Source organism: Oryctolagus cuniculus, chromosome 8 (assembly GCF_964237555.1).
Source record: "Oryctolagus cuniculus chromosome 8, mOryCun1.1, whole genome shotgun sequence".
Lineage (NCBI taxonomy): Eukaryota > Metazoa > Chordata > Mammalia > Lagomorpha > Leporidae > Oryctolagus > Oryctolagus cuniculus.
Genome location: NC_091439.1, coordinates 41,132,147 through 41,203,876, shown reverse-complemented (window position 1 = coordinate 41,203,876; position 71,730 = coordinate 41,132,147). Strand labels below are relative to the sequence as shown.

Here is a 71,730-nt window from a genome sequence, read left to right as displayed (position 1 = left end):
AATCAGTAGATGGAAGACAACTCTCTCCTTCTCTCTTTCTCTCTCTCTCTTTCTCTGTCCCCTCCATCTGCAACTCTGCATTTCAAATAAATAAATAAAATCTTTAAAAATAAGCCAACTCCACTTCTAGTACAAAATGCACTTCAGCATGACCTGCTACCTTTCATTGCTTTGGTGAATGGCATCATCCATCCATGAAGGGATGGCATTTTGTTTGTGGAGAGTAGAACTGGAAGTAGAGTTCTGTGTGCCTGTCACTGTGGTAGGTGCTCGGGGTGCAAGGTCAGTAAGACGTGCAGCTCTTCGTGAGACACTCTGGCGGGGGAGGCTTGGGGGTGGGAAGGAGAGGGAGCCAGGGGGAGGGCCTGTGGCCCTGGAATGGCCAGGGTGAGGAGGCTTGCTGTGGTGCTCAGGGCTGGAGAAAGGATAACGTGTGACTGTCAAAGCCAACTTTGTCCATTTGAGTATTTTCCTCTGAACAAGCTTCCTGTCCAAAAAATCAAGGGGGAGGAGAAAAAAAATCTTTCCTTTTTAAAAATCTGTGTGTTTTTTTTTTTTCTTGATCCCTGAAGCTTTATTTCTAAGAATTAAGAATTCATGCTAGGAGTCTCAGTGTGCTTGGATAGCTGACCTGTGGATTAAATAGGGACTTGGGAGCCAACCCCCAAATCTAAAAATTAGCAAAGGGGCTGCTATGTTTGTGTGAGTTCCCCATGGAAAGTGAAAAGCTGGCTTGGAGGCCATTCACCATGGTAGAAGCAAGCATGGGCAGCACACCACCCAGAGGCAGGAGCACAAGGACTGACTTAGCCGACCAGGCTGAGATGGACCATGCTTTCAGAGTGCTGGCTGCTATGCCAGTGGGTGGCCAGTGGGCTCGTGGATGCTGTTGGGAGGGTCGGTGGGAATTTGTTCAGACCCAAATCCAATGGCCTTAGTGCCTTTTCTAAAGTGTGTGGAGCAGCCCTAATGTTTTGTTCTAGAATTGCCTAAGTTTGGTCCTGTGTTTAATATAGTCTCTTCTTGACTTCCACTCACTGTTAGTCATCTGCTCAGGTACCCACTGGAGGGTTGGAGGAAGTTGGGCTAATTTTTATCATGATATAACTTTCCCACATGGGATACATTTTTGTGGTTCAGTAGTTTTTAAACTACTCCTTTCAAAGATAGGAACATGACAAAGAATAATTTCTGAATTGTATGTGGTTTACTTCCCCAAAGGATTTCGGATTGAAAACCTGTCATGTGGGATGGATGTCAGTGAACTTGGCAGGAAGATTGACATGAGCCAGAAGCAGTTCCCCTAAGCCCCACTAACCCTACGTCAGATGGTTTCCATAGGTGGGGTGTGCCACCAAGCCACCTGTGCATGAGGATGCCAGTGTCTGTTGTACTGAATGTAATAGATGTAGTAAGCTCAGCACAGTACCACATACAAAAGCAGCTTTTGTGATTCATGTATTGCACATCTGATAAAGCTATCTTGGTAGCTTGTAAACAAAATGAGAGAAGTAAGAGGCATCTTCAGGAAGTCCATGGAAAGTGCGCATTCTGAAAAAACTATGCCTGGATTTCAAACATTTTGACAACCATACAAACTGACCTTTGAATTCCGCTTTTCCACCAACTTTGGGAACTGTACGCGTAGCTACTGATGCTAGCTTAAAGTCCAGACAAAAGGTGTGCAGCGGCACAGCCATGCTGCTATTTTGCTGACTGTTGGTCTGACCATAATCCTCATGGGCTCAGTCTTTTTTTTTTTTTAAAGATTTATTTGAAAGAGTTACAGAAGTAGAGGTGGAGACAGAGAGAGGTCTTCCACCTGCTGGTTCACTCCCCAGATGACTGAGACAGCCGGAGCTGCGCCAATCTGAAGCCAGGAGCTTGGAGCTTCTTCCAGGTCTCCCATGCAGGTGCAGGGGCCCAAGTGGGCTCAGTCTTACTTGTGGGTCTTCCCAAGTGTGCGTAAGTAGATGGGTTTCTCTCCCTTCTCCTCCTTCCCTTTCAGCACCAGTGTTGTGTGGCACCGTGGAGCAGCAGGCGTACTTGATGTTAGCTCCTGTTGTGTGTATAGAGTTTCCCATACGCATGTTGGTACGTGAACTTGCTCTTTGCATCCTGTGAGTCCAGTGCAATGTGCTGACTCTGAAAAAGTAGGATGAACCATAAAATGTGCCTCCACAGAGTGTATTTCTCTGTGCGCTGTCCAATTTTCTGGAAGACCCTCTCATGAATGTCTGACGATGCTTATTCCTTGAATTGCAGAAGTGTGACATTGCAGTTTTCTCAATGGAAGGAATACAAACTCATTCTGTAGAGGACCAGATAATGGACGCTTTGGGCTTCTCGGGTAGCATATAGTATGTGTCACATATTCATGTTTCCTGCTTTGTTCACTCCTTTGAAAAGGCGAAACTCATTCACTGTGGTGGGGCTGGAAGCGGGGCAAGGGGCTCGTGTCTAAAATTACTCCGAGGGCTTGAGCCCTAGCTCGGTAATTTGCCTAACCCTGCAGGACGTCATAGTGGAAGCTACTGGAAAACAAGGCACGCAGGATCCTCTTATCGAGTCTTCGGAGAATCGTTATGACTGACTTCCTGTTCCTGAGTCATTCGTTGGGTAATGGCGAGTTGAAGAGGCCAAGACACAAACAACCTTCCTTTGTAGCCGTGTGGTTATGGAATAAACTTGAGCTGACTGTAAATTTCCCTTCTGGACTGAGCAGTAAGTACTTCATTAGTGAGTGTCATGAGTCCTGTGGTAACAATTTGTAAAGTCCTTTGAGGTGAAAGGCAAAATCATAAATATTAATTATAGCCATTGTTCTGATGAAAGCAGGATCGCTGGAGGCACAGAAGCCTCTAAATCTACCTATTAAACCCTAGGCCGGCTCTTAACTTCTTGAATGAAGGGGTTAAATTATATTAGAAAAAAGTCCACGGGATTCTTCTGTGGTCTGAAGCCTAATAAAAGGCTCACTTTTCATACGACATTATTTTAGAAATGCCTTCCAAGGCTTTCAGAGTCATTTTCCTGAGGAAAAAAAAACTTCAATAAAGAAACTTGAAGCTCTGAGTGCATTTCATCAGCAATGCAGTAAGAAAGTCAGTTATTGGTGCAAAGCCCCAGACTCGAGTGTTAAAAGGAACTCCATCTACAGGGTGCCATTTTTTTCAAGGAGGTCTAAAACACACACTCAAGGCTCTTTGAAATAGTTAAAAAAGAGCAGAAAAATTAAATAAACATAGATTTGATATGTTTCTGTGGAGAAACATACTGGGTGACTTCATTTAGATTGAAATGTTTCTTGTGTGGATCAGGACACTTACCCAATGCCACAAACTGAAGGTGGTACGATTTACTCTCCTGACAAATGTTATCTTTCAAAGTCTTAATGCTCAAAAAAGGAAAGAAATGGCGTGGCACCATGTTAAAGGAAACGTGCGTGGTAAAATTCAAAGTGAACAAGTGGGTAATTATGTGTTAATTTGTACATAGACCTATCAAAAGATTGGACGAAAAGTTTGTTTTTTTTTTTTAGATTATTTTTCTTATCATAGACACAAATGATAAAATACAGAACATAATTTTACATAATCATGTGTCATTTCAATACCCAGGAAAAGCCACCGTTGACATTCTAGTACCCTTTTTTTTTTTTACAGGCAGAGTGGACAGTGAGAGAGAGAGAGAGAGACAGAGAGAAAGGTCTTCCTTTTGCTGTTGGTTCACCCTCCAATGTCCGCCACGGCTGGCGCACTGCAGCAGGCGCACCGCGCTGATCCCATGGCAGGAGCCAGGTGCTTTTCCTGGTCTCCCATGGGTGCAGGGCCCAAGCACTTGGGCCATCCTCCACTGCACTCCCTTGCCACAGCAGAGAGCTGGCCTGGAAGAGGGCAACTGGGACAGAATCCGGCGCCCCAATCAGGACTAGAACCCGGTGTGCCAGATTAGCCTATTGAGCCGTGGCGCCGGCAACATTCTATTATCTTTAATGATTCATGAGTTTTAAACAAAATTGGTTGCCACAGTGAATGTTGTTTTCAAGGAAGCTTTTGCTCACGTGATGTGTCAGATCATCTTGGCATGTCATCCATTTAGCTTGTATTAAAAGCTGTTCTCTGATCTTTTTCAAGGCCCACACAGTTTTCACCTATGAATATACTCCCGCATGTTTAACCCAGGCTGTGGGACATACACAGGCATTGGTCAGACAGCATTGAGGTACAGTAACAGAAAGTGGTCTCAAACCCACTTATCTACAAAGGGAAATTTGGGGGTTCTTGTAGCAGCAAAGGAAGAGAGATAAAGGCCCTTTAACCCAAGGCTGGAAGTATTAGGACTGACTTTCCATTTCTCTGCCCTATGTCTTGTTTCTCTTGTTGTCACTCTCTCTGTCACTGCAGATGGCTTATTGAATGGAGAGTTACAGGGCAATCCCTAGAGGAAAGGCTGGGCAGTGCTGAGAGAAAGGGAGCTCTTTGTTTCAACTTCACTTTGAAATCTCTGTCAAAGAAAAGTTCAGAAAGGCTCACCTTTGGGCAGGTGCTTATCCCTGGACCAATTGACAGAACCAGCAGGGGTTATCCAATTCCCAGGCACTTGGACTCGGGCCTCCCTGTGGCCAGAGGGTAGGATGTAGACAGAGGGGGTGGAATATATAGACCCATCCAAATAGAAGGTGGTCTAGTTTTTTATTTTAGGGAGTGGGGAAAGACTGGTCCCAGAAAATTGGAAAACAGGTGTAGTGCAGATAAATGGAAGCCTTGTCCATTGCATAGGCTTCTGTTACCAATCTATACAACTAAATAGTCATACTAAAATTCCAGAAAAAGTAAAAATAGATATCTGGAGGAGGATTCTGTGGCTCAGTGGTTTAGGTCCACCCTTGGAATGCTGGTATCCCATATTAGAGTGCCTGGGATCAAGGCTCATCTCTGCTTTCCATCCAGCTTCTTGCTAACATGCACCCTGGGAGGTACAGATGGTGCCTAAAGTGGTTGGGTCTCTGCCACCCACATGGGAGAACTGGGTTGAGTTCTGGGCTCCTGGCTTCAGCCTTGGCTGAGCTCTGGCTATTGCAGGCATTTGGGGAGTGAACCAGTGGATTGAAGAAACTCTCTTGGTCTCTTCTCTCTCCCTCTGTTGTTCTGCCTTTCAAATAAAAAGCATAAATAACTAAACTTTGAAAATGAATAAAAATAGAAATCAAATCTATCTCATTTTTCCTAACCAACTCTTGGGGTAGGTGTTTGGCTCAGTGGTTATGGATCCTACTTGGGATGTCCATATCCCATATCAGAGTGCCTAGGTCTGAGTGAGTCACGGCTCTGCTCCTGATTCCAGCTTCCTGCTAATGTACACTCCGGGAGGCAGCAGGTGATGGTCAAGTGGCTTGATTTCTGCTACCCATGTAGCAGACTGAACCGAGTTCCTGGCTCCTGGCTTTGGCCTTGGCTCAGCCCCGGCTGTTTTGGACATTTGAGGAACAAACCATTGGATGAGAGATTTGTCTCTTTTTCTACCTCTCATATATAAAAATAATTTAAAAAATTTTAAATAAGACCCTCAGAAGATTAAAGCAAAGTATTAGAGCACAAGAGGGTCTTCAAAAAGCTCATAGAAAAAGTATATTATGAAAAAACTATGTATGGACTTCAAAAATCTTTTGCATCAAAATGGAGTTATCCTTTAATTCCATTTTCTATGAACTTTAAAAAATCTTGTCTAATGGCATAAAAACTAAATAATTGTAGTACCCTAGGTATTCTATTCCAAAGCTGCTGCTTTTTTTTTTTTTTTTTTTTTTTTTTTTGGACAGGCAGAGTTAGACAGAGAGAGAGAAAGAGAGAGAGAAAGACCTTCCTTTTCTGTTGATTCACCCCTCAAATGGCCACTACGGCAGCGCACCAATCCGAAGCCAGGAGCCAGGTGCCTCCTCCTGGTCTCCCATGCAGGTGCAGGGCCGAGTTACAGATGCCAGAGTGACATGAGGAAAGCTTTATTTTGTATGCACATTAGGGGTGTGTGTGGTGGGGAGCTCATAGAAAATAAATGAAAATCACTTTGGTGATTTGGGAAAGCAGGATGTCAGCTCTGCTTCAAAATCATTAGGAAATGGAGAATTAGTTACCCTGTCCTCACCCAGTACTGCAATGTGATTGGTTTTAGAAATATTTACGTTAATATTAGTACTTGGGAGCAACACGGGATTTAAAAGAAGTGATTCTCAAAAGTCAGAAAAAAGTAAGATTAAAACTAGATACGAATTTTAAAGAGAGATTGTAGTGGGTGGGTAGCTGGAAAGCAGAGCTGCCAGGGCGCTTGGAGTTTGACAGATAGCGATGGGCTAAGAAACAGAGCGAAGAAGTTATGGAACAGGGACAGCTCATGGCGACAGACGTGGGCTCTGTGTCCAGAGAAATGGCAAAGCAGGTGGAATCCAGGAAAGCCACAAAGCCTGGATTTGGGTGGCCGGAAGGAACCTGTTTCCCATCAGAGGCAAGGGGTGGAGCCGGCATTCAGGCCCAGGCTGCTTCCCCGTCTCTCCTAGCCCTAGGGCCACGAGACTGGAAAGGACCAGCAGTCCTCGGGAAGCAGATTTTATGGTGAACTAGAAACCTAGACCACTCAGGCTCCTTAACATCTTGATCTGCGTTCATCTAGGTGAAGCCCTGTGAGCCCAGATGCATGCAGATTACCCAGCACCGACTGTGTGTGCTGTGTTTCAGAAGACACAAGAGGGGCCGTGGCTCACTGGGTTAATCCTCTGCTGCGGCGCCGGCATCCCATATGGGCGCTGGGTTCTAGTCCTGGTTGCTTCTCTTCCAGTCTAGCTCTCTGCTGTGGCCTGGGAAGGCAGTGGAGGATGGCCCAAAGGCTTGGGCCCCTGAACCCATGTGGGAGACCAGGAGGAAGCACCTGCTCCTGGCTTCAGATCAACGCAGCCGGCCACAGAGGCCATTCTGGGGGTGAACCAACGGAAGGAAGACCTTTCTCTCTGTCTCTCTCTCTCTCACTGTCTGTAACTCTACCTGTCAAATAAAATAAAATCTAAAAAAAACAAAAAACCAAAAAACCAAAAAACCAGAAGACACAAGAATATTATTTCAGGAACAAGGTCTCCAGAGGAGAAGCCAAATTCTTTAGGTGATAAGGGCATAAAGTTACCTAAAGGCAGACACTTTGAACATCAGGGCTTCTTCCTCACCGAGACTTTAAGGACTGTAAATACTATCAGTTCCCTTGTTTGACAAATCTGGGGGAAAAAGCTGGCTTTGTCTTGTTGAGCACCGGAGATAAGATATGGGAATCCAGTCTTCTTGAAGATTGCTTGAACAGAACTTAGACACATTTCTGAGCGAGTACAGAGAGTTTCAACGTGCTCAGACAGAAAGAGAAAAGTTTTTATTATCTCTTGTAGAAGCTAAGAAAAATGATGATCGGCTCTTGGGCCAAAGCTAAGTTGCTTTAACTTGCTTGGCTTAAAGTTGTTTCACTTTGGATTTGTAATCCCTGATAGGATTTCAAACAACTAGGTCTCAGGGTCCATGATTTTGAAGAATAAACCTTCTGGGGGCTGGTGCTGTGGCATAATAAGCTAAGCCTCCACCTGCCTTGCTGGGCGCCAGTTTGTGTCCTGGCTGCTCCTCTTCCTATCTGGCCCTCTGCTGGTGGCCCGGGAAGGCAGTGGAAGATAGACCAAGTGCTTGGGCTCCTGTACCTGTGTGGAAGACTCAGAAGAAGCTCCTAGCCCCAGCCACTGTGGCCATTTGGGGAGTGAACCAGCGGGTGGAAGACTTTTCTCTCTGTCTCTCCCTCTAACTGTGATTCTACCTCTCAAATAAATAAATGAAATCTTTTTTAAAAAAAGTCTCCTCTTATTATTCTTTGCTCTGACTTTTGTGATTGTCCCTGCTTGAGTCTCAAATCCACCAGAGCTTCTAACTTGGACAACTATCACCAGCTGTTAACAATTCATGTCACAGTATCAGTGACTACATGCCATCACTAAACATTGTGTCTTTTCAAAAGGAAAGAAAGCAGAAGAGAAGATAATGGTTAGTAGAGAAAGCAACCCCTGGCAAAATTCTTTGATTGACCGAATCCTGCTAAGTTAGTTTGGTCAGAATCCCCCCCCCCCCCTTCCCATCTTATCACTTTGATATCTAATTGGCTATCTCATCCTTTGCCATCCCCCAGGTATTGTCTGATCGTCCTGGCCTGTCTTCTAGCAAAATCCTGTTAGGTCAGTTAAGTCAGAATCCCCCCTAGCTCATGAGGTTTCCTCTAGTAATTTTTGCATCTACCAATGTCCAGTCTGCTCTCTGACTACAAATGGCCACTTGTTCATGTTGTATTTGCAATTGAGCCCAGTTCTACACTGAGGTCTCTTTTCCTCTATTACAATCGTCCTGAATAAAATCTGTTTTTACCAAGTTAACTACTTTGCAGTTCTGGGTTTCCTTGACAATCTCTAGGTATTCGTTTGTCATTGGGGTCTAATCCTTTACTGTCCTTGGTATGAGCTCAACCCCGAAGAGTGAGGTTGAACAAAATCCTTGGCTGGCCCTCAGTGAGTTTATATTTCAATACAGTTGACAGATATGTTAGTGCTATCACAATTCTTTATGTGAAGGTGTCCCTGTAGAGGGAGCTGCTGGGGGCGGCCAGGAGTTTCTCTTGCCTAGTCAGTCACATTTTCTAAGGTTCACATTCAAGCCGTGAGATGTGAGGGTCAAACAGCTCTCGTGGTTTTCAGCAGTGTTGGGCAACCTCCGTGTGGATGGGTTGGGTGGATGAATCAGGATTTCCATGTGATCTGTAAGGTACTCTGCATCTGTGTGGTAGAACTGGGCATGAGAAGCGTTGTTGTAAATGTCAAGGGAGTTATTAGCAGCAGAGTGGAGGTTTCATGAAGTTCTTGCTAGTTCCAGAGCATGGACACGGGGTAGAGTAGTAACGTCTTTCTACAGAACCTTCCCATAAAGTAGGCCTTAGGGTTATGATAAACCTGCTTTTCACTTCTAAAGAACTGTGTTGATGACTGGTATGTAATTTGCGGGTAGCATAAATGGCTTTTGTCATTGTTATTTCTGACCCCCATTTCTTGAGGCTCTGGGGATCCACATGTTCTGATAGTGTTTATTCTGAATGATTTTGATTTTTCTTAATACAAAGATTTACTTAGAGATATATAGAGAGAAAGGGGTAAGGAGGAGAGAGAGATTTTCCATTCACTGGTTCACTTCCCAAATGGCAGGGACCCAAGCACTTGGGCCATCCTCCGCTGCTTTCCCAGGTGCATCAGCAGGGAGTTGGATTGGAGGTGGAGTAGCTGGGACTTGAACCAGCACCCCTATGGGATGCCAGCAGGGTTACAGGCAGTGGCTTTACCTGCTGTGCTACAACATCAAACCCTAGGGTAAGCCTTTTAAGGCTCCTAAACGAAGATGATTTTATTTGACTACTTAGGAAGATGCTAAAGTTACAATAAATAGCCTCCAATTAAATGATATAGACAGAAAGTCAATTGTTTTGGTATTACATCCAATTTTAAAAGTTTTTTAATACTAAAAAATGAACATGAGCTAATAATGCATTTGAAATAAGTATATTTAGTTTTCTTTTTAAAAATATTTATTTATTTATTTGAGAAGCAGAGGGATGAGGAGAGAGAGAGACAGGCAGCAGAGCGAGTAAGCCCCTAACCAATGGTTCACTCTCCACATGTCCACTGGCTGGGCTGGGCCAGGCTGAAGCCAGAGCAGAGGGTGGGGCACACACTCCAGGTGCTCCATATGCCTTGCTGGAGCCCAGTCATTGAGCCATCACCACTGTTTCCCAAGGTCTGCAGCAGCAGAGGTCGGAGTCAGGAGCCAGCGCTGGGGATTGAAACCAGGTTCTTTGATGTGAATGGAACATGGACATCTTAATGGGAGAGGCTACACACTCGTCTCTCATTTTCTTTTTTTGAAATGTATAAGTCAACTTCTTGAAGAAAAGCAAAAAGCATGCACATTAAATTTCAAGTGCAAAAAGTTACTGACTTTTATCTTTGGTGAACTAAACAAACAACTGCTAACATCACTCAGAGCAGCGTTCCCATGCAGGGCTGCTGATCAGAACCCCACAGAGAATTTAAAGTATAGATTCCCAGGCACATGCCCTTGATTTACCTTAGCAATGTCCAAGTGTGGGGCCTCAGGACTTTGGGACTCTTCATTAAAGAAAAAACAAAACAAAAACAAAAACAAAAACAAAAACCAAAAGGCTGTTGAGGTGATATGGTCTGGCAGGTTTGAGAACCAGTGTCATAAAGCAAACGGAGATTTAAAACTCACAACCTTATGCTAGTCTCTCCCTGAATATGCTCCTGTAATGGTTTAAGGTCATAATGACTTTGTTGTAGGCTATTTCCTGTTGATTAATGACCAGCTGGAAGAAGTTGTCTAGAGGATCTTTCAATTCCGACTGCCAATAACCACTCAACTAAATACATGCCTGCAGTTCAAATGTGAAAAGTTTTCCTCTACAGGGGAACCTTGCACTCTTCGGGCTGTCTTAATTGCATTCCTTTTCTAATTCATTGCTCAAATGTCACAGTTGCTGCAAAACAGAAAAAACAAACAGGAAGATCAAAGTGTCTGTCTCTGCTGGAACAAACAGGAGAGAAGATCCAGCTCTTAGGTGGCTTTTGCTGAAATGTTCTATTTGTCTAGCAGTGATTTGTACCAGCTCACGTGAACTAGGCTGCCCTTGGTCTCTGTGCAGATTACACGCCATTTCCTCTCCCGGGCTGCTAAGTAATTCTTCGCGGATTACTCCCCCGCCGCCCCCCAACTTCTGCCGGCTCCCCCAAGGATCGGCCACATCTGCTTCCACTTTAGGTGCTGCGGGTCGGCCACTGGCCCGCGTGTCAAGCTCTTCCGGCTGCAGCTGCGATCTTCGCCAGCAGGTGAAGAAGACGTTCATACCTTGGGTTTTGTTACCAAGCAACAGCGTTCCATTTGCCAATTGCCACCATTTCCTTCTCGCAGTATTACAGGCCTTATTATTAACATTTAGTTCAGAGCAATTGCTGTCATTATGTGAAGTAACTTCCTTTAGAGGTTATTCATTAACCTTAGGTATTTTACTGTGTAATTATAATTGCCAAGTGCCGCAGGCTTGGAAAACCTTTGAACTCCTCAAGGTATTAAGGGATGGCAGAAAGGATATTATCTGATTTTTCTTCCTCTTCCAGTTAAGGTTTAATCTGGACGGTGCCCCATTTCCCCTGCAGAGGTGTCTGCCTTCCTGCAGGCTGAGCTCAGCTGTCCCCTTCTTCCTGATTACTGAGTGCAACCCGAGGAGAAACCAGGGTCGTGGGGCTCTGATCTCCCCAAACGCCTGGAGACCAGAGTGAAACTGTGCCCCCTCCGCTTGAAGGACGGATCACGAGGACAAGGGAAGCCCCACGTGGCCGGTAATGGTTGGCATGCATACTCGTGCATCCGAGGGGCTCTGTGCACAATGCCTGGGATTGTATATTGTGTGCAGCCTTGTTTTGACACAGCGGAAGACCGTCATCCACTTGCTCACTCGATGGCTCTATAAAAGCACATTTTTCACTCCCAGGCTTTCAGGAGCCAGGTGTGCCTCCCATAATGCGCCTATTATACCGCTATGCTCAGTGGCCAGTGCTCAGACAATGACCCTTGTGATTTGCCCCACTGCGATGCGGTTGCCAGGGACTTGGGGGGTCTCAGTGCAACTTCAAGTTATGCATTTCACATATATTTGTAGGCAAAAAGAAAAAAAAGAAAGCAGCATTCTCCTGTCTTTGTTTCAGACGCACAAAAGTAGCTGGCAGTTCACCCTCTCCACGCCCGCCCCCAACTACCTGCGCCTGCAGCAGGACGCCCTAAAAAAGGAAACCTGTTTTCCTCCTCCCGGGTTTCTGGCTTCTCCACCCAGTTTCCCCGCGCCCCTCCACGGCCCGCACCTCCACCCAGGCTCTGCAGCGGCGTGGCATTCCGGGTAACCCGATCCCCTAGTCGGGATAGGCGGCGGCTGCAGCCGCAGCCAAGGGGAGGCGCGGCCACGTGACCCTGCCTGCCCGCTGCGGGGAAACGCATACCTACCTAGCTAGGAAAACTAGGGGACGGGTGAGCCCGGAGCGCGCTCGCGAGGCTTGCACCCTGCAAACAAGTATTTACGAAAAGGGCGCTTGCTGGCTGCCTCAGCCAGCTATCACTTTGATCATCCTAAATGACAAGGCACGGTTGGCCGTGGGGTTTTATGGCGTGAGCCGAGCTGCAAGACAAAGGCAGCGCCATCCCGGGGAGGAATAGGCGGAGCGGGTTTTATGGGAGCAGCGGCACAAGTCTGGACGCGGAGTCTCGGCGCGGGGAGGGCAGGGCCGTGCTGCCAGGAGCCCGAGCTGCCAGCTGCAGGCCTCGCCTGGGCCGCCCAGCCCTCTGCCCCGTTTCCCTGGCTCTCTCGGGGGGCCCCCTTTCTCTCTTGACAGCTTTCTTCTTTGATCTGGGAGCTGGGGGGCGGGTGGGGGCGCGTTGGGGGACACTTTGATATCCTTTAAAAGACACGAGGATTTGCTGCTTTCTCGCCAAATGAAGGGCTCGGAGGGCGTTTCTTTGAGAACTGGAAGGAACATGCTGTCACATGTAATCTAATGAGCTAGCCTTCGTTTCCAGTGCCCATTAACCAATCAGCCAACACTTCCACAGCATCCAGTGTGAGTGCTGGGTGCTGCAGGGAAGTCAGGCTATGGACAGGTTCAGCTGGCACGCGGGATATGTGAGTTTAAGCCGTGATGGTAGCCAACATTTACAGCCTTCTTCCCACGTGCCAGACTCTGGTGGCCCCTTCCTGCCTATAGCCCCCCAGCCAGCAGACACCGTATTACCTAGTTTTACAGACCCTTAAGAGCGGTCAGTTGCCCCAGGGCACAGAGTGTGCAGGACCGGCCCCTCCAGGGGAGCCAGCTGTGCTTGCCAGGGTGGCCCTGTTAGCACCCACGGAAGGTGAGTGGCGGCTTGCATTCCCCCCAGCTCTCCTGGCTGTGCCCTCCCCTGGGAACTCCAGGACACTGCCAGAGGTCACCCAGGAGTGCCTTCTCTACCACCCCGTCCCTACACCAGCTCTGCTCTCAGCATTCACACCCAGGCTCGTTTCTTTTTTCTTTTTTTTTTTTTTTTTTTGACAGGCAGAGTGGACAGTGAGAGAGAGAGACAGAGAGAAAGGTCTTCCTTTGCCGTTGGTTCACCCTCCAATGGCCGCCGCTGCAGCCGGCGCACCGCGCTGATCCGATGGCAGGAGCCAGGATCCAGGTGCTTTTCCTGGTCTCCCATGGGGTGCAGGGCCCAAGCACCTGGGCCATCCTCCATTGCACTCCCTGGCCATAGCAGAGAGCTGGCCTGGAAGAGGGGCAACCGGGACAGAATCCGGCGCCCCAACCGGGACTAGAACCCGGTGTGCCGGCGCCGCAAGGTGGAGGATTAGCCTATTGAGCCACGGCGCCGGCCCCAGGCTCGTTTCTAACATGGGTCTTGTGCCTGCACTTTGCCCTGGCTTCTGTGGTGTTATCCAAGTAGACAGGAGAGACCTCATGGAAAACAGTTACCTCCGTAAAGCAGACTTCACCTTGGCGGAGTGGGGCTCGGTAGCCGCTCCATCCCGCCCTCTAACGTTCCCCAAGCGCCAGCAGGTAGCCCCGGTACCCCCAGGGCAGTCTGACAGGATGGGCGTCTTCCACTCAGCTTGCCACATATGATCGTTGAACTCCCTCATGATGACTAAAGACCAAACAGAGTGTGGTTTTCCCAGGTAAGCCAACATTTTGATATTTTTTAATAGTGTGCAAGACCAGCCAATAGGATTTTATGAGTATCATGGGGAGACACATCCTTTGACCTGGTGTATAATCTCACTTCTCTGGACGCTGGGCTAATTACCGCAGCTCCCTTGGGCATGGGTCTGAATGGAAAATGGTCTGGTGTTAGGAAAATTCCGGGTTGGAAGGAATTAACTCCAGGATGCTGTTCTTTGTGTGGAGTCCCTAGTCAGCCTGGTTGGCGGGGATTGGGAGGCCTGGAAATCCTTGTTTAGTGTAAACCCTTCTGGTAACTCCAAATCTGGGTACCTGAAGACTTGTTACTTGGCTTTGTTTCTATCAAGCACCTCTGTTTGCGTCCCTTCTTGCGTAAAAACAATGGAAAGGACAGACTGGGCACTGGGAACCCTGGATTATGGTTCTGGGCCTGCTACTAATAAGTCACACCAATCCCCCAACCCCCTTGTGAGCGTTCGTTTTCTCATCTGAACGTAAACTGAGCACTAGGACTAGGCTGGTAGTCTTCTAATCAGGACAGCTCAGCCTTTTATGTCTGACTTAGTGGAGTGTTGTGTAAGGCATTTAGGTAAAAACAGAAAGGGGAATTCAGTGGAAAAACCCCCTGTGACCCCTGCTCCAGAGGCTGGCTGAGCTCCCCTTCCTCTTTAGTTCCAACCATCATCCATGGTTCTTGTACACATGTTAGTGATGGCCAGGCAGCTTGGGACTCACAGCTGTCTACTTTGGGTTATGAAGTGTGTGAGGGAAGGCAGTAGAAGACAAGACTGGAAATAAGGTTTAAGTCCAGATTCCAGATCGCCGTGGGTGCTAGGCCAAGAAGTCAGGACATTGTTTCACTGGAATTCCCAAGCCATCAATGATTTTTGAAGGAAAAATGTGGTCACTTATGATTTGCTTGCAGCTGTGAAAAACAGAGACTAGTGGCTGAAGTACCAAGAGTTATTTCCTCCTGTAAGAGGCTCTGGGGATGACAGTTCCGAGCAGGTGTGCGAGCTCCATGCGGTCATCAGGGATGCAGCTTTCTCCTATTTTCTTCTTTTCTGTTCTAATGAAACAGGCCTTCCTCTTCACGGTCACCTCCTGGTCTGGAATGGTGGCTGGATGCCACCCACCACACTTGCTTTGCAGGCTAGGGGACAGAGTGGGAAGAGGGGCAGGCATCCCAGGCGACGCAGGCCCACAGCTCACTTCTTTTGCATCTTACTGACCAGAGCTATGGCATATGGAGACTTTATTCTGGGCAGTGATGTGACCAGCTAAAATTGAGATTTCTCTTCTAGGAAAAAGAAGGGAAATGGCGAGGCAGCTATGTGAAAGGAATGGACCTCTGCCCTGGCTTCATTTGTCCAGGGCAGCCGTTGGGAAACTGGGCTAGCAGGAAGGTTGAGGGCCTGAATTGGAGTGCCCCAGGCAAGATGAGGAGGGCACCAAAGGGAGACTTACTGCAGAGGGAGGCCAGAAGCCCTCTCCAGGCTGGATGGCATTTGGGCACCTGGGAGAGGCAGTGTGCAGAGATCAGACCTCATCTGGGAACCACATGGAAGGGATCCTGGTGATGCTATTGACTAAAATAAGGAGAAGAAGTGTCGGGAAAGGACATGAATTAGGTTTTGGCCATGTTGAGTTTATTCAGTAGACTAGGGCTTCGGGAATTTTGCACAAGGGCACTTCAAAAAAAAAAAAAGTCTGCTGAAAAATGGAATTAAAAGTTTATTTTGATGCAAAAAAATTGAAATCCATGCATAGTTTTTTCATAATATGTATTCTGCACGAACTTTTTGAAGACCCCTTGTATCGAACTTTTCCAAGTGAATATTAAGTTCACCTGTTTCTTTTTTATCTTAAAGTCTAGGGTGTCCTCATATCTCAGACGCTTTTGGAGCTTTGTGAGTCATTTTGTAGGGGCCTCTGTTAAGTTAGGATGGAGGCAACACGGTATCTTCTTCTCTTCTCTGCTATACTCCACCTACATAGTGTCTCCCTCCCCCTAACCCCGCTGGGCTTAAGGATCCTGACAGTTATGACCAAGACATGCTCCAGGAAAACGCACATTTCTTAAAGGGACTTTTGCCCCGAATCTCTAGCTGGGATTCTACCTTAGTGTGCACACTGGACAATGCACAACACTCTCGGATTCTGCCCGGTTCAGGGCATTTCTTGGAAGCACAGTTCCTTATTTCCCTTTTGCTGTGAGCCTCAATGTGGCCTGGCTTGATCTCTCCTGCTTTGGACTCATTGGCAGAGTGGAATGGACAAAGTGGGGGCTGCCCCTACATCCAGCAAGGGTGTAAGTAAAGAATCATCAGCAGAATCTTTGGGTCTGAGAGCAAAGCTTACAGTGAAAATATGAAGTGAGTGCCCAAACTGAATGGAAGTGGACACAGACAGCGAGGTTAAAGTGAAGGTAATCAAGACATGAAGAAGCAAGGCAAGGGGTGATGAGCCTAGATGGCAGAATTAATTAATTATACAAATCTTTATTTAGTTTATTTGAAAGACAGAGATACAGAAAGAGAAATCTCCCATCCACTGATTCACTCCCCAAATACCAAAACAGCCAGGGCTGGGCCAGGCCAAAGTTGGAAATTGAGAATTCACACCTGGGATTCCCACGTGAGTGGCAGGGACCCAAGTACTTGAGCATTACCTGCTGTCTCCCAGCGTGCACATGAGCAGGAAGCTGGACTCGAGAGTGGAGGTGGGACTTGAACCCACTTTGATATGGGATGCAGCGTCCCAAGCGGTGACTTAACCCCCGTGCCTAAGCCCAGCCCTGGTAGTAGGATGTAAATCCTTGAGCTCAGGGCATTATGGAGATTGTTTCCAGTGCTTCTTGCCTTAAAAGAGACAACCTGGGTCATATAATTGTGAACAAAGGACTCAAAAAAGACATGTGCAGTGAGAGAAGAGAGAGTGACCTCCCTCCAGCCTGTGCAGAATGCCGGATGCTAGTTACTGGTGGGCCTCACGGTCAGAACCAGGCTGGATGGCGTTCCCTGTTCCCTTCAGAATCATGAAGGCATTGTTCTGTTGGCCTGCGGCAGCAAGAGCTGATGCTGGGAAGGATAGCGATCCTGACTGCTATTCCTTTGCCTTTCTTTTTTTAAAAGCCATTTATTTGAAAGGAGAGCAACAGAGAGAGGGAGAGACAGAGAGACAAAGGTCTTCCAGCGGCTGGTTCACTCTCCAATCAGCTGCAACAGCCAGGGCTGAGTCAGGCCAAGGCCAGGAGCCAGGAACTCCATCTGGGTCTCCCACGTGGGTGGCAGGAGCCCAAGCACCTGACCATCTTTTGCTGCCTTCTCAGGCACATTAGCATGGAGCTGGATTGGAAGAAGAGTAGCCGGGACTCAAACCAGCACTCTGATATGGGGTGCCGGCATGATCTCAAGCGCTTTAACCCGCTGTGCCACGAGTTCCTTATTTATGGCCTTTTTTGTTTTTCTAAAAGTTTTGGGAGTCTCCCTAGTCTGGTGTGGAATGCTTTTTGGCAGACGCCTTGTGTCATTCAGTGTGCTGCTCCCTTAATGGGCCCTCACCCATGCCCTTCAGGAGTGGGGAATCTCTCACGTCATTTCATTGACCATTTCCGCCTTGTGACAGGCTCTGTTCTCTCTGGAAACCCTATTAGTCACATGCTGGATTTTTTGGATATCTTTTTTTCTCCAAATTCTCATCCCCTTTACTGTTAAAGTTGGGATTGTAATATAGCTTTCTTTATAAGACAATTAAATTTTTTTTAAAAAAATTGTCTTACGTTTCATATTTGTCCCCTCCTGTCATCAAGAAGGTGGTCAAGTCTAATGAGTGGAGACGAGATCGGGAAGGCATTTTGGCATTGAGACTCAGCTCTGTTGAGAAAGCCTGTGTTTACCCGCACTTGCAGTTGGTAATCACCCACATGGCCCTGGTCATCTGTGTGATCTGACATGGCTGAAGTTCAATGGCTCCTTGGATTCAGAATGGGAGTGGTGGCCCAGGGTGCACATTAGCAAGAAGCCAGATCTGAAGCAGAGCCAGGACTCCAGCCAGGCACTTGGGGCAGGTGTCTTTTTTTTATTTTTTAAGATTGATTAATTAATTGAAAGTCAGAGTTACACAGAGAGAGGACGAGACGGGGGGGGGGGGAGGTCTTCCATCTGCTGGTTCACTCTCCAATTAGCCTCAATGGCCCAGAGCAGTGCAAATCCAAAGCCAGGAGCCAGGAGCTTCTTCCAGGTCTCCCACGTGGGTGCAGGGGTGCAAGGACTTGGGCCATTTTCTACTGCTTTCCCAGGCCATAGCAGTGAGCTGGATCGGAAGAGGAGCAGCCAGGTCTCGAACCAGCGCCCATATGGGATGCCGGCGCTTCAGGACAGGGTGTTAACCCCCTGCACCACAGCGCCGGCCCATGGGCTGCAGGTGTCTTAACTGCTGTACCGAATGCTCACCCCAAGTTTGGAGTTTAGTCAGTGATGTAAATGGAAGCAGCAGGTGATGACAAATGAGTGACTTGTTTCCAGTGGACAAAGGGTGATTTTAGTTGTGCATAGATCCTGATGATTTCAGTTGTCTGTCTCCAGGCAGCCAACTACTTGTATCTCTTGAGTGAAGCTATGTTGCACAATGACAGGTGCATTCAGCTGAGTTTTAGAATACTTCTGCTAGAATATCAAATCAGCAAAATAACAACTTAAGAATGCTGACTTGTGTACTGTATTTTTCATAGAAATTGAGAATTCAACAGTATAAACTCAAATCTTGTGAGTGATCCTCCCTCTATTGAACCTGTCTTTGCTATGTAGAGTCAAGGCCTGGTCAGAGTTCTCCTGGCTTTGCCCTCCCTGTGGCTTTGGCTTTGGCCTCTACCTACTCCCAACTCCTTAGCAAACAAACTCCCCCTGTAATTCGGGACAACTACTGCACTCGTAGGTCTTCTGTGTCTGAGGTCACCGCCTGCTGCCTTTCTTGCCTCTCTGCTTCACCCTTCCTGATTGCTGTTCTCCCTCTTACTCTCTAACCTTCGGCAAAATTTGTGGATACCTAGCATCAGAATCACCTGGGACCTGATGAGGCTACTGCATCAGAGCATCTAGATGGGCCGGTGCCGTGACGCAGAGGTAAAACCCCGGTCTGCAGCACTGGCATCCCAAATGGGCGCCGGTTCTAGTCCCGGCTGCTCCACTTCGATCCAGCTCTCTGCTATGGGAAAGCAGTGGAGGATGGCCCAAGTCCTTGGGCCCCTGCACCGGCATTGGGAGACCCGGAAGAAGCTCCTGGCTCCTGGCTTTGGATTGGTGCAGCTTCGGCCATTGTGGCCATCTGCAGAGTGAACCAGAGGATGGAAGACTCTCTCTCTCTCTCTCTCTGCCTCTGTAACTCTGCCTTTCAAATAAATAAGTCAATCTTAAAAAAATAAAGAACATCTAGAGTGAGTAGGGGCAGTGGAGGTTCTGCCTGTTGTTCAGGTGCTCCTGGGCACCCCATGCTCACCAGCATTTAAGACATACCGTTCTGTTTCCAGAGGACCATCAGGCTCGCTTCTGGTTTCCACATGGCACCATCCTTCAGCCTTTCCTTGGAGAGATTATGCCTGGCAGGCGTCATTCTCCTTCCACCTGGAGAGTCCCCTCCTGCTCTCCCCTCTTCTCTAGCATCTGCTCTCGTCTCTAGAGTGAATCTCCTGTGTGCTGGGTGTGACCACTCACATTTGCCTTCTATTTGAATGACATCCTGGTGTTTTTCTACCAGGTTTTTTTTTTGTGATCCAGGAGAGAGTCTATGGTGGATGTGTGTGATGGGACTTACTTTGTTGGGATAATTGTGATAGAGGCATACTAAATGTCCATGGGTGAGAGAATGACTCCCTTGGACATGCTATCTTTGTAGACTTCCCGTGAATCCTGGGTTTGCTCTTTCTCTCCCATTGCTTCTCCTAGAATCACTGGGAGGTAGGAGAGGGGGACACAAATGGTAAATTCTGCCTGAGAGTCCTGCATTAACAATAAAAGGAGAAAACAGGTGGGAACCATGTTACAATGTTACAATGTGACAGGGCTGACCAGGAGTGCTGGAAAATGAGACTTTAGCAGATAGCAGCTTTTTTTTTGAATTGAGTGGTGTTCATTGACTGCTGATAATTGCAGAACTGGGTCAGTCGGAGGTCAGCGAGGCAGGCAGTGGGGGAAGCTGTGGGCTGAGGGAGGGAACAAGCAGCTCCACCAATATGTGGGGCTTTAAAAACAGGCTTGGGAAATGTTATGAAATGATCAGAAGAGTAAGGAGATCACTGCTGTGTTGACACTTTGCATATGAAACCATGCAAAGCTTGTAGGAAACAAACCCGTGAGGAGCAAGCAGTTAAAATAATTGCACATTAAGAGAGTTAGGTCACTGCCCACAGATCTGGCTCCCGAAGCGCCCAGCCCTTCCTCCTACCGGCCGGCTGGCCCCTCCCCTTCACAGGTTCATGACAGATCCCTGAGGGATGTGTGGCTTCCTCCTAGGAGCTCCCACTGCAGCTGCGAGAGAGACTTGTTTCTCCAGCTGTCTAACCTTTAGTTTTATCTGCCTCTCGTTGACCTCTTCCTAGTTTTATAATGAGTCTGTTTATTTGCTTGTGCAAATGGAGTTTTCTTAGAGAGACACAGACCAGAGCTAGAAAGACGCCAGTGTTTTGATTGTTTCCTCCTCCCCGGAAGAAACCCATAGCGAGCCGTGCACTGTGGGGTTGTCCATTGTGTGACTGTGCCTGTGGTTGGTTTATTTTAAGATTGTGCAGGGCAGCCTGGTGGGCAGAGAGAGAGCCTCTCCCTTGTCGGTGGTGGAAGTATCTGCGGGGGTTTACAAGCTAATTACTTGTCAATTCCTGGGTGTTCTAAGTGTTTGCTTAGCAACTGGCCTGACCAGTCCCTCCTCAACCGTGCCCCCAACACTACTACACTTACTGGTGGGCTTGATGGAGCCCTTTAGGAACTAAACAAGGATTAAGCATTTTCTGCAAGTGGTGCCAGTCTTTTCCTCGATGGGACCTGAGCCTGCAATGCAGGCCAACAGAACGAGGGAGAACAAGCCAAAGAAAACCTTTTTAAGAAACAACACAGGCAGTAGGAAATCATACTGGTCAGGGCTTGTTTTCCTGGCTCGACGCCTCATTCCAACCTGTTGCAATCAGCTTTGGAGCGTCTATAGGGACACCCTGGTGCAGGGGCCCTGCGGAGGAAAGGAACTTTTACATTTCTGTTTGACTGGGCTCCTTGCCAAGGGCCAAGTTCAAAGTGCAGTTTCCAGTAATTTGCTGGGGCTTCTCTGTGGGTTTGATAGGCCAGGACAGAAGCCTGCAAGCCAAAGTAATATTTCCTGATTTTTGTCATTTCTTAAGAAGGGAAGAAAGATTGCTCAGGGCCTGGGGGGTGGGAGAACTTCGGCTGGCCCCAGGGAGCAGATTGGGCTTTTGTGCCTCCCGTGGTGTGCAGCCCTTTCTCCTCCATCCCACCCAGGGCCATCGGCCGCCCGGCACGGGGATGGACTCACAGGGGCTGCCTCCCAGAGCGAGCGGGAGGCACCCCTATGACACAGCCCGCGAAAGTCTCCACTGATTTACTGCGTGTTAAGCATTATTTGGAGCAATAAAGTTGTCGAGTAATGGCAATATGTTCTTGTTTTCTCATATCTGTAGGATGAAAGTGAACATTTTTATAATCCTTCGCTCCTCACCACATTTAGTTTCCCGGTGTCCCACATGTGGGCTTGATTAAATAGGAGCAAGAGCTACAGGAAGAAGTTAGATTGGACATTCCTCTCACTCGTCCGCATGCCCTGCGCAGGACACTGACACGGGCCGTCCTCCCCCGCCCCGTCCTGTGTGGCGCGTTAGACTCCGCACGCAATGTTTCAGACCGCATGTTGACTGGAGGTGGGATTCCCGATCACGCGGATGTGGGACGCAGCGGTGTTGTCTCCGTGTCGGGTCGGAAAGCTGCCGTCTTGATGCGATTCCTCTCACTGCCTACCACAAGCAGTTGTGTCCTAAAACACGTTTGCTTCGCTCCCGGGGTGGGTCACTTTTCACACGGGGAGCACCCGGCTGAGTCTTGAGGCGTCTGGAAAGTGGGGAGAAGATAGGAGCCACAGGCAAACTCACCAAGATTCCCCAAACGACCACAATGGTCCAGGCTGAAGCTGGGAACCAAGAATTCCATCTGGGTCTCCCACATGGGTGGCAAGAGCCCAAGTACTTAGGCCATCATCTGTCGCCTTCCCAGGATAGATTAGCAGGAAGCTGGAATAGAAGTGAAAAGCAGTCCCAATATGGGATGCAGGCATCCTGAGTGATTCAACCCACAGTGGCTTAACCTGCTGCGATGCCACAACTACTGCTTCTCACCAAGGTTCTTTAGCCCTGTCATCAAGTTTTCTGCAGACATCACTACCTCAAACATCTCTGTGTCCCGGAAAACAAAACCTGGCAGTACACAAGGGGGGGTGGTGTGTGAAAGGGTATGGAACTAGCCTGTGGGGGTTACTTCCTTCTGTTCCCCACAAAGTGCCTTCCCCCATTCCCTTAGTTCTCCTGCAATGCACCTCTTTTCATCTGCTAATTTGCCTCTGAAAGACTGACTGTATGCAGGCTCTTTCCTCTAGCCTGGAAACTGAATTATGGCAATTTAGCATTATAACATAATTCCACTGCAATAAAGCAATTTGGGGCTGCTGGTGGTGATGGAGTGGATGTTGGCAGGAGTGGGAAGCAGAGAATTTACTATAATGGAATTTTTCTGCATTTGTTTAAGAAATGCTAGCATAAAGCCGTGTTGGTATGAAATCTCACTTAAACATTTTTATCAGGGGATTGGTGCCATGGGAAACCATCTAAATATGTATCTATATGATGCCAGAGCAACTGGTTGAAGGTTTAAAGACAGAGGACTATTGGATGTGTGGACTTTTATTACATGAGTAATGGTTTGTGTCATTTTCCTCTCCTTGATTAAATTGGATTCTTAAAAGCTTAAATGAATGATTTGTTTTTATAGCGTGGAATGAAAAAGAGAGTCTCAAATATTTTAGTAGTTGGTAGTTACAAGTTAAAAAAAAAGTGACAAATTGTCCACGAAACCAGGTACCTTGCTAACTCTGTAGTTATGTCTCAGGGAAGGAGAGAGCAAGGAAAGAGATGATTTTCAGTATGCCCGTTGCCAAATGATGGCTCACTCGGTGGTGCAGTGAGATTGGGTAATTTAAATTCCTGAATGAAGACAGTTTTCCCATCGTCAGTTAGATCTACGAGGCAGGGCTTGGGTTTCCCAACACATATCTGATTTGAACACACCTCTGTTCGAAAGAGGCATCCATCTGCAAAACAACACTGGCCTTGACGTTGGCTGGAAGTCCACACTACTCCCTACCGGATCCCAGGCATGCTTCAGACTTGGGGGGGGGGGTGGTGCAACTGCACTGCATCTGCCTCCTGTGGCCCTAACGCTGGGCCTCAGGCAGATAATGCTGCCACCGGCAGTCTCAGCTGCTCAGGGGCCATCCTCAAGGTCCATCTGGGGCCTGAAGTTCTGAAATTTCATCCTGGGTGTGAGAGTCAGCCCCACATGGAGTGAATGAACTGGCCGGCTACCTTAGCATCGACACCTCAGGGTGATTCTGTTGTTTTTCTTACCAGCTTGGAGATGGCCTGTAATTCTTGGCAAGTCACCAACATTTGGTTCCTTTGTGAAAAGTGGGCCTCCAAACAAAGTCACCTGCGCATTTGTGGGAGCTGACAAATGAGTCCCTAAGAAAATACAAGCGAGACAATTTGTTTATAGGACTTTCAATCCTGTGCGTTAACGTTTCATTAACTTATTGAGACCTAAAGAGTTGCTTAGGTTCTTGAAACATGCTTTCTGACGTATTATGGACGATGTTATATGCTAAGGTGACATTTGAGAATTTATGTTCTTAAATGACCAGCTTGGGGGTCACACATTTGGTTTTTCTTTTTTGTTAAGCTCAGGATGTCTTGGAAAATATATTTTTTAAACTATCATGGTGTAGGAATTGATAAATATTTACGACGAACTTGGAGACTATCACCAGCCTATAATATTTGAATGAGCTGTGTTGAAATGAATGACATAAACAAAGTATTTGTCGTGTCCCCAAACTGCAAGAAGCAGCTGCCGAAATGAATGGGTCGGCCTTGCCTTGAAAATCTCAGAAAGGAAAAGCATTGGAAGGCAATTAGTCACACTGCAAAAGCGTTCCTCCCTGGAGGAGGGTGCTGGCTGCAGGTTCTGCTTCAGGTATGGGTGGCGTTTCTTGGGGTTTTAATTGAGGCCGTTCTGCCAAGTGCCAACCACTGCTTTTCACCCCACATCTGCCTCTTCCTTTGCTCCTGGACTCCTTTCTTCCAATTCAGTGATCTCAAAGCCAACATAACAGTGGAGTGGGAAGCAGGAAGGCACTAAAATGTAGGAACTGTCTTCCCTGTTTTACCTACTTCTCCGGTTTCCTGCTCACGACGCACCCTGGGGGGAGGCGCTGAGTTGTGCAGCTGCAGCTCAGAAATCTGCAGTAACTGCTCCCAGTCCCACAGCAGGCAGGTCGAGGGATTTCCATCCAGGTGTGTGCAGCTGTGAGGACAGAGCTCTGGCCGCTCCCCGGCAGCCTCCAGCCCGGAGGGATTTGGTGAAGGGCATTTCGTTGCCTTGATTCGCTTCCCCTAGAGGTCTGATCACATTGTCTCCTGGACAGTGAGTTTCCCTGAGGCACTGGAAAAAAAAATTGGTCAAATTAAGGAATGTGCACGCTGCATAAAGCAAGGAGCGTTTCTTTGTTTCTCTGTGTCTGTGAGTGCTGGGTACAAGCGTCGTAATTGTGGTAAATGCATGTCCAGGAAAGCTACTCTTTTAATGCCTGGCACCTTACTTATTTTCAAAATAACCCTCAGATATCTTAGCCAAAATAGTCGTACATCTAGGCTGTAATTTTTAATTTATCACTATGCTATCCTTGTGAAAACTTTCAACTCAGTGTCTTGTCTCCTTCCCTCCACCCCCTCACCCCAATAAGTTTAATACCCGCCATTACCTGAACTCTGGATGGAAATAGCAGGTCATTATGATGTCTGTATTAACATCCAAAACACACTGGTTTTCTTCCAGGATTCCCATATCTATTATTGTTAAAACATATAACTTTTAAAACTCAAATGGTTTTCCCCAGCCAATTCTCTAATCACAGACATAAATTTCACTCCATTAAGGAAAGGAAACCAGGCAGTATGACTAAAGTTAGGAATATGATCAAATTTCAAGGGAGGGGGGAAAAAAAAGATTAGGCTTGGAATTCTTTCCATTGCTTTTGCTTGTGGAATACGGTTACACTGAAACCCTGCTCTCTTGCACACACGAAGCGTGCAGCCGTATACAGGGAGAGGTTACATGGAGGTGGGAGGCTGGCATCCCCTCCTGCAGATGAGGCAGGGCTTTCTACAGAGACAAGGTGTCCACCCACTGCCCCACGTGTCCTCAGAGTGGCCGCAGAGGTGGTGGGACTGGTGAGAGGCAGTGCACTGCGCTCTCCTTTCTCTACCTTGAGGGTGGTTGGAAGTTTTTCCGTTTGCAATTTCTCCCATAAAATTCTTGTTGCATATTTATGAGTTCTCTAAGTAATGACAGTTCCTGAGAACCTGTGATAACCAGGCGGCCCCCTAAGGGAGGGTAGGAGATGTGTGGGGAGTCTGACCCCATAGGCTACGGTTGGGAGATTTGGTGGCATTCTTTTGATTGCCACTCCTGAACATACTTCAGCTCCTCAAGGGCTGTTTTTTTTTTTTTAATGTTTATCAAGATTTATCTTTAGGGGAGTCTCTTTCGACCTATGAGACGTGCCTTTTTTCTGTGTCTTAAAAATTAGTTGCATTTAACTCTCTTTTAAAAATGTTCACTCTTCTGAGATCTGTGTTAAGAATTCGAGACAAGACAACCCTTCCTCCTCCTTACCAACAGACAAGGGCATGCGTTTCTGAGAGTGTTCCGCAAGATGCGCATTTTTGTTTCATAGAAATACATGGGTGCATTATGTGCTTACATAATATAATTTTCCATGTTTACCTTATAGCAGATGTATATTTATATATGTTGCAATTAAAATAGGTCAGTTAAATGGGGTGGGCATTGGCCTATTGGTTAAGATGCCACTTGGGATAACTGTGTTCCACATTGGAGTGCAGGGTTCACGTTCTGACTCAAGTATTGATTCCCTATTCCTACTGATGTGTACCCAGGGAGGCACCAGATGCTGGCTGGGGTGTCTGGGTCCCCGCCCTCCAGGTGGGAGATCCAAACTCCTGGCTTTGGCCTGACCCAGCCACAGCTGTTGTGGGCATTTGGGAAATAAACCAGCATATAAGGGATCTCTGTCTCCCTATACTCACATAATAATAATAATAATAATAATAAAAATAGGCCAGCAGTTAACTGATAAGGAAGATCTTTTCAAGTTCTCCTAGACAGTCAAAAAAGGAAAACAAAAAAATACTTATTATTAAAATCTGCATTTCGGTTGTGGGTAAAAATGAGAATTATTGGAAATCTGCCTTTTGGGAAGGAAAGCAGCAATAATTATTAAAATCAAAACTACATATATCATTTCAACTTGGCAATCTAATGCAGGGATCTCTCCTATATAAAAATGATCTACAGTTATCACCCATGGACTTTCACATTGTGCTCTGTTAACTCTGTGTGTATGACTTACCATTATCTCCTATTTTTGTTGTTGCTCATTTGTTCGCTCATTGGTTGACTGAATCATTCATTTGTTGTCTTGTCCCACCAGACTGTGAGCTCTGTGGAAACGAGGACCCTGTCCGTCTCCCTCCCCATGGGAACTTCAGCATCTGGAATGGTCCCTGGCGCCACATTGGCACTAAATATTTATTGAATGCAAGAAATAAAACATGCAGGCCTTAGGATGTGTGTCCAGGGTTGTTTAGTGTAACATTCGTGTAACAACAAAACAACTGTATAAAAGAAAATGCCTGTCAGGGGTGGGTAGGGAGCTCTGCCATCCTGGGCTAGGCAGTGTGGTGTAGGGAGCTTGGCATGGTTCTGGCATTAGACTTCGGGATTCACCTTGATTGTCTAAGGAGCAGCCCTGGGAAAGATATGCAGGTCCCGAGTCTCGGTTTTCTTATCCTTAAGATGCAGACAGTAATGGTACAAGTTAGGGGTTCGCACTGTGACACAGCAAGCTAGGCTGCCACCTGCAATGCTGTTATCCTATGTAGGAGCGCTGGTTCAAGTCCTGATTGCTATGCTTCAATCCAGCTCTCTGCTCTGGCCTGGGAAAGCAGCAGAAGATGGCCCAAGTGCTTGGGCCCCTGCCACTCATGTGGGAGACTCAGATGGAGTTTCTGGCTTCTAGTTTTGGCTGGGCCCAGCCCCAACCCTTGCGGCCATTAGGGGAGTGGATCAGTGGCTGGACAATCTCTCTCTCTCTCTTTCTGTTTCCCCTTTCAAATAAATAAATAAACCTTAAAAATTACTGATGCTAGTCTAGAATTTGTGAGAATTAAGTGAATTCATATAGGCAACATATCTTAGGACTGTGCCTGGAACATAATAAGTGCCTAATAAATATCAGTTACTATTATTTCAAGAAACGGTAAAGGCAATGGCTCAATTTTAACTTGGAGGTATTTCCATGAAGTATAATCAATTTCCATGATGTATGATTTGGAGGAATACATAGAATGGATACTAGTGTTGCAAATCTAACAATGATAATAAAAATCCTTCCTATGGGGGGGTGCATTGTGGTGGTACAGCAAGTTAAGTCATAGCTTGAAAATGCCTAGGACTGGGTCCCAACTTCACTTCCAATCTAGCGTCCTATTAATGTGCTTGGGAGGCAGCAGATGTTGGCCCGAGTACTTGGGTTCTTGCCACTCACGTGGGAGACCCAGATGGAGTTCCCTGCTCTTGGCTTTGACTTGACGCAGCTCTGGCTGTTGCAGGCGTTTGGGAAGTTAGCCCTCAGAAAAGTTTTCTCTGTCTCTCTGTGTCTGTCTTTCCCTCTTTCAGATAAATAAATAAATTCATTAGTTAGAGGAAATTTCTCCATAGGTACGAGCTTAGGATGCCTATAAGAGGGTAAAATCATAGAAGATGTGTGCTGGGTGTGTGAAGCTGGCTGTGTGAAGGGCACCACGGAGGGCTAACAAAGGAGAAAGGAGGTTGAAAAACAGCACAATAAATAATACAATACTCCCATTAGCAACACAACGCCAATAGAGTGATGAAAATGACAAAATGTATGCATGTGTCTCTACACAAGAAGAGAGGTACAAAGAGGGTCTCTACGATATCAGGGGTGGTGGTGTTAGAGGGGTTGGTATTCTGATCCTTGCATTTGGTGCATTTGAATTTCTGACAATAAGCATGTCTTATTTTGATAATCAGGAAAAGCATTAAAATATGTTTACTATGGAAGGAAAAGAGAAAAGCAATGCTTTCCTATTTTTGTAACTCTTGTGTCAAAGGAAGAGAAGCTGGACACGTCTTTTCCGGGGATTTCAGGCCTGCAGAGCCCATAGACCAAATCTGGAAGGAGCACGTGGCCACATGCTCCGAGAACAAGGCAGACTCTGGTGTGTGGCCACTCACTCACCTGACACCTCAGTCTACTCTTTCGAAAGCTGAAGGCTAGCCTGAGGCGCTTTATGAACCCACGGTGCTGGAGGCACAGGCAAATGGACCCTGCAGTTCTTGCAAGCGGAGAGAAGGGAGCCACGGACACACACATCTGCAGACACTGCAGTCATCGGAGCCTGCAGCGACCCCACATCCTGGAAGTTCTCGTAACATAGCACTTTCCGCAGGCCACAACTTCGTCCGGAAGCCCTGTCCCTGCACATCACTTGGAAGATAAAGTTTAAGCTGCTCTTTAAGACTCTCAGTACCTTCTCCAGCTGTCTCTCCCGCAGGTACTCTGCGTCAGTTGGTGTCTATCTGAATGGCGACCGAATGTCTCTTGACCTCATTCATGTCCATCTTCCTCCTCTCCGTGTCCCGAGGCTCTCACTTATCCCCGAAGCCTTGGCGCAAGCCCGTCTTCTCAGAAAGCGTCTTTGAAGTGTCGTGGTCCTCGGGGACTTCTCTGCCCACCCTGCACCTGTGCTCTTCTCCTGAGCTCATCGTTGGGTACTGCGCTCCCGCCCAGAGCTCTCCCCATGTGCCTCCTTAAACTGGCATCCATGTTCACATGCACCTGTGGCTCCCTCCATTCTTCAACAGGCAGGCTCCTTGGACATGAGTCTCATGCCCTTTCTGTCCTTGTATTTCCGTAGTTCCTAACATGTGGCCGTTGGTAGAGTTGGCATGCAAAAAATATTTGATTGATTGATAGATATTTATTGACATTTTCTTGGAAACCAACAGGATGTTGTCATCTTATAATTAATGTATGTGTTGGAGCCCTTATGTAGAAACCAATTTCTTTGTATATAAGTTTATCTCGGTAGATAAGACTACCCTGCCTAAACATTGAAAATGCGCCAAGAGCCTTCCAAATCCTTAACCATGTGTGTGCCTTCAGTAATATGAATCTGCATTTGCCATAACCAGGGTAAATTAAAACTGAAACTTGGGGCCGGCACTGTGGTGTATTGGGTAAAGCTGCCACCTACAGTGCCAGCGTCCCATATGGGCGCCGGTTCAAGTCCTGGCTGCTCCACTTCCGATCCAGCTCTCTGCTGTGGCCTGGGAAAGCAGTAGAAGATGGCCCAAGTCCTTGGGCCCCTGCACTCATGTGGGAAACTCAGAAGAAACTCCTGGATCCTGGCTTCGGATCGGCGCAGCTCTGGCTGTTGCAGCCAATAGGGGAGTGAACCAGTGGATGGAAGACCTCTCTCTCTCTGTTTCTCCTTCTCTCTGTGTAACTCTGACTTTCAAATAAATAAATAGATATTTTTTTAAAAAAGATTCTGACTATATAAAAAAACCTGAGATTAAATGAGAGACATTTACTTTTTTGAGAATTGAAAACAGTGAAGTATTAACAGGGGTAATAGTAATTAATATTTATATGACTTTTATTGTTAGGTAGTTTGTCTAAATACTTTACATATATTAACTTCTTTAATCCTTGAAATAATGCTATGAAGCAGATGCACTATTATCACCCTTATTTCACAGAGGGTGAAACACAACTGAATTAACTCCTTGTACTTATGAGTTCCTTAAAGCTGTGCTATTGGAATGTGATTTTTGACTTGCAAATTTATCTATATGGTTACACCTTCACAAAGGACAAACCCTAGACATTCAAGTCCTTTGTAAATGACAAAACTGTGGTTCTGCTCCAGGTGAGATTTAAAAATAATGAACTTGGTTTAAAGAAAAATTAGTAAACAAACCCCAAAGAAGTTTTCTAAGGCAGACATTTTCTAAAGGAGCTATTATGTTTAATCTAAGAATTTTGTCAGGGGCCAGCATCTGTAGCATAGCAGGTAAAGCCACCACCTGTTTTATCAGCATCCCATATTCGTTTGAATACTGGCTGCTCCACTTTGGATCCAGCTTCCTGCTAATGCACCTGGGTAAGCAGCAGAAGATGGCTCAAAGGTTGGGTCCCTGCCACCCACATGGGGGACCTGGAGAAAGCTCCTGGTTCCTGGCTTTGGCCTGGCCCAATCCTGGCTGTTGTGGCCATTTGGGGAGTGAACCAGTAGATAGAAGATCTCTCTCTGTTTCTCCCTCTCTCTCGGTAACTCTGTGACTTTCAAATAAAAATAAATAAATGAAAAAAGAATTTTGTCACTGCTTTTTTAAAAGAATATTTTTAAAACCAATATGTGCTTCCTAAAATAAGCATATTAATATTAGTATTAATATTCATCCTTATTTGTAGTTACATCTGGTTCTAAACTGAAGTCAGTGATATTATCTACCCCATTCATGTGATTTTCTAAAAAAAGATTTATTTATTTGGAAGGCAGAGTTTATAGAGAGATGGAGAGACAAATGTGGGGAAGAGGAAAAGAGAGAAAAGGAGAGAGAGAGAAAGAGAGAGTGCACTTTCACCTGCTGTTGAACTCCCCAGATGGCTGCAATGGCTGGAGCTGGGTCAGTCCAGAGCTAGGAACTTCTTCCAGGTCTCCCACATAGGTGTAGGGTCCAAGGATTTGGGCAATCTTACACTGCTTTCTCAGGCACATTAATAGGAAGATGGATTGGAAGTGGAGCAGCTGGGACTTGAACTGGTGCCAGCATTGCATGTGCTGCTACTCCATAGCTCCTGCCCCTATTCAAGTGATTTTTGACTTTGCGTGATCATGGTTTTACTCTGGAAGTCTGAAGATTGACCGTGAGCAAAAGGCGCACAAAAGAATTTTCTAATAGTCTCAAAAAGGAATTCAAGAAAGAAATTCCAAAAATGTCAACTTTGTGTTAGTTAAATTCTGGGAAAATCTGATTATCCAAGGTTGTACAACTATTCAGAGGTACAGACAGGTGAGAATCTTGGCTCTTTGACTCAGGTTCGCTGTGTTTTCTACACTACCACTAGAGGTCGCAGTGAGACACACTGGGCTGCCCCCTAGAGGTGGTGTTGAGAGAGGAGCTGGTGCCTTGAGTGTAGATGAGGATGTGATCTGTCCTGAAGCCTCTCTTCCGGTGGCCCTGATCGTTTGTAAACATGTTCAGAATTCAAAGTTCGCCAGTCTTTGTGGTCTGTTTAGTGGTTGTGTGGGTGATGGAGATCGGATTTATGACATATTCCTCACCGAGAAGAAGGAATGACAATTTATTTTGAGGCCCTCTTATGGGTTTGAAAGCCCAGAAACTCTAAGTCAGTCAGGGATTCAACCAGTGTCGTGGACTCTAAATATTATAGTAGCTGACACCTAAGTGTGCTTTCGAATTTCAGGAGTTGTTCTAGCCACTTACGTGTATCACTTAATTTAACCTTTTACCAACCATTGAGGCAGTAAGCATTCATATTTTTGCAGATAGGGAAGCTAAGTTACAGAGAGGTGGTACAACTTGAATCACATCACTATCAAGTGGCTGAACTGGGATTCAAACCTATGCAATTTAGTTTCAAATCCTAATCAACTAAAAATAATTATTATAGACAATTTCAAACATACAGAAAACTAGGGAGACTATGTGATAAACCCCCGTTTACCCACCCCACACAGGCAACAATCATGAACTCCTGGCCAGTTTTGTTCCATCTATATTTCCATCTGCTTCCCTCATCTCTTAGCTTCAGTAAGTACTGCTAAGAAAAAGCAAACAGAGTTGGAAAAACAATCACACGTTTTTAAATGGGATACACATCTTATCTGTAGTCTCCTTTTTGTGTGACATCAGCAGCTTTGATGAACTGTAATATTCTATCATTTATTCTTTATTTATTTGCTGAAATACTTTCCCTATACCAACTGTTTGGCTATCCTTGAAGAGCAGTTTCCAGAGAGAAGGTTGGATGAATACTAGATGGATACCTTTCACAACTAGTGGTAGTGAGTTGATTTATGGCGGAAAAATCTTGTGTGTGTGTGTGTGTATAAAACATATTTATACATTTATACATATACATGTTTATACATTTATATTTATACATATATATATATATATATATATATATATAACATTCTGTTTACCCATTCATCCACTGATGGACATTTTGGTTGATTCCATGTCTTGGCTATTATGTATAATGCTGCAGAGAACATGGTGGTGCAGGCTTCTGTTTGACACACTGCTTTTATATCCTTTGGGTATATTCCCAGCAGTGAGACTGCTGGATCAAATGACAGTCTTATTTTTAATTTTTGAAGGATCTCTATGCTATCTTCCACAATGACTGTATTAATTTCCACTTCCACTCATAGTATACAACAGTTCCCTTTTCTCCACTTCCTCACCAACACTGGTTGTCATTCATCTTTTTGATAGTGGCATTAATTTTTAAAAAGGTGTGTAAAACAAAGTATATTCAAAGAATTTTCACTGCCATTTACGTCTTCCCACTCTTCCATTTTTTTTAACTTCATGGCTTATCTTTCTTTTTTTATTGAAGCAAATATTTATTGGCACTTATTTTTCCATTATATTCACTTAGATGAGTGTTAGTTTACTATGCGTATTTTCCTCTATTTCAATTTTATTTATACAATTTATTTTAGCATTCACTCCCTAGCAGTATAAGCGAATAACTCTCATTACTTTTGAGCTGCATAATTTCTTCAACCAATCTCCAAGTGATGGATGTTTGAGTTGTTTCTAATCTTGCTTAAAGAGCTGTACACATATTGATCAAATTCTAAAGGCATTTCTGTGTGGAAAAAAAAAATCCAATCCAGCAAAGGGTCAAGATCAGATAGCACAACTTCTATAATTTACATCATAGTCTCCCATTCACAATAGCACGTGTAAGATCACAGAATTTTCCTTATTCAACAGTACTGGGCTCGGGGAAGCAATAGTAGAAGAATCAAGGTTATATGATTTCTTAACTATCTGGGTGGCTCCTAGACCTGTAGATCCAAATTGATGTGGTTTTCTGACCTTAACTTTTCATGTGTAGATAGTAATGTGCTAGGAGCAGCAACTAACTTTCAGAAGATCATATGCACATGTCACAGACATTAACAATGTACTATTTTTTTAAAAAATATTTATTTATTAATTTGAAAATCGGAGTTACAGAGCGGAGAGAGAGAGAGAGAGAGAGAGAAAGAGAGAGAAAGAGAGATCCTCCATTTACTGCTTTACTCCCCAAATGGCCTCAACGGCTGGCTGAGCGAGGCCAAAGCCAGGAGCTTGGAACTCCATTCAGGTCTCCCCCATGAATGGCAGGGACCCAAGGACTTGGACCATTTTCTGCAGCTTTCCTAGGAGTATTAGCAGGGTGCTGGATTGGAAGCAGAGCAGCCAGGACTTGGATTGGAATTCACATGGGATGCTGGAGTCACAGGCGGTGGCTTAACCCACTGTGCTACAATGCTGGCCCCCTACAGATACTATTCTTGACCTCCTGGTTTTCTGTTTTTATTGTCTTTCAAGGAATGAATCTACCCCTAGGCATTTAAGTATCACTTTTATGCAAATGACTTAAATATGTACGCTTAGGTCAGGTGTTTCTCCAGGCACCTCAATCCAAGCAAGGCGCATCAAATTAAATCATCGTCGTGTGTATCTTGCATACAGCGTGGAAGCCATCTGCCCTGTGTCTGTTTCCATTAGCGGTGATGCAGCCATCCTCCCAAGTTTATAGCCACTGGTGACACATCCTTATTTATTTATTTGGCCTCTGCACTATCTAATTTGACCACATCTCCTGAACCAGGGTGATGTGGAAACCTGGACTTGACAATCATACCCTGAAGAGGAGTCTAACAGCAGCGACTTGTCTTTGGCCCCTGCCCGTTGTTCACTGGGCTGGTCACATGTGACAGTTGGGGGGAAATATGTGGATTATAGCCCTAGGAAAAACGATTTTCAAAAGCTGGCATGAATAAGCTGCACTTAAGCAAGTGAAACTGATTAAACTACCCTGCGCTTTTGGGAGAGAGACCGTCTGGATGTGAGAGGGCACGAAAGCCTATCCCAGGGGAAGCTGAAGGGCTGGCTACGGAGGAGATGTGCAAGGAGGGAGATCTGCAGTGAGAAACCCCGTCAGCTCCCCAGGGCTGGGAAGCCCTCGGGGAGGCACTGGAGTCGTAGATCGTGGGAAGCTGTAGGAAGCACGACTGGGACCAGTCGGAAAGAGACGGATCATTCAGTTCTACGGGGAAGCAGGGCCGCTCGGAGTGTGGGCTGAGGTATTTATTATAGGAATTAAAGCTTACTCAATTGTGGGAGGACCAGGGGCACGGAAGACCCAGAGGAGGGGGCAGGAAGACTGGAGACGGAGTCATTCAATTCAGACTTGACTGAGGCTCTGGCCTGGGTGAGCAAGTCAGAGCTCGCAGGGAAATCTGAGAAGCTGAACCCATCGGGCTGCTGGGTTGGGACCGACAAGGGGAGCCGGTGAAGCACCTGGGAAGCTGCTGCCTTTGGGTGGCTGCACAGAGTCGGTGAGCGACGGAGGGACTGGAGCCAGGCTGCCGTGGCTCAGCAGGGTCATCGCTGGGAAGACTAAATGAGGAGCAAGGGCCAGTGAGGACCCCTGGCCAGGCTCCTCTGCATCTTTTGCTGTCACCAGGTCTGAGGCTGAAGCCTTCATTTGCTTCTCAAATCCTGTGGAGTTCCTCTGCTGGCAACGCTAACGCAGAATCCTTAGGGGAAAGAAGTGTAGTTGCCAGACTACCAAGTTGACTAAGGCAAACATAGCACAAAAAGAGGCAGGCTTTTGCTAAAACAGTAAAAGGAAGAAGTAGCGGGTGGAGTTGTGGTGTAGCAGGTTAAGCCTCGGCCTGTGTTGCTGGCATCCCATATCGGCGCCGGTTCAGGTCCTGGCTGCTCCATTTCCAATCCAGCTCCCTGCTAATGCACCTGGGAAAGTAGCAGAAGATGGCCCAAGTGCTTCGGCCTCTGCCACCCACGGAGGAGACTCAGATGGACTTCCAGGCTCCCGACTTAAGCCTGGTCTATCCGCTGCTGTCGAGGCTATTTGGGGAGTGAATCAGTAGTTGGAAAATTTCTCTCTCTCCGTGTCTGTAACTCTGCCTGTTAAACACATAAATAAATCTGCAAAAAATATATATAAAAAAAATAGAGTTGGGCGTTGTGCCCTAGTGGGTAAAGCTGTTGCCTGCATCCCATATGGGCGCTGGTTTGTGTCCCCATTTCTTCACTTCCTATCTCTGTCTATCTCCCTGCTAATGGCCTGGGAAAGCAGCACAAGCTAGCCCAAGTGTTCGGGCCCCTGCACCCATGTTGGAGACCTGAATGAAACTCCTGGCTTTAGCCTGGCCCAACTGTGGCTGTTGCAGCCTTCTGGGGAGTGAACCAGTATATGGAAGACCTCTCTCTCTCTCTCTCTCTCTCTCTCTCTGTCTCCCTCTCTCTCCCTCTCTCCCTCTCCTGCTCTCTTTGTAAATCTGACCTCTGATTTTTCAAATAAATAAGTAAATCCTTTTTTAGAAGCTAAAAGGCAGAAATAAAGGGATGGCTTTTAGTCTGTCCAAGTCTGAACTAGCTCTAGAAGCAGTGGCAGGGATGGTGTCGATGGATTCAAGCACTGGGCCTTTGCCTTGTCTAATGTTGATATAGAACTTTCACCTGCTGTGCACAGACGCAGTGACCCACGTGCCTGCACCTTTACCTGTGCACTGTACTGTGCTCCCCTGTTGCCTCTATCTTTCTGTGAACTGGTAGTTAGATTGGGAGACTTGATCTCATTCAGGCTAGATTCTTTTTCTTTTTAGCAGGAATAATTTAAGGGATGTGCCTAGTATCTGTTGTCTCTCTGTCTGTGAGGTTAGTGGCTACTTCAGGCTCATTTCCTTCATTTGAGGAAAGCCAGATCTCTTACCTCTTTGCTGTTGCCTTGTCTGTGAATCGTAACTTCAGAATTTCAGCCAGAACGCGTGGGTGTGACCCAGAGAAAGGCTTAAGTTCACATGTTCTTATAAGCATGTATGTATACACAAATGTACATTGCACATACATATTCTTGTAAAGAAAAGCTATTTTATGCAGAGAAGGCCTAAGAGACCTAGTTTTCTTTCTTTTAAATTATTTGAAGAGGAGGAAAGAGAGAGAAAGTGAGAGAGAGAGAGAGAGAGTGCTCCTGTTTACTGGTTTACTCTCAATGTATACAATAGCCAGGGTTTAAGCTGGGGGCCAAGAACCCAATCCAGAGTCTCCACATGTGTTGTAGGAGCCCAATTGCTTGAACCATCACTGGCTGCTACGTGGGCTGTGTACTAGCAGGAAGCTGGAATCAAGAGCTAGAGCTGGGACTTGAACCCAGGCACTCTGGTGTGGGATGCATACCTGCTGGGTCAGACACCTGCCCTTAGGTCACCTCATTAATCAGACCCATTTATGCCAGCCTGAAGAGACCAGTTCAGAGGAAGAGAAGGATCTTGCCACGAGGACCTGCATTATAAACATTTTCACCCGTAAGAGTAAGCGTGTAATCCTGTATACTTCCTTTTCACTCTGTGTTTCTGTCCTGTGCCTCCCAGGGGATAAAGCCAAATCTCTCCATTGACACTTCCTAGCTAGGCAGGGACAAGCCGCAGAAAGGGGGGATTGGGGGAACAGTGAAGCCCTGAGAATTAAGGGATCAGGCATTTGCTTTCATTGGCCCTGGTGCCAGCCCAGCCTGGGGACCTGGGTGAAGCGTCTTTGATGCTTTCACTTTATGGAAGTCCATAAATACAATTTGGTGGAGCGCATACAGGACCCAACTAGTTTGGGAGCTCAATCGCCTGTAATGTCTTGATGGAGATTTTCTGTAGCAGCGATGGAACAAGCTCCTTTGCCGAGGTAGAAGAGCCGGGTATTATACCATCTTAAACTGTTTATACTTGGAACATGTTTTTATTGCCTTCACAGTTAAAAGGTCTTGGTTTTTTTTCCCTCCTCATTATTTCCTATGGCTTTGGAATTATCCACTGAGAGAAGGCTGGCTTTTCTGCTTTATAGTTTCTCCGACACATAACTTCCCAAGGTAGTTATAGGATCAACCTTCGACCTGTAGCCACGGTGTTGGAAGGAACCAGCAGACGTCTATCAGGGAAGCACTGCAGTCCTCTGGGGGAGAGAGAGTGCTGCTGGAAGACATCTTGCACTTGCACGTTCTGCTAGCTTGATACCTATGAAATCGCTATTTCTGTATGCAAAAGTACCCAGGTTAACCATTGGCTACTTTGTATGGTTCAACCACCTCTGCAATGTAAAGATATGTTTAGCAGCTGTCCCTGGCAGTAAGGGACACGTGCTCCTGCGAGTGTTACATTAAGAGGGAATAGAATATGGGGACTACGCTGTGGTGCAGCGGATGGAGCTGCCCCCTGCAATGCCGGCATCCCATGTGGGCGCTGCTTCTGATCCAGATCTCTGTTATGGCCTGGGGAAGCAGTGGAAGATGACCAGGTCCTTGGGCCCCTGCACCCACGTAGGGGGCCTGGAGGAGGCTCTTGGCTCCTGGCTTTGGATCAGCATAGTTCTGGCTGTTGCGACCATCTGAGGAGTGGACTGGTGGATGGAGGGCCTCTCTCTCTCTCTCTCTGGCTTGCCTCTGCCTCTCCGTAACTCTGCTTTTCAGATAAATAAATAAATAAAGCTTTAAAAATTAGGGAATAGAGTGAAGTACAGTGTGACAGTGGGAGTTGAATGCCCTAGATTTTGATCACGCCCTCCGTCTCTGAGTATCGATCCTCTCCCTGAGGGTGATTTAAGGCAATACTGTCTCCTCAAGGTACTTAGGTGTTCATGGGCAGAGGGCTTTTGTCCCTTTGTGCCTGAATGGGCCAGGTAAATGGAAGGGAAGAGATTCTACAGAGTGCCTGGGCAATGCTGAGGGAAGCACCTAGTGGAGGCTGGCTCTCGGATTGGGGGTGGCGCTTGGAGTTCTGCACTTTGGTAAAAATCACCACCAAGCAGATTTGGGTATTTGGTTTTATTTCATTTAGAGATAATGGGATAGGGGCATGTGAATCTTATTTATGTAAGTTTAAGAGACTAGACACTACATTTTTAAAGACCAGTTTATGATTTTACTATGCAGAATCTAACTTCTTAATACATTGGACATTTGTGTTAGCTGGTCAGGATATTCTTGTTTGAGGAACTGACTTAGAACAAAAATATGGTAAATATGGTTTGGGTAAGTTTTGTTGGTTGGTATTAAAAGTATATTTTCTTCTAGCTGTTTTATTCAAGAAATTCTTTTTTTAAAATATTTTATTTATTTATTTGAGAGGTAGAGTTACATACAGTGAGAGGGAGAGACAGAGAGAAAGGTCTTCCTTCTGTTGGGTCACTCCCCAAATGGCCACAACGGCCAAAGCTGTGGTGATCCAAAGCCAGGAGCCAGGTGCTTCTTCCCAGTCTCCCATGTGGGTGCAGGGGCTCCAACAGCTTGGGCCATCTTCCACTGCCTTCCCTGGCCATAGCAGAGAGCTGGATTGGAAGAGGAGCAGCCAGGACTTAGAACTGGTGCCCATATGGGATACCAGCGCCGCAGGCGGAGGATTAACCTACTGGTCCATGGAGCTGACCCCCCTACTCTCTTTTAGTGACAATGTCTGCAAAACACCACTAAATTTCTTTCTTCTCTCTCTCTTTTTAAAATTTATTTATTGGAGAGAGAGAGAGAGAGAGAAAGAGAGAGAGAGAAAGGTCACTCTTCCACTATAGGAGTAGACAGGGCCAAGCCAGGTCAAAGCCCAGAAACTCAACCTAAGTCTCTCATGTGAGTGGCATGGACCCAAGTACTTGAGCCATCACTTGCTGACTCCCAGGGTGTGCATTAACAGGAAGCTGGACTTGGGAGTGTAACTGGGACTTGAACTCAGGCCATCTGACAAAGGTGTGGGCATCCCAAATGGTGTCTTAACCACTATGCCAAATGCCTGCCATCTCCTCCCTCTTTATTTCATTTTATATTGAAGGTACTGGTCCTCTGCTCATATACCCAAGTTGTCTTATTCCAGCATATTTTTAAACTTATGATTCTCAAAGGTTACAGACATCCCAGACAGTAAATTCCTTGAAGGAAGAGTTGTGTTTTGGGGAGGCAGGGTGTACTCTGGAAGAGGCATGAATTTTGGTTAGAGAGCTCTGGGTCCAATTTGTCCCTCATCTCACCACAGTCTGTGTGTCTGTGACCTACAAGAGTTGCTTAATTGCTCTGACCTCAGGTTACTAATCTAGAAATAGGAATACCTAACTCAAGGGCTTCAAAGGGACTGAGTGAGGTAGATGTAGAAGCACTTGGAACTGAATACTTAATACTAGGTGTTCAGTGAAGGTTGTCTTCTTTGTCTTCTCTTGTCTTAACCTTTCTGTGAAGTGTTGTACATAATAGGTGCTTAATATGCACTGGGTAAATTAGTTTCATTTAAAAGTGGACTCTTCCTTGATGGTTTTAGGTGTTGGTGGCTAATTATTTCCAAATATCATTGCAAGGATGGATCACTTTGGGAAATCATCTGGTGGACCAATGCCTTTTATATTTTCAATATGCCAGACACACACACACACACACACACACACACACACACACAGAGAGAGAAAGAGAGAAAGCGAGAGCGCATGTAGTGGTTGTTATATTGTCATTGTTGGGAAGTTTTATGGATTTAAAAATTACAGTAGTTCTTGCTGAGGCTCCCTTTGCCTCCTCAGCAGTCAGTGGCTAATTCCAGCCACCTCATGTGGATTTGGGTTTGTTAACCTCAGAGGATGGCCCTTTCTCATTGTAGCCTCTGTTTAAGGGTTACTTTTATAGGCTTGTGGCACTTTATGCATTGAGTTCACCACTCTGTGCAATGTTTGGAACCCATGAAAGCTTTTTGAAATAAAACCGTCTTGGGCAGTATAAAGTAACTTTTCTTTGAATAATCGATGGTTTAAAATCTGATCTAACTTTACTTTTTCTTGCCTATGGATTCTTTGTCCACACTTTATAATACCAGGAGGTTCTGATTTTTTTAAGCTCCTGTGAAGATAAAATATGCAAGATAATATATGCTTGCAATTGCTTTACCAAGGTTTCAGAAGACATAAAAACAAAACCAAACAAAACAACTAAGAATCTTGTTTGTCAAAGGTCTGGAAAATACAACAGTTGGAGGGATTTTTGGGAGACCTGTTTTGCATTAAAATACCAAATAAAACAAAATGATGGATTGTTTTGGCACCATCTAGATTGAGCTTATGTGATGAGAACTGTACATAAAAGAAAGCCAGTTATTGTCATAGTTGACAGGTTTTTGGGTACTGTCTACTTGCTCAGTATAGTAAAATCCCAGGGTGAGGAGCTTTTCCAAAACTCTTATACCAGGAATGGCGGAAACTTTTGCTGTAGCTGAGACTGATATTAATTTTCTAAGTGATGGTTTGGCCTGGTCCATCAAATTAGTTCCTGTGACTTTTTGTGTGATAAGCTATCATTACTGACATTGCTTCATTTAAGTTTCCTTAAAGTATTGGTCAGGAGATGGGTGCAGAGGTTCTCATGTGAGCAGATAGCTCAGGCAAGGAGAAAATGAGAGTGCTAGGAAAAACAAGGGTGATGAGTTTCACTGAAGTATAGCTATTTGTAAAATTCTCTGAGAAATAATACTGAAAAGGGTTTTGGGGAACTATTTGGAATATTAGTATCAGGAATATTTGGAATATTAGTATAAGAAAATGGTATTGGCGCAATCTCAATCAGATGAAGCACATGTTGGAGAAACTCCCATGGAGCCATTGTTGTGGCAGGAAGAGGGGCAGAGATTTGAATGGGTGGAGGTGATGACAGAAGGAAGCACTTGGGGACAGATTGCCTTAATTCTGCCGCAATTCACTTTATACACTTGTGAGACAAGGTGACATGTGTCACTCATAGACCCTATCTGTAATTCTATTAATCTGAAAAGCAGAAGCCAGACACGAAGTCCAAGGTTAAATAGGGAATAATTGTGCTCAACAAGTATTCCTTTCTATAGGTTGATCTGAAGGGAAACTGTCCCCCACTTTTTCACATACATGGGTACATGGGTAGGGTTTGTTTTTTTTTTAAGGTTTACTTATTTATTTGAAAATCAGAGTTAGAGAGAAAGAGAGAGAGAGAGAGAGAGAGAAAGAGAGAGAGAATTTTCCTTCTGATGGTTTACTCTCTAAATGGCCGCAAAGGCCAAGGCTTGGCCAGGCCGAAGACAGGAGCCAGAGGCTTCATCTGGGTCTCCCATGTGGGTGGAAGGGGCCTGTACATTTGGGCCATCCTTCACTGCTTTTCCTGCCATTACCACGGAGCTGGATTGGAAGTGGAGCAGCCGGGACAGGAACTGGCTCCCGTATAGGATGCTGGCATTGCAGGCAGCGGCTTAGCTCGCTGTGCCACAATGCTGGCTCCCTGGGTAGAGATTTAACTGAAAAGTTACTGTTGAAGCCAGTCAGGGCCCAACAACAGTTTTTAATATTTATCTCCACTCCCCTTCTCATAAGTCATTTAATCTTTGCAACCATCTGTAAGGTGCTCCCAGTATCTTCATTTGTTGAAACCGAAGCATAAAGAGGTTAAGTAACTTGCAGAGAGTATAACAGTGACAGAAACCAGACTGTGAATCCACATTTACAGGGTTCCTGTCTACTTCCTGCCATTTTTTTTCTGCTGCTTCATCTTTACTTGATGACCCATTAATTTGCAGAGTAGTAAATTTGTTTACTAATGTGGCCTGTTCATCATTTTCATTGAGGTAATGTTAAAAATCCACCAGACCTCTTTGTTTTTTGTTTAGGCTTCTAATGATAGTATGAGAATTGCATCATAAATTACTTGCTCCTTGTTGGCACTGAGTTAAGGAGAGAATGTAGGCATGTTTGGATTAAGCATATTTGAATGAACCCCTATAGCACTTCCAACAACAGGTCAGAACCTTTACATACTGAATAAATGTTAGTTGAGCAATGTTCCTGGGAATGAGAAAGATGCTTAGGAATGTGCCTAAAATGGAACATTAAGTGATCCCCCGGTGGGTTGAGAGTCACTGTGCTTTTCTAAGTGCTCATTTATGGCAAACCTCGGGGGAGACCTTAGCTCCTTGGGTTTTATTGTCTCTACTATTCAATCTATTATCTGAAATAAATTGAAGGCATTCCTTAAAGTGTTTCTTTGTGGTATCTCTTATCTTTTCATGGAAAATATAATTCTCAGTTTAACTTACAGCTGAATTTCGAACTTGCAACTGAATTCTCTTATATAAGATTTAAAATTTGTTGGGACTGAAGCTGTGGTGTAGCGGGTGAAGCGGCTGCCTGTAGTGCCGGCATCCCATATGGGCACCGGTTCGAGACCTGGCTGCTCCAATTCCAACCTACCTCTGTGCTATGGCCTGGGAAGGCAGTGGAGGACGGCCTGTGTCCTTGGGCCCCTGTACTCCTGTGGGAGACCCGAAGGATGCTCCAGGCTCCTGGCTTCAGATCAGCCCATTTCTGGCCATTGTGATCATTTGGAGAATGAACCAGTGGATGGAAGACCTCTCTCTCTCTTTCTCTGCTTCTCTGTTAACTCTACATTTCAAATAAATAAATAAATAAATAAATCTTTTAAAAAAAATTTTGTTACTGAATTGCCTGGAGGGAGCTTCTGATAAGGACCCAATTTCAATGATGTGATTCTGCACTTCTAGCCTGAACTCAAGCCAGGGTCTGATGCCACAATGAGAGGAGGGTTTTAAGAGGGTACATCTTTCTTGTGTGGGGAATTTAGTAATTTGTGTTGAGTGGGAGGACAATGGCCATTTTTTAAAAGATTTTATTTATTTATTTATTTGAGAGGTGGAGCTACAGACAGTGAGAGAGAGGCAGAGAGAAAGGTCTTCTGTCCATTGGTTCACTCCCTCATGGAGTGGCCTCAATGGCCAGAGCTGTGCCAATCTGAAGCCAGGTGCCAGATGCCTCTTCCCAGTCTCCCACATGGGTTCAGGGGCCCAAGAACCTGCAACATCCTCTACTGTTTTCTCAGGCCAGAGCAGAGAGCTGGACTGGAAGAGGAACAGCCAGGACTAGAACCAGTGCCCATATAGGATGCCGGTGCCGTAGGCGGAGGATTAACCTAGTGTGTCATGGTGCCGGCCCATGGACAATGGCCATTTTAAACATGGCTGCAAACATATTTAGAGTTGGGGTCTTATCTTCACTCCTTGAATCTTGGAGGGCTTATAACTACTTGAAAAAGTAGAATATGACACAAAGGACACTGTGCAATTTCCAAGACTAGATTATATAAGACTAGGTGGCTTCTGCTTTGTTCACAGCACTTGCTCTGAAACCCTGCACTGCCCTGTGATGAGATGACTGAACCCTCATTCTAGAGAGGGCTTACATAAGTGCTCTGCTCCACAGTTTCTGCAGGCCTCCCCGTCCCCACCAAGGTTAGGATTGCTAGGCCTGGAGGTAAACATATGGAGGTGCTAGACCTGGAGATGAAGTTGTTGTGAACCCTTCAGACAAACCCAGTCACTAGTTGAATACTAGTGAATTGCTTATACTGATACTACTCGTGACAGAAGAATCACCCAGCTGAGCATTGCCCAAATGGTGGACCCGCAAAATTGTGAGATATAATGCAGACGTTGTTGCTCCGAGCCACAAAATCTGAAAGTAGCTCATTATACAGCCTTGGAATGGATCAGTGGGATAGAATTTGGTACCACAAGTGGAAAAGAGAGAAATCCTTAAGCATTAAAGTGTGTGATATCCAGGTGCAAAGGGAACTATCTGCTGAGCTGAAAACAGCTGAAAGTGTGTGTGTGTGGTGATTATGCAGCACTGAGAGACCACCCTAGAGGGAGTTTTTATGCAGGTTGTTACTCTCCCTCATTCCTTGCCCTGCAGAAGATGATATTCTGTATGTTTGCTACTCATAGCATGGTCGGAGGACTGGCAGCCTTAGTTTTATTTGGGAGTTTGTCAGAAAAGTTGAATCTCAGGCCCCATCCAAGATTCTGAATCAGAGCCTACATTTTAGCAAGACATCCCAGGAGACTCCAGTGCACCCTGAAGTTGAAGGAGCAGTGGTCTCAGCATCACTGCTACTGCCTCTCTTATTGTTTCTTCCATTAAAACCAGAGGTAGGATCCCATTTGCACTATGTGTGGGGCTTATATACCATGCCGCATATAATCCAGTTATCATAATAACATTTCAACATAGAAATGGTTCACACATTGGTTTTTTATGGATCCCATAGACCTCAAGGAACATGTCCAAGGCTGCACAATTAGTAAGTACCACCCAGTGTCAGGAATGGAACCCAGGCCCGTCTGTTTGCAAACCCTGGACACAATCGCGTACAAGGATTCATTATGGTTTATTTGGAAGGTGACCCCTGGAGGCAACAGTGAGAGAGTGGGGAAAATGAAACAGGAATGGGCAAGGTTGATAGGGGTGCATTAGAGAGCCAATTAACAAACTGGGCATTTGGGGCCTGATCTCTGGGGATTCAGGCGTAATTTGGAACATACATGCCAAGGTTAATCCAGAGCAGTGGTAGAGCTGGGGTATCTATTTAGTCATAGATAGAGGGCTGCTCTGGGTGTGCTAACTCCCTGGCATTTCTGGGCAGCCACATATGTGGACAGAGTAGACCCAGGTGATCTGAGACAGCCCTTAGGCAGGGAAATGCCGATGCTGGCTGTTGGAAGCTGAATCAGGATTAGGGCAAGAGGAAATGTCTGGAACGCCAACAGGTTCTCTGCACTGTGCTTCCCTGTCTCTTACAGAAAGAATCCTCAGATAGCTATTTGCCTCTGAATTCTTATTTATTAGACCAAATCTTGTTACCAAATTAAAGGAAACATCCACACAAAATCCTTATTCTTGGGCATACTGGCACGTTTTTCAGACATTAGAAAAAAATCTGCACAATGAAAAAGAACATATCTAATCACTCTATCTTCTTTTTTTTTTTTATTTGACAGGTAGAGTTAGACAGTGAGAGAGAGAGAGAGAGAGACAGAGAGAAAGGTCTTCCTTCCTTGGGTTCACCCCCTAAATGGCCACTACGGCTGGAGCTATGCTGATCCGAAGCCAGGAGCCAGGTGCTTCCTCCTGGTCTCCCATGTGGGTGCATGGCGCCCAAGCACTTGGGCCATCTTCCACTGCCCTCCCAGGCTACAGCAGAGAGCTGGACTGGAAGAGGAGCAGCTGGGACTAGAACCCGGCATCCATATGGGATCCATATGGGATGCCGGCGCCACAGGCGGAGGATTAGTCAAGTGAGCCGTGGCGCCGGCCCCAAATCATTCTACCTTAACAAGTAGGGAGTTTCATTGTACCATATTCTCTAGTAGTACACATCTCTATATATACATCTTGTTATTTTCTTGTTTTTGAACTTAATGCATCATTACTACATTCTATGTGGTGACTTAGTCTATAAAAGTGATTAGGCAAGGCTGCAAAACGTTCCACTGTGTGACTGCCACAGTGCCTTGAACGGATCCTCTACCTGCCTATGTAGGCTGAGGCACATAGCTGAAGTGGCACAAATATAGGAAGAGGTGCTTTTTCACCATATGAATGCAATTCCATTTATTTCGCAGAGACTGAAGCATTTCCACAGGCTTTGTTTCATTCAAGAAATATGTGTTGAGGAGCTGCTACATGCCCGGCTCTGGGCTGGGTGTAGTGGTAGGAGACAGATACAGACAGTCTTTGTCCTCTGGGAGACAAGCCTATTGTGAGGCAGTTGGTGAGAAGTTAAATAGCAAACAATAAGTTAAATACCATTAAAAAATGCGATGTGCAACACTCGGGCAATGTTTTGATAAGCTTGGAAGTGTGGGTTTCACAAAAGGTCACTGACTTTGTACCTTGTAATCTCCCAGGCAGAAAATCCATGGTGGGTCTAACGAAACTTTAAAACAAAAAAGATGTTGCACTGTTGAATGGATATTCCACAGGAACTTACATATTGAGAACCAGCGTACAAGGTGGCCTTCCTGCATGGTGTGATCCTAAGGACTGCTGAGGGCCCAGGTCCTTGGTGGTTTGCTTTCTCATGGAGCTGGAGTCGGAGCCCAAGGCTGTCGGACTCCAGAGCTGTGCCCTGGCACTGGGAGTCAGTAACATGTTCTCAGTAGGAACAGTTTTATCTGGCAGATTTGTCCTGGTAGAAATACACACCTATTCTCATCATTGATATTGATATCTGTGATAGGAATTGTTTGAAAGACTAATTTCTGATTTTTCAGTAACAATATATACAGTGCATATTTTCTCTTATGGTTTTCTTTCAAAGAAGAAAAGTAGTGATAAATCTTTTTTTTTTTTAGTGAATTGAGAGATATGCATATCCTCTAGATCAAATATCAAATGATCTAATGTGTAGTAATTAGATAATATCCAATTATGTAGTAGGTTTAGATTTGTTATATTTTTACTTCTTTTTTTAATAGAAAGCTTCTATTTAATCAATATAAATTTCGTAAGTACAACTTTTGGACTATAGTGGTTCTTCCCCCCATACCCACCCTCCCACCCCCAAACTGTCCCACATTAGTCCAAGCACCTTGTAGACTCATCTAAAGATGTAAAGACATAAATATGCAACATGTACAGATTCAAAGCCTCATAAGCCCTTTACAAAATAACTGTTTTTCCTCATTTTTCATTTAAAAATATTTATTAAAAGAATGGGAGAAAATTGTTGCAATTTAAATATTTGGCAAAGGACATATCCAAAGTATCTCAAAATTCAAGAACAAGAAAACAGACAAGTACCCCTTCCGCCAAATTAACAAAATTTGGGTAAACATTTCTCCAGCGATGTACAGGGTACCAAGTAGGCACACTGAAATATGCTTAACATCTATAGGGAAATGCTAATTAAAACCCAAGTGAGAAGCCAGTACACACCAATTAGTGTAGCTGAGATGAAGGAAATCTAACAATGCCAAGCGATGGTAAGGGTGTGGAGAAACTGGAATTCGTAGGTAGCTGGTGGGACTGTGAAATGAAAGAGGATCTTTGGCAGTCAGGCAGTTTCTTATCAAGTTAAATACATACTTACTGGGCCAGCGCCGTGGCTCAGTTGGTTAATCCTCCGCCTGCGGTGCTCGTATCCCATATGGGCACCCAGTTCTAGTCCCGGTTGCTCCTCTTCCAGTCCAGCTCTCTGCTGTGGCCCGGGAGTGCAGTGGAGGATGGCCCAAGTGCTTGGGCCCTGCACCCTCATGGGAGACCAGGAGGAAGCACCTGGCTCCTGGCTTCGGATCGGCGCAGTGCGCCAGCTGTGGCAGCCATTTGAGGGCGAACCAACAGAAGGACCTTTCTCTCTGTCTCTCTCTCTCTCACTGTTTTTAACTCTACCTGTCAGATAAATAGAAAAAAAATACACACTTACCTTTTGACCCAACCATCCTATTCCTAGTTATTTATCCAAATGAAATAAAAACTTGTGATCACACAAAAGGGATTGTAGCTATTTTATTCACTGTGGCCCCAAACTAAAAACAACTCAAAAGACTAACTGGAAAATGGGTCGATGAACTGTGGCACATTTGTAAGTGGCATACTACTCAGTAATGAATAGGTCTGAACTACTGCTACAGTAGCATTAGGCTAGGTGAAAGAAGCCTGCAAAATGTATATACTTTCATTTGTAAAACTTGCAACACTACAGGACAGAAACGAGCGGGTGCCAGGAGCTGAGGGTGAGGGAAGGAGCTGACTACAAGAAGAATGAGGGTGTATTTGGGGTCAGCAGAACTGCTCTGCATCTTAATTGCCGTGGTAGTTACATGACCATATACCTTTGTCAAAACTCATAGGTCTGTGCATTAACAAAGGAGGCTTTGACATGTAAATTATACCGTAATCTAAGAAAATATTAGTTTCATCCCAGGACTGAGACAACCGCTAAGCACTGAGAATAAAGAGATCACTTAGGTCAGTGTAGCTGAGGATGTAAACATGAAGGCACAGAGCTAAGTATAATACTAGTGAGACCAAGATGTTTCATAATAGAGGTGTAACAAAAGCGAGGGTAGCATAGAGAAGGTTGCAATGAACTCTAATTATCTGTGTGTGCATGTGTGTGTGTGCTCCTGCTGGAGAGCCGGGGTGGGGAGGACCTCTCCCGGAAGTGATGAAGAAAGCTCCCCCGTAAGTCCCCTTGGGTGAGGGAGAGGAAGAGGGAGCGGGTCCGTCCCTCTCCCCGCCACTAACGTGACCAGAGTCAATGAGGAGTTATCCCTCCCCAAAACAATACAGAGAAAGGGCAATTGGGAGTTTTGAAATAAAGGAACTAGTGAGCATTGGTTTAGCCAAAGGAGAAGAAACACCAACATTATTGGAGCCACAGCTGCTACCCATGCAGGTTTCCTGGCAGGGAGCAGGTTATCTGTCCTGTGAGTCTGAGGGCACACCCTGCGTTAGCCTCCAGGCGAGGAGATAATAATAGTATGCTCAGGCTCTGGAAGGGTTTATGAGGAGGAAGTCCGCAATTACATATTTCTGGGCAAACATTAACCAAGATTGAAACCCAGATTTGGAGAAAAATAACAGGCTGGAATCTTCAGACATCTTCTGGAGCTGTTCTGTGGATTGAAAACAGTAGTCAGACACTCGACCGACGCTGGGAGCTAAGGTACAAGGTGGAGAAGTCGGTCGGGACAACATGCCGAGATCCCGGATCACATCTGCCCACAAAACGTGTCCTAGAGCACACAGAGCGCATTGTCCACATGCGAATGCTGAGAAACTATTTACATTCGCGACAACAACGCGGAAGCCACAACATAGGGTCTATTGTTCCCTTCACGCCATGACCCGATCTATTTACCCCTGTGGTTGAAGAACTCACCGCTGCACACTGACGGGCCTCTTCTTGGCAGTGTCGCCCAAAGCGTCTCAATCACTGTTACTACAGTCTGAACAATTTTGGTTCCACGCTGTGGTTTTTATAATTTCCATTTTTCAAACTTCTTAGATGGAAACCATGATGTGCCCGGCCTAGGCTGGGCACACTGAAAATGAAACTGTTAAGCTAAAATTAGCCCGACATCAAGATGGTGCGTGTTCATTTTCCGTATATTTATAGCTGACCACAGTCATTATACAGAAGGCAGCTAGTCGTTACTGTGCACTCCAGGGAACAGGAGGGGCGGTGGCAGTCACCAAAAACAGAACTGGAAGTCTTTGCAAAGGCAGAGGGGGGCGGAGGTGGGGGGAGCTACGGTTGGAGCCCAGCACTGCCTGCATCTCAGGGTGGGCAGCCTGCATCGGGAGGGACTGCTCATTGCCCAGCTGTTTATCTCTCGGCTTTCAGCTGTTCATCAGAAGGGATAGGGGCCTCAGAATTTCACTTACCTTACCGCACAGGAAGTGTGCGCAACACGGTACCCTCTTAATGTTTCTGCACCATGAAACTTAGCTGCTGGCCTATGCAACAGGCAAAGATAAATGAACGCATCCTCTTGGAGCAAAAAGAAACTGGGACTAGCGTCAGATCCGAGCTGTAGATCAATTTTTGGCCTGTAGCTAGTCGTGTGACGTGGATCTCGAGTTCATCTATTAAATTCAGAAAGTTGAACTAAGATTCTTCCAGTTCAAAGTTCAAGTACTTCTCATTTTCTCTGAGAGAAGAAATATAATTTTCATCATTCTTTTTGTGTGCTGAATAGGTCAAAAACTACAGAGGAAAGAAGGAAAACCCAATATAATCAACATTTATATGTATATATTTTTCAGTTACAGAATATCAGGTGGAAAATTGCCATACCTCAGGGATAAAATTTCTTGTGAGACAATGTAGATTATCCTTACCTTTGCACAGTATTTTTTAAAAAGATTTATTTATTTATTTTGAAAGTAAGAGTTACAGAGGGAAAGAGAGAGAGGAAGGGAGAGACAGAGAGAGAGAGATAGAGAGAGAGGGAGAGAGAGAATCTTCCATCCGTTGGTTCATTCCCCAGATGGCTGCAACAGCCAGTGCTGGGCCAGGCGGAAGCCAGGAGCCAGGAACTTCATCTAGGTCTCCCAGGTGATGACAGGGGCCCAAACACTTGGGTCATCTTCTGCTGCTTTTCCTAGCTATTAGCAGGCAGCTGGATTGGAAGCGGAGCAGCTGGGAGTCTAACTGGGCACTCTGATACAGGATGTGGGCGTCTCAAGTGGAGAGTGTACTGCACCGCATGGCTACCCTAGAATGCAAATATTTGTGATCACAGAGTGCACTGCACATATTTCTTTTTTGATTTTACTCATTCAATTTTCAAAGTAAAAGTCTTTAGGTATGTCATAGAAAGATGCTTGATGGGTTATGTCAAGTATCCCATCTAAAATGACAAAGTTTGCTTACAATCCCTGCTATTTACTTCCAAATGTGTTATTAGAGCCTTTTTTTTTTTTACCATTGTCGTTCACTGACAGAATTATTATATTGTGTTTAATGAGGAAGGGAACCCAATGGCAGCAGAACTCCTAGTAATGTCCTGAGTAATAAGAAATAAGAGGAGGCACATAAGAAAGATCCCAGGGCCTCAGACACATGGGGAGGTCAGAGATGAGACTGATCCATTGGCAGGAAGACGTCTCATTCTAATTGGATGTTGTGACTTGTTATAAGTGAAGCCTCGTTGTGACGATTGCCACTGACTTAATGACTCCCAAGGGATCTTCTAAATTAAGAGTTGTCAAAGTTTCCTGTAAAGGGTCAGATAGTAAATGTGTTATGTTTTATGAGCCATATGTTTTCTGTCCCAACTACTCAACTCTGCTTTTGTAGCACAAAAAAACATTGTGGGTGTCCCAAGAAGTGACTTAACATTTGCAGCACACACTCATCTTTATAATCCGAAATTTTAAGGATGCACACAGGTAGAGATGTCTTCATAGATGTGTTTTTTATTTTTGTACTAGTCTATGACTAAGGAAATTAAAATCCAACTCCTGAGCACTTCTGGATAACCAAGCTCTGTTTTGAGAATATCCAGTTGGTCCTTTAAATATTTTAGAGATAAAGAACATAGGGTGACAAACACATTCTAAGGTGAGTCATGATTTTCCCTTGTGGTGTCTGTGTGTCTCAATGAGCAAATGTTTGTGAAAATGAGGTTAAAGATATTGCCTTTCTTTCTAGCATCATAGGATTGGCTCTACCAAATAAGAGGTAACAATAATTTTATCAAAGCCATTTTCTCTGTTCCTACTCTCTTTCTTTTTCTTTTAAAAAGATTTATTTATTTATTTGAAAGGCAGAGTTACACACACACACACAGAGACAGAGAGAGACAGAGACAGAGACAGAGAGAGATCCTCCATCTGCTGGTTCATGCCCCATATGGCTGCAATGGTTGAGAATGGGCTAGGCTGAAGCCAAGAACCTGAAACTCCTTTTGGGTCTCCTAGGTGAGTGGCAGGGACCCAAACACTTGGGGCATCTCTGTTTCTTTCCAAGGCGCATTGGCAGGGAGCTAGGTCAGAAGCAGAGCAGTTGGGACTGAAACTGGCACCTGTATGGGATGCCAGCATCACAGGCGCTGGCTTTACCCACTGTGCCACATGTTGGCTCCTTTTTCCTACTTTCAAGACGAAGCATCCAGTATTCCTTGGTGATCACTAATGAAATTAAACATTGTTCTCAAAAACTTATGAGATGGGTTGATTTGTGATTTGATTATAATTGCTCATTTAATCATTTATTTGAGAAACAGAGAAAGAGATGGAGGGGAGAGAGAGAGAGAGAGAGAGAGAGAGAGGAAGAGAGAGAGAATGAATGTAATAGTACGCTCCTATCCACTTGATCATTCAACAATTAGGTCTGGGCCAGACTTCAGAACCAGGAATTCAATCCAGATCTCCCACATGATGGTTGGGACCCAACTACTCGAGCCAGGATGCACATTAGCAGGAAGCTGGAATTGACAGCAGCACTGGAACTCAAGCCCAGGCACCCCAGTATGGGCTGGGGGTGTCCTCAGCAGCATGTTAGCCACTAGGCCAAATGCCTACCCCAGAGAATTCCTTAGAATAAAGTGAGTTTTCTCAAAGAAAGGGAGTCAGAGATACCTTTCTGTTGTTAGAAAAGGCTGACAATGGAAAGCTGCTAATAGACAGTAGGAATGACTGGGAAGTCCTTGTTTAGGCAGAGCGAAGTGGTTCCATGGTAACCACAGTGCGAAGGACTCAGGGGGTGTTTGACCTCTGCAGGAAAGAGTACCTTGATGAATCAGGGATGTATACAAGGAGAAAGTAATTGTACATAGGCAGTGAATTTGCTTAGTTCTGATTGAGGTATGACCTTGCAGTAAGTACTGTTTAATGATTAATTTTTAATTTCCTTGTCTGTGAAAAAGATGATGATACCTGGCCCACTTACTTTAAGAGCTGTTGTGGGGATGGAATGAGATGGTGTCTGTGAAAGCATTTTGAGAATATGACGTGGTCGTGGAGAAAAACTTGCCCTCTTCCCTTTTAGGTCTGGGGCATGGGGACCCATGAATTGGACTAACAGGAGCAAGACACACAAGGTTGTATTTTTTGCTTCTTTTTAAATTTTAGACACAGAGAGACAGATAGCTTTCATCTGCTGGTTCACTCCTAAAATACTAGCAATGGTTGGGCTGGATCAGGTTGAAGCCTGGAGCCAGGACTCAATCCAAGTCACCCTTGTAGGTGGCAGGGACACAATGACTTGAGCCATTGCCTGCTGCCTCCCAGGGTGTGCTTTAGCAGAGAGCTGAAATTGTGAGCAGAACCAGGACTTGAACCTAGGAATTCTTTTTTTTCTTTTTCTTCTTTTCTTTTAATTTATTTGAAAGGTGGAGTTACAGAGAGAGGAGAGAGAGGGGAGAGAAAGGGGAGAGAGAGAGAGAGAGGGAAAGAGAGAGATCTTGGGGCTGGCGCTGTGGCACAGTTGATTAATCCTCTGCCTGTGGCGCCGGCATCCCATAGGGGCCCCGGGTCTAGTCCCACCTGCTCCTCTTTTAATCCAGCTCTCTGCAATAGCCTGGGAAAGCAGTGGAAGATGGACCAGGTCCTTGGGCCCCTGCACACGTGTGGGAGACCTCCTGGCTCCTGGCTTCTGATCTGCACAGTTCGGGCCGTTGCGGCCATTTAGGGGGTAAACCAACGTAAGGAAGACCTTTCTCTCTGTTTCACCCTCTCACTGTCTGTAACTCTACCTCTCAAATAAATAAATAAATAAAAATCTTTAAAAATAAAAAGAGATCTTCCATCCGCTGGTTCACTCCCCAATGGCTGCAACAGCCTACGCTGTGCCAGGCTGAAGCCAGGAGCCTGGAGCTTCTTCCAGGTCTTCCATGTGGGTGCAGGGGTACAAGAACTTAGGCCACCTTCCATTGTTTTCCCAGGCACATTAGCAGGGAGCTGGATCTGAAGTGGAGCAGTTGGGACTCAAAAGCAGTGCCCATATGAGATGCTGGCATTGCAGGCACAGTGCCACAGTGCTGGCCCCAGGCATTATACGGGATTCAAGTGTCATCTTATCTACCGGCCAGACACCCACCCAGCTGAGGGATACACGTTTTGATGATATTTCCATGCAAGGGCATTCACAGAAAAGGATGGAAACCGAAAGAAGTCGTTAGATTTGGGGACTAATACACCTTTTTTAAAAAAGAAAGAGGATTTGAGATTCAAAGGATGATGAATTGTGGGACATGAGTAGGAAATCCATGGGGGAAACTAATGGAAGATAAGAGTTATTTCAGTAGGATGCGTGGAGGCAAACTCATTTTGATGTTGACTCCTTGTCTCTGGCGATGAGAGCTGCCCTTTCTTTCCTGGCAAGCCTGGTGGTAATGATGCCCCTTCCTACAGGGAAATGTACATCCTGCTTTTAGCCAGAAAAGTGGGGCTTGGGGGTGCATAGAACCCTTCCTGCATCTATTAATTCTCAGTTGCTTTGGATCAAAATGGTCCTATGCCTAAGTGGCATATTTTGGGGTGGCATAGCCCAATCCTCCTGGAGAGCACTCTACAAATGCAATTCTACAAGCATTCTTGTATTTTAACTTGCATATTCTCTCCTCAGATGGAAGTCTCAGTTTCTTATAAATTCACAATGAAACTGTCCCAGCGGAAAAGGGTGGAACAGAGATGACAAAAATAAAAACAGAATCCTTATTTATCCTTTCCAAAAAATGCATCAATCTGTTGAGCGTCCATAAACAGCCCAGGGAAGATAGGGATGGAACTAATTAGCTGCAAATATCCCTCGACTCCTTCACTTTCCATCTGAGTTTAATTTTTAAAAAAAGAGGCCCTGATGGGTTCCTGCCTTCAGGTATAACTACCGCAGTGACATTTAAAGCACACGTGACACGGTTTAGCTTTAATTAGAGTACATTTGTGGAATTTATTTGAGTGGTAGTTTCGGGGATGGTTGGAGGCATGAGAGTATATTTAACAATTCATTACTGGCTGAAGCTAAGATTTAGCCCCTATCAGAAGGTTCTATATTTAGGGCAAAATAATTAAGAAATGGTGCCCAGTGAATCTTATGGTCATGAAGTAATCAGCCAAGTCAGTGAAACATTCTCTGAGAAAACACAAAAAAAAAAAAAAACAAAAACTGAAAAAAAAAAAAAACCTGCTGCTGACAACAATGGAAACTAAAAACCTATAGAAGTTTTATTTTAAACAATCTTGAACATTTTCTTGATTTACCAGTGTTAAAATTCTTTTGGTTTGCCATAGCCTTTTTGACATTGATAGTGTGAACAATAAAAAGAAACACAAAGGAGGAAGGGCTTGGCACAGTGGTTAAGATGTTGTTTGGAGTGCCTAGGTTCAAGTCCCAGCTCCACTCCCAATCCCAGCTTCCTGCTAATGTGTACCCTGGGAGATAGCAGGTGATGGCTCAAGCACATGGGGTCCTGTTGAGTTCCAGCCTTCTGACTTGGTTGTTGCAGGTAATTGGGGAGTGAATTCGGGAGTAGAAGCTCTCTCTCACTCTTCTCTTTCTGCCTTTCAAATTTAAAAAAATAGAAATACAAGCTGTAAGAAGTATTTTAGACCAACTGAAAGAAAGCATGAATAAAGATATATTCATTGAGTGATTCTTATGATTGTTTTCAATTTTTCTATATTTGTGGCTATTTTTCCTTTATAGTTCCATTCATTTTATTTTTTTTAGGTTAACATGGCTAATGTTTTGTCATTTCATCAATTGTTGAAAGGAATCAGTTTTTGGATTAATCACTAATATTCTTACTTACTGATTTTTTTGGATTCTAATACCATTAACTGATTTTGTCTAATTCATATTATTTCTCTTTTTATGTTTGTCAATTTTATTTTGCTGTCCTTTCTCTAAAATATTGAATATTCAATTTGTTTTCATTATTTCTTAACGTTTTTTATTTATTTGAAAGGCAGAGTGTCAGAGAGAGGGAGAGACAGATAGAGATCTTTTGTCTACTACTCACTCCCCAAATACCTGCAACAGCCAGGGGCGGGCCACGCTGAAGCCAAGAGTGGGGAACTCCATCTGAGTCTGCCACGTGGGTGGCAGAGACTCAAGTGCCTGCACCATCATCTGCTGCCTCCCAGGATGTGCATCAGCAGGAATCTGGCTGAGAAATGGAGGTAAGGATTGATCCCACCCACTCTGATCTGGGATGCGGATGTCCCAAGTGGGCGCTTCACCCACTGCACCACAATGACTGCCCCTTGATTTTAATTTTGAACCAAGTCGATTAATAATTAGTTGCCTGCTCACTATGGCAGCACATATACTAAAATAGGATGACTCTCAAATTCGTGATGTTCTGTAATTTTTAATTAAAATATTAAATATTTGGTTCCAAAAAAAAGAATAAGTTACTTAGTTTCATGAGACTGATTTTCTTTTTGTCCTTCTCTTCCTTCTCAACTCTTCCTCTTTTATAGTTTAGTATCATCAATTCACCATGGTATGTTTTGTGCTATTTCTGCTCTTCTTTTTGGTTTGATTTACTGTCAAAATTTTATAAATGCAGTATGAATTCTTGTAAAGTAGATGTACTTCTTTATTTATTAAGATACATCTACTGTGTTCTAACTCATCAGTTGTATAATTGATCTGCAACATTCTTAAGTATTTTTTGTGTAATTGATTTTTCATGGACTGGGCAGACGTTCTTCCTATTGGCTTGGCACTCTGCAATGCACAGTGCTTGTTTTCCCCATGTCCTGTTGATATGGCACTAGGCAGTGTGAGAAGGGATCTCCCTGGAGGCTGGCACTCTCTGCAGGACACGTGGGAAGGGTCACTAGCCCTGATTCTTTCAAGTTCCTTTGCTTGCTTTGGAAAGTTTCTATAGGTAGGGCTATGTTTGTCTACATTTAAACTTTCAAGTATTGTTGGTCATTGTGTGCTTTAAGTCAGAAATACATCTAAAGCGCAGTATTTAAAAACTACAACATCATCTGAACCTCTTTTTACTTTAATACATGTATTTACCTCAATTAACGATATTGTTGATCCATCAGCACTTCCTGTTGATTTTATCTTCAAAACCTATCACAACTCCATCTGCTTTTTGTTTCCACCACTCCCATCCTAATATAAGCTACTTTTTTTTTTCTGCTTGCTTTGCAAGAGCCTCCAAATTTATCTCCCCGATTCCAATCTACATAGCAGCCAGAGTGGTTATTTAAAAATATAAATGAGATCATGTAAGTTTGCAAGACCCAACAAAGGTATCTCTCCACACTTGGAAAATGATCCAGATTCTCTCTCAGATTCTCTGTGGTCTGTCTTCTGCAGCCAAGGCCTACCTTTCCAGCATCGTCTCCCATGCCTTCCTTCTGTGCTGACTACGCTCCAGCCAAACCACACTGACATTCTTTCTGCTCTGGAACAAGATGAGCTTCTTCCTGCCCTCAGGCTTTAGGGCTTATTTTCTTTCTGTGGAATGTGCTTTCCCCAAGCCTTCCTAAGACTGAGTCCTTCTTGATCTTACTTTCAATGGCCATATCCTTAGAGAGATCGTCTTCTCTGACCATCCAATCCAAGTAGTCTTTTAGTCGAGTTTTATCACATTACCTGTATTCAACACACGGCGTGTTATTACTTGGTTCTTCTTATTAATGGATTTGTTCGTTGTCTGGTGCAAGCACTGGTATGTAAGCTGTGTGAAAGTAGGATCATGCCTGTTAGTTATCACTACAGGCAATGACCAAATAATGTGGCAGCTACCATAACTCCTCAGTCTGGTTCTGTTCCAAGTCCATCCACTGGGTTCCTTCCCTAACCTACATTACAATCCCAGGAGGTTGGTACTAATCTTATTTTATCGTTGGAAGAACTGAGGCACAGAGAACTTCAGTGATTTGCCTAAGGTTGCACAGTAACTAAAGGATAAAGTTGGGATTTGAGCCCAGGCAAAGGCTGCAGACACTACAAGGCTATGTGTTAGTCCTAGGGGTTACAGATCTGACAGGCAGAACAATGCTCAGTGGTTAGGAATACATCACAGGCGAGGAAGGAGGGCTAGGGAACTACATGAGTCAGATATCTTACTTATATTAAATCAATGCTTATATTAGTGAAACATTTTGGTATGAAAATATGTAAGAAAACTTCGATGTATTTTCATTAGTTTTCTTTTATATGTTGTATTGATATTTGTTATATAGGTGCTTGGCGTCGTTATTGTAGAACCATGGAGACAGCAGATGAAACATTTTCCTATTTAAACATGCTGAGAAGCTGAAGTTAGTAGGACTGGATTTTTTTCTGAGGTGATTTTGATTTTGGTTTCCTATTCTTGCAGCTGGCTGAGGGAGAGACTCTTTTCCAGGTGGAAGATGATGTGAAGGGACAGAGGGAAGGTGAGCAAACCATCAGGAGAAAATTATTATTTACCGCTTTGAAGAAAACATTTTGAAGTCAGGAAGCATCAGCAATGTGAGTGTGTAGGACCGTATGAAAGTTTGTGAAGACTTTCTGTGCAATTCCAGTGGCCTAAAATGGCTGATCACAGGTGCACCCTGTAGCCACCCCATGCCTCACTGGATTGAGCAGTAAAATTAGACTCCAGTTACCACCCATAACGGTCAGTCTTTGTTTAGTACTAGGAGCTAGGTCTTTGCAGCCATCAGCTCATTTAATCCTTACAGCAAAACTAGAGAAGTATTTTGTTACTATGATTGCTATTTTACTGGTGAGAATATCGAAGCCCAGAAAGATTAAGCAATTTACTTAGTGTTGCACAGCTACAACAAAACAGAGAGCTGGAATCTTAGCCCAGCCATAGGGTTGTGTGAAGAAAGAAGGCAGATAACTACCACTACTGAGTGTTGAGTATGTGTCTGGTCCTGTGTGCTTCAGTGTGTTCCATTTCATTGTCATGACCCTGTCAGCTTATCTTCCAGGCCAAGAAACCAAGACTCGGCTAGGATTGGGGAATTTTCCCAAGGTTATGGATGCCAGTCCGACTCCAAAGTCTATACAAACTAGTAACTCATTAAACCCTTTAAATTACCAAGTGGGGTACTGGTCTTTCTTCTTCATTAATTACCTTTCCTGTCCTGAATTCTTTCCCTCTGATATTTTTCTCTCATTCTTTGTGCGTTTATGATACACAGCTCAGTAATGTGCATTTTATAAAAACTTAGTGACATCTTCAGAGCCCAGACCATGAGTTGGGCGTTGTGCTAAGCTGTTTTCCAGGAATTATCTTATGTACCCCTCCCAGCAGCCCAGTGTCATAGGTATGATTATTAATCCTTTTCCTTTTTTAGCCTACGGAGTGACTGGAGTTGCAGAGACCCTCTTGGCAGTACTTGGGTGAAGAGTCTGCTGACTGAATTCCCCAGAGACAGAATAGAACATCTGATAGCCTCGTCACCTTCCCCTACACTGAGAACGAATGAACCCAGAAGCTGGATTCTTTTAATTTTTGTACATTACACAAGACGCGCAATCCTATTTTAAAAGAGGTTTCTTTCGGGAAGCAGGGTGGTTTGGAGTTGTCTTCTTTGTGGTGTGCTTCTTGAAAAGATCTGGGAGGCTAATCTGGTTAATTCTGGACGCTTCCTCCTGCCCTCGCTTTCTCTCGCTCAGTCTTCCGGTCTCAGCACAGGCACCGTGAGTGTTTGTGGAGCGAAGGGACGACAGGGTGTCGGGCTCTGGGAAACTCATTTGCATACTTGTTGTTGCAGGGCTGACCGCATCCTGGTGAAGACAATATGCTGTCTGATAAACAGACTGCCTGCCCCAGTGTCTGTCTGGAGTGGGGCCAGCGTGCGGCCCGCCTTTGTCACAAGGTGCTGTTTATCCTGCCTGGAAGTCCAGGGACGGGACAAACCAGCTAGCTGAAGCTTTTATTTCTCCCGTTCTCTGGCAGGAATTCCTCAGGTCAAAAACATGTGTTCATAGTAGATTAAGGGTGGGAAGCATCAGAATTCTCCAAAGCAGCTCGCCTCACCCCGCGGAACGCGCCTTGTGCTGTTTTTATCTTCCTCTGGAGCTGTGAATTCCTCGGGCTTCGGAGAAATGAGGAAACTTGGAAAATGTAGTGCATGAGCAATAGAAAGAGTCAGGCTTGCCAAGACCTTCCGTTGATAAGTATTTATTTCCACATCTGTTTTCTGTGTCCCCTTTCTCTTTTCCTTCTCCCTCCTCACCCCACACCCACAGACAAAAATGGAGGCTTACACAATTAACTGGGGACTGAAGGGCTTGCTGTTTAAGGATCTGGATAACTGAGTCCCAGTTTCTCCATTCTCACTACAATTTGGTAAATCAAAGACAAGAGGCAGAAAGATTTTGTGGGTCGGTTTCATTTATGACCATTTAGGTAAGAATTTCGTCTCTGCTTCCTTTTTATTGTTGTTTTTTTTCTAGGACTCCCCTCAAGACAGAGCTCTGCTGAAAGATTTTCCAGTCTAATATGGTCCATATTCTAAGACCTATTCTAACCATAGATTGTTTTCTTTTTTGGTTGCTGTAATCACCATGCAGAAGTTACTCTGTGACCAAGAAATTGTTTTAATATTTTTAATCAATAATTCCTATGAACAGATTTTGTCGCTAGGGGAAAGAAAATGTGCCACTGTTTCCTTCCTGCATTGGCAGAGACCTCGGAAGTCTGTTTTGTCCACTCGTGTGTCTGACCCCACCTGAGTCGTGAAGATATTCAATGCAGTCCTGACTGGAGTCCTACTTGGAGGATGATGATAAAGGAGGATGTTCCAGGACAGTTTGGAAAAGATGCCCATCAGCGTTTTGAAGGATTACCAGCATTTCTGTTAGAGTCTGTGAAGAGATTTCTGCCTGCTAAAGAGCAATAATATGGTAGAGATGGATTATTTTGAGGTTTGGAAGTAAAATACTTGCATGTGGCAAATACTGGGGTTTGTTGTGAAAATTAGACCTCTGTAGACTCCCTGAGAATGGCCTATGCAGGAAACAGGTACCCCCTGCTCACAGCTGCTGCTTTGGAGCCCAAGTCCTTATACCAGCCTTGGTAAATTCCAAGTCTTGAGGACTAGTATGTGTGTTGTCAAAAAGGGAAAAAAAATATTCATTAAAGTTGAGTGGTCTTTCCCAATCGGGAAAAGCTGGCATTACCTGGCAGATGGTGGAGGCGCAGCTGGAGGAGAAGGACTGAATCAAGCTGGTGGTGGTTATGGGTCTTGTCCCCAAGCCAGGGTTTGTGCTAGAGCTTAATCTCATGACCGCGTTTGTTAGGGTATGATTCTAGCAGCACGTTTCTTCACGTGCTCTAGAAGAGCAGATGTAAGGAGCCTGCCCCCATCGGATTATTTTCACCCTGCTTCTCCAGTCTCTCACCTTCCACTGTCCTCTGCCCTAGTGCATTTTGATGAAACGTGTCTGGTATTTAAAAGAACTAGAGCGGGGATGGCAATTAGCCTAGCATTCAACACACCTGTGTCCCACATCAGAGTACTTGTGTTTGGTGCCTAGCAGGTGTTTGGCTCTTGTTTCCAGTGTCCTGCTAATGCACATTCTGGGAGGTAGTGGTGATTGTGCAGGTAGCTGGGTTTCCACCGTCCTTCTGGGAAACCTGGATTGAGCTCCTGGCTCCTGGCTGTGTCCTGGGCCGAGCTCTGCTTTCCCAGGAAACCCCAGCTATCTCTTGATTATCTAAGAGATTTCAGCCTGGCTAGTTCTTGGTGATTTCACTACTCCTAAGGGTCGCCCCTAGTGGGTGGAAAAGGGTAGTCAAAGCTGAAACCCAAACCAGTGTATTTTGCCATCTGGTTAGAGTTTTGGCAAATAACTGGATCAGAGAAGGGAGCTGAAGTTGTACAGTTTCCATAGTTTCCAAGTTGGGGTGTTTGGAGATAGGAGGTGCTAGGGTGTGTCTTCAGACCCAGGGCTTGTCTCTGTCATTAGAGACAGTGACAGGAAAGCCATAGATCTTTCCTATATTGGAAAAAAAATGGCTGATCAGACTTACAGATGTGTTTATTTCTGGAATACCATGGGTGGTATCTATCTGCCCACCACCCATGTGTCTCTATAAGGCAGAAGGTGGTGTTAGGGTTGCTTTCATCCCAAGCTCTTTGACATCAGGACAACAAATGTATGCGGTTTCAGTTTGTCATTCTATTTTAACTGCATTTTTTTCCTTCCTCCTTTTTTATGGGGTAGTTTAAGGTTTAGATTTTCTTTTTACCACTGAGTCTAACTTAATTGTGGTTATTTTATTTTATTTTTTTGTGTAAGTGCCCAGAGCTTTCTGGGTTATTGGTAAACTTAAAAAAATATACCACAGTGCATGTAAACATATATAATTTAAGAACCAGTAATGACTGGGGCCTGTGATAACCTTTGGAAAATTCTTACTTGGAAGCAGTTCTAATTAGCAAGATATTTTCTGGTTTCCTCCTTGCATGCTCTGTTAATAACAACGATGTTAGTTGGAGAAAATCCTTTTTCTTTTTATGATTTAATTTTCCCCTTTCCCTTTACAACAACCAATTCTACTGCAGTTACCTTTAATAAAAAAGTGGTAAATTTATGCTAACAAACAACTGACATGATAGAGATAAGAATAGTTGGACTCTTTAGAGCATTTTGTAGATGTTCTTTTAGAATAAATGGTGAAAATGAATTACGGGGCAATATCATTAATCTTCAATAGTGTATTCAATAGAATCTTTACAATTTAAAGAATACACTTTTTATTCAATTAAGTATATTCCCCATTTTCTTTTTTTTTTAAGATTTATTTATTTTTATTTGTAAGTCACATTTACACAGAGAGAAGAGAGACAGAGAGAGAGAGAGAGAGGTCTTCCATCCGACGGTTCACTCCCCAAATGGCCACAGTGGCTCGCCGGAGCTGCTCCAATCTGAAGCCAGGAGCCAGGTGCTTCTTCCTGGTCTCTCATGTGGGTGCAGGGCCCAAGCACCTGGGCCATCCTCCACTGCCTTCCCAGGCCATAGCAGAGAGCTGTATTGGAAGAGGAGCAGCCGGGACTAGAAACAGCACCCATATGGGATGCTGGCGTCCCACGTGGAGGATAAACCTACTGCACCATGGCGCTAGCCCCCCAAGCCATGCCTTAACCACCATACCAAATCTCCACTCCAGTTCAGTTATTTCAAGTAGTGAAGAGACTAATGGCTAAATGAAACACTAGTAGAATTATTTCACATTTTAAACTTTGCTTTGGACCACAGTGAACAGGACTGACAAAGCTGTGAGCTGCTGGTATTTGGAAGATATAGTAACTTGATTCTTTATTCTTGATCATGTCAAAGTCTTGTGAAGGAAAGGCTTTGTTTACAAAGGATGAGATTGTAACTAATTCATAATATGTGAGTTACACATGGTGAACCTCTCAGTTTATGTGTCATAATTTTGTGTGGACTTTTTTTCTCTTCTAGCATGCAAATTCATTTTAGGAGGAGGGATTGCTTACATAAAATATTTGTTTACCAAATTATTCACCTCTTGATCTCAATTCACGGTTCAAACATGAACTAAGCTTACAATATTTTTTACATATTATTTCTTATGTTTCTTATACATCAAACTTATAATATTTCTACAGCTGTTTTATGCTGTAGCCCTAAAAAGACATAAGAGAACTTCTTATGTCTAAGAAAATTATACTTGTGGGGCTCTCATTGTGGCACAGTGAGCTAAGCTGTGGCTTGGGACACCTCCATCCTATATCCAATGTCCGGGACAGAGTTCTGGCTCAACTTCCAATCCAGCTTCCTGCTTATGTGTCCTCTGAGAAGCAGCAGATGATGGCTCAAATACTTAGGCCTCTTCTACCCACTGGGAGCTCCAGACGGAGTTCTTGACATCCGCCTGGCCCACGCCCAACTGTTGCAGTCATTTAGGGGTGTGAACCAGAGGTTGGAAGATCTTTGTCTGTCTGTCTGTCTCTCTCTCTCTCACTGCCTTTCAAATAAATGAAAATAAACTTTTTTAAAAAGCAAATTATACTTAATACAATAAAGCAACATACTATACTAGCATCATCACAATTTCTGGAATTCCTTCTTGTGTTGCCAAAGAATTTTAAAATAAGTTTATTTCCTAATGATTGAAAGTAGCCCCTAAGACATGTATAACAACTATTGAATGATAGTAAAATGCACACAAGTGCAACAGATTTACAGTGTATATTTGCTTAGCATTTATTATACTTGGTCTTTGGTAAGTAGCTTTTGGGTTTGCCAGGATGGAGATGTTTCTTCCACAGTTGGGTCCTGCATAAGTAGCTGAAGGAAGCTATAGAACTTCCAGCATCTTTCCCTAAATCCCATTCTATTCATGATTGGAAGGCCACCACAAAACACACCAAACACTGGAGTTAAAAAAAAAAAGGGTTATTGTTGGGTGAGGGAAACCCAACAGGTTGCAGGGAGAGGGCAAGAGAGGGCAGAAAGGGAGGGGGTCAAGAGAGAGAGGACAAGAAAGAGAGAACACGTAAGTGGGGAAGCAGGTCTTGTTATACTCTTGCAGGGGGCTGGGAAGTGTGAGCATTGAATCCCGTTAGGGTCTGACTTCTAGCAAGCCAGGCTGGGTCCCGGACATGCCAAACTTGGTGTACAGGGTGGTGGCTGGGCCAGAGCCCTAGATGGCGTCCATTGCCTGAGATGGCACTTTTAGCTAAGACGGCACCATTTCACTAACAATGATGGTGAACTTTGGTTTGCTATGGTCTCTAAACTGGGGAACAGGCCTAAAGGCACTTCATGGTTCTCAATTCAGCTCTTTCTATGTCACCTAGGGAGCAACTCTACTCTGCTGTATACCATTTTTTTTAAAAGATTTTATTTAATTACTTGAGAGGCAGAGTTACAGACAGAGAGAGGGAGAGACACAGAGAGAGGTCTTCCATCTGTTGGTTCATTCCCCAGATAGCTGATCTGAAGCTGGAAGCCAGGCGCTTCTTCCAGGTCTCCCATGCGGGTGCAGGGGCCCAAGCACTAGGGCCATCTTCCCCTGTTTTCCCAGGCCATAGCAGAGAGCTGGATCAGAAGAGGTCGAGCCAGGACTTGAACTGGTGCCCATATGGGATGCTGGTCCTGCAGGCAGAGGCTTAGCCTACTTCACCACAGTGCTGGCCCTGTATAAAATTTTAAAATTAAATTATAGATAGAGGCAGGCATTCAGCCTAGGAGCAGACACCTGCATACAACATTGGAGTGTCTCGGTTTGAGTCCCAGCTCCATCTGCTGACTCCAGCTTCCAGAGATAATGTAGGCCCTGGGGGGCAGTGGTGACTGCGCCAGTAATGGGTTCCTGCCACCCACGTGGGAGACCTGGATTGAGTTCTTGCCTCCTGGCTTCAGCACAGTCCAGCCCTGGTCATTGTGAGTATTTGGGGAGTGATCCAGTGCCTGGGAACTCTCTCTTTCTGTCTTTCTCTTTCTGTCTCTTAAGTGAATAAATTAAAGAATATATAGCTACAAATATAAGTTAATAGTGAGTTCTTTTAGAAAAAGTACGTTGAGGAAAATGAGCAAGAGTATTTGCAAAGTATTTTAACTAATTCAAAATTTGTAAGTCTATATTGTGGATTCTTGGGAAACAACATGAAGTGATAATGTGTATCTCCCCGTAGTTTAGAATGCTAATAGAAGGAACTGATGTTTATTGTGTGCCCTCTATCAACTAGCAATTTTGTTAATATACACTGGTATCCTTAAAGGTTGTTGCTATACACTGGTATCCTTAGACCTTGGAGATGGTCTTACTAGCTTTATTTTAAAAATGCAGGAACTGAGATTTGTGAAGAGTTAATGAACCTTCCCAAGATCACGCAAGTAGCAAGTGACATGCCAATCTTTATGAATTCCAGCTGCCCACTGTAGTCTATTTTTCCAGCATGCATACATTTTTGCTGCTAGTGAAATGGATGGAGTTTTTCAAATATATAGCATCATATATTTAATCAGAATCTTCACACACATTCATGCATCTGGGTTCTACTCAACACAGATGTTTACACACCCAGTACCACCTGCCTGTCTCCTCAAGCAGCTAACTTGGTCTTGGGAGTCTTCCTTCATGAGCAATGTTGGATGCATCTTCTCCTGTCGATTCCAAAGGCCCTTAACATTATCACTGGAATGGCTAGGGTCCTCGTTGCCTCTGGTCCACATGAAGAGATGTGACTCAACGAATACACCTAATCCCCACTTTCAATAAGTCGCTCAGTGCCTCCCAGTCACCCATAGAAAGTATTCCTAAGGATGACATTCAAAGATTTATATAGTCTGTCCCCAGTCTCCTTTCTCAGGATCCTTCACCACGAACTTCCTTATCTGGACATGGATCTGATGTTGTCAAATGGTCTTCCTGCTCTTCCATCTTCGTGTGATGCTGTTTCTCTTGCCTGTTTACTGCTTGGCAACCTGAACATCGTGAGGCGCGTTCAGATCCTAGGTCTTTCCTGAGAGTTCCCCATTAGCTTTGGGGTGAAGAGATCTTTCCCATTTAGGCCCCTTATTATTGTCTCAACCAATTGTTTTGTCCTAATGACTCACTGAGAAACATCTTGAGAACAGGCTTGGTCGTTTTATTTATGATGTGTCTGATCTTAGGTCACTTTTGTATAAGACTCAGTTTCCCCAGAGTTAAAGTGGGTATGGTATGCAATCCTCTCATTGGAACTTCTATTCTTTTCTGTGGCTCCCTCACAAGAGTAACCAATATTATAGCCTTGGTGTAAGAATTCATTTTGTATTAAACAGCATGTGATGGGTTTTGTTGCAGAAAGATTAACCCCACATCTTAATGTCTTAAGAAAACAAAATTTTATTCCTTGCTGATACCACATGTTTGTCCCAGGCTGACAGGAACTCTACTTCTTACTGTCCGTATTCAGAGGCCCTGTCCTCCAGAGCTAGCTCTCTCTGGAATAATGCAGGTCATTGTGAAGGGAGGAGGGGCATGTGGTGATTTATGGCTAGGTTCCTAAAGCTTTACCTACAAGTAATGCATGTGACTTACTGCTATGGTGTGGACATGGTTTGAGTGTCTCTTCAGGTTTCATCTGTTGCAATTTAATCCCCCACGGTGTGGGATTAAGAGGATGTAAACTTAATGCAACTACCATGCTTAGAAGTCGGATCTTCGGGAACTCATTTGGATTAGATCACATCCAGAGAGTGCAGCTTTCATGACTGAATCCTGGTAGCTTTATAAGTAGAGGGAGAGAGACCAGAAAACACACACACACACACACACACACACACAATTCTTGTCTCATGCCAAGTGATTGATACTCTATATCGCTTTGAGACTCTGCCAGCTAGAAAGTCATCACCAGATGCAGCTCCTTGATCTTGAACCACCAGAAACATGAGCCAAAATAGACCTCTTCTGTTAACTAGTAGCCTGCTTTGGGTGTTTTGTTATAGTAGTGCAAAGGGACTAATGCACTTCCCTTCGTGAATTATTTGCCAGAGCAAATTATACGGCCCCAACCATCTTTAAAAGGGCAGGAAGGAACACTCCCCCCATGAGGGAACTGCACTCATGGTGACCACATCACACCTTGCATCATTAGTAATTATATCAGGGTATATTTCAAGTTTTAGGTGTTCTTTTGGGACTTCACGCCCATTGAGTCTGAGTGAGTTGAATTTACTACCTTCCCTGCCCCATTGTAATCAGGACAGGTCTCCAATGTTTTCTGAATAGGTTCTACTCCTAGTGACTTTTCCCCTAATTCTAGAAACAACAGGCTTCCAGCCCCAGTATTTGTTTTTGTCTTCTGTGTTATTTGTTTTGTCTTCTTAGGTATACTATACATCACACAACACAAAACCAGTGTGAGTAGGGGCTGGCATTGTGATGTAGTGGGATAAGCTGTTGCTTGCAACACCAGCATCCCATATCAGAATGCAGATTTGAGTCCTGGCTGCTCTGCTTCCAATCCAGCTCCCTGCTAATGCACCTGGGAAAGCAGTGAAAGGTTTCCCAAGTGCCTGAGCCCTTGCCACCCAAGTGGGAGACCTGAATGGAATTCCTGGCTCCTGGCTTTGACCTGGCTCAGCCCTGGCTGTTGTCATTTGGGGAATGACCCCGAGGATGGAAAATCTCTTTCTCTGTCTCTGCAGTCTTTCTGGCACTTTGCTAAATATATCTTTAGAAAAAAAAGGGAGGGGCACTATATGCAAGATCGTGGAACAAAACTCATCACCTCCTACTGTCTTTCATCTGAAGCCAGGCAAAAATGTAAGCTGTGAACTTGGAGGTATTCAATGACTGCTCTTTGAAAGCTTCATCCTTATACCTAGTCAAGGCCAGGATTCATTTCTGAAAAGTTTTAATAGCAATCTACAAAATGGCTCTGGAGTAGATGAGGACGGGGGTAACAGACCTCTGGCTGGCTCAGCCTCGGGAAGCTGCTTGGAATCACTTGCGCAGGTCAGCTGGAAGGGCCGGCTTAAGTTCTTGGTGTCAAGTGATTTTCAGTGGAAAGTCACCTACTGGGTAGTGAAGTCATACTATTAACATCTTGTTTACTTTTCTAAATGTGAGATGTTTATGTTGTTTTTGTAGAAAGGTTAGCAGATATAGAGGGACCATAAAAGATAAAAAAAAAAAAAACCATAAAAGGAAAAATTACCCAGAAGAAAAAACATCTTATTTCTCTTCTTGGGTTAATATCTATCTTTTAAACAGAACACCATCTACTCTTTTGTTGCAGTAGTGAATGTTTCTTACAGCGCTGATCAATTAACATACTGTGTTATAGTTCCTGTCACTGCATTGTATATTTCCCGACAGTAAATTTACATCATAAGCTCGGCCTGATGTTTTCAAAGAAATTCCTTTTTATTAAACAAATTTTAAACAATACATAACAACTGTCTTTCTCTGACTTAGAATTACAAACCCCAGATGCAAGCAAGGCTTTTGAAAAGTCACGAAAACAATCTTTAAGTAAACAAAATGAAGTGGGCCACAAGAAGGCGGTTCCATGAGTCTAAGGCTTGATGTACAACAAGGACCAGAGGCCTTACTCCAAATCAAGACGCTTCGCAAAAATGGGTCAAGGCAAGCGTTTTCTATTGTCTTGGATGTCAACAGAGTGCCAAGGTCGGGAAGCAAGTGGCACTGGCTGCGGTCAGAGCCTTCCCAGGAGCCTGAGAACTGGTGTCATGTCCTGAGTATCCTTGACCTTCCACGCGTGTGATCACATGCCCACACAGGACGTGGGAGGGCTGGCTTTCCGTGGCAGACCAGGCCCGTGGCACACAGGTGTTCCCTCTGCTTTGACCTCCACTCTTTTCTCCTCTTGGACACCCTCGGGTGAGAATGTCAGGGGGTAAATGGTGGGACTTCCTTTGGGGCCTGGCTCAATCTGGAGACAGTCATTCTCTTTCAGGGCATTTCCCTGCCCACTGGACAGAGTCGGGGAACTCACGGCCTTCAACTCCTCTGCGGGTCTTTTACAAAGGATCGGCTGAAGATTGGGGAGATGGTGGTGATGGTGGTGATGGTGGTCTAATCTTATGGTATAGACATTGTAACTCAAGACTGAATAAATCAACCTGGAAATGGTATATGAAATGAAATAGAAATGGAAACTGGGGGAGCCGGGCAAGATGCATTTTTGAATGCATCACAAATTAGTGTCAGTATTACTATTATCATTATCTCCATTTTACAGACAGGGAAATTCAGAATCCTGCCACAAATCGCATGCAAATGATATCTACGTTTCCTTGTAACTCAGTATTTTATGTTGGATAATCCATGTATGTTCTTTCCTATAAATTCAAATAATGGCATTTCTAGTCTCCTACCTTCTGTCTCCTCCAAACTCTGCTATCACTTTGAGTTCCTCCCTCTGCATGTTCTTTGCTGTTAGGCTCTGGGCCCCGCTGGGCCCCGGCTCAGCTTTGCTCCTTCCTGTGTGCTCACCCGCTGCCTGTTTTCTTAGGATGACCTCTGCCGGCACTCCTCTGGCAGGTCTTCTGTGGTCTGTGCAGCCCACGCAGGTCTCTGTGGCAGATTGGACAGGCTGTGGCTTGAAAACCTCCTGACCTCCTCCTGTAGCGTTGGTTAGCCCATGGTGCTTACCAACTGTCTGGTAGTGATGGTTATTTTTTTTTTAATTAATTTATTTGGGAGGTAGAGTTACAGACAGAGAGAGGGAGAGGCAGAGAGAACGGTCTTCCATCTCTTGGTTCACTCCCCAAATGGCCACGATAACCCGAGCTGAGCCAATCTGAAGCCAGGAGCCTGAAGCTTCTTCAGATCTCCCATGCAGGTGCAGGGGCCAAAGGAGCTGAACCATCTTCCTCGGCTTTCTCAAGCCATTAACAGAGAACTGAATAGAAGAAGGAGCAGTCAGGACTCGAACTGGCATCCATAGGGGATATCGGTGCCACAGGCAGAGGCTTAGCCTACTGTGCCACAGCTCCAGCCCCTGAGAGCTGTTTTTGTATAAGTTTATCCGTTAAACCCCAATCTAGACTGTCTGCTCCTTCCAGGCAGAACAGCGTCGCATGTAAGCAAGCTTCACCCAACACTGGAACTGTATCTCATCCCTTGTTATGTACTTTTCCTTGTGTATAATTACACCAAGAGCGCTGTATTCCTGCTGATGAAGGGAATAAGGGTGGCCCTGCCGTGAACATCACTAATCATGCTGACACAGTCCATGTAGGAAGCAGTCAGCTTGGGGACTGTTTACCCCCCGCTTCATTTTATTTAGCATTTCTTCAGGAACTGAAAGGGATCTGTGAATTTAAGGGCACATCCCAAGCTTTGTCCCTCCTGTGTAGTGTATTTTGTGCCATGAACTTACACATCCCTTAATGGAGATTGCAGATCAGGAAAGCAGGCACTATGCACTTTGTTCTTTCCTCTAAGTCAGGCTTCTCCTCTGGACCTGACCTACTAATACATACAAACCCTATCTCTGTTGTATCAAAGACTTCTTTAGTTCTTAGAGTTGAAATAAAGATCTGGATCTGACCCAACTATCTGCAACTTAATCCTGTTGATTTAAAAAAGCTCAGCACAAAAAAAGGAAAGGAAGTCCTGTAACTTTAATGCACAGATATTCTGTGTCTACTCTCCCCGAAGACACAGGGCTTCGAGCTTGGGTTTGCAACTTTGATAATAAGGGATGTTTTATGTTTCACACAGCATCTGATGTTTAAAAATCAGTGCACCATGAGGAGAGCCTGGCTGGGAGAAACAGGGATGACTACATCAAGTTTCTGGGGCAGGATTGGAATTTGGCCTTAGATGGTATCCCTCAGGAACCAGCATTTCTAGCTGGGCAACGTAGGTTGATAAACACAAAGGAGCAGCTTCTGAATCCCTGTGTCCCCGTGGTCTGGGAAGGCAGTCTGAGCACTGGGTAATTGCCAGCCAGGAAATGCTTGAAAAGCGCTGCTAGGGTCTGCATTCACTTGTGAGAGGCCCAGAGGCAGGAACAGGACCTCAAGACACAGGATTGAGGATGGAGGATATTTTTCTGAAGAATCCATAATTGATTCTTTTTTGTTTTTTTGGCTTTCTTCCTTCAAAATACCAGTTCACAGGGTAGTCATAATCACAGCCGTTTACATTTGCATAATGCTTTACCACGGGCTTTCAAAGATTTGATTCCCACTCGATCAGAGGTGTCTGTGTGGAGTGCCTAATCTTGAAATAAATCATTTACTCTATGAGGATTTAAACAGGTCTTTTGGATCAAAAGTGCATTACATATTTATGAGCACTGATTTCAAGAATCACTTTGAAAGAACTATTGATGCTGCTTTATATTGGAGATCTGAACTTAATCTCATTTGATTCATCT

At 44.8% G+C, this 71,730-nt stretch overlaps 3 long non-coding RNA genes across 3 annotated transcripts; 2 read left to right on the top strand and 1 right to left on the bottom strand.

Moving 5' to 3' along the window:
• Positions 1–16,316: 16,316 nt before the first annotated feature.
• LOC103350843 (uncharacterized) lies at positions 16,317–49,601 on the bottom strand. Its single transcript, XR_007909501.2, has 4 exons — positions 49,313–49,601; positions 24,327–24,597; positions 23,505–23,618; positions 16,317–22,115 (listed from the first exon to the last, which is right to left on the bottom strand). It is a non-coding gene; the product is annotated as an uncharacterized lncRNA (long non-coding RNA).
• A 6,350-nt stretch (positions 49,602–55,951) lies between these two features.
• Positions 55,952–59,333, top strand: LOC127483312 (uncharacterized). Its single transcript, XR_007909500.2, has 3 exons — positions 55,952–56,061; positions 58,233–58,290; positions 59,203–59,333. It is a non-coding gene; the product is annotated as an uncharacterized lncRNA (long non-coding RNA).
• A 725-nt stretch (positions 59,334–60,058) lies between these two features.
• On the top strand, positions 60,059–60,809 carry LOC138843492 (uncharacterized). The gene is made up of 2 exons (XR_011378258.1): positions 60,059–60,200; positions 60,308–60,809. It is a non-coding gene; the product is annotated as an uncharacterized lncRNA (long non-coding RNA).
• Positions 60,810–71,730: the final 10,921 nt, after the last annotated feature.